This window comes from Camarhynchus parvulus, chromosome 1A, assembly GCF_901933205.1.
Source record: "Camarhynchus parvulus chromosome 1A, STF_HiC, whole genome shotgun sequence".
NCBI classification, from domain to species: Eukaryota; Metazoa; Chordata; class Aves; order Passeriformes; family Thraupidae; genus Camarhynchus; species Camarhynchus parvulus.
Genome location: NC_044586.1, coordinates 34,126,080 through 34,198,168, shown reverse-complemented (window position 1 = coordinate 34,198,168; position 72,089 = coordinate 34,126,080).

Sequence of the window (72,089 nt, the reverse complement as noted above, 5' to 3'; positions counted from 1 at the left end):
CCAATTCCCAAATCCTGTGGTAATTCCAGTGATAGATATACTGTTAATTTTCGCTTGATAAATGATGCAAAATTCTGGAGACCTTGTGATTTTATTTTTAATGTTAATATAGTCATTAGACAAGATACAGTGTCAGTGCTGGTTCATTATAAAATTCATTGGTAAAAGGCTAACAGAAAACCTGTCATGGGAAAGCTGAAAAAACTCAAGGGTTGTATAAGCACTTATAGAGAGAAGTATCTGAAACACTCTACAAAAGAATATGTTGACTATGGCTGAGTTTTAAAACCCAGGGTTAACAGGAAAAGGTTTCAACTGGAGAATGTGGCAGTTTAAAACAGGACCAGCTGCTGGAACTTGTGCCCCAGGTTCAGATGGTTGCAACACACAGCATGAATTAGAGGGGCCAGGTTTTCTCTGTTGGCTGTTGAGGTGTTGGGAAGCTGAATCTAGAACTGTACTTTGTTCCCTATATGCACTCAAACACAAATTCGAGCACTAAAACATCATTCGAGAATTCTGGGCATAAATAAATAATTCATAACGCCTGAAAAATATATTTTCTTTTTTGTCATTCACAGTCTTTTTATTTGAATCAATGTGACTATCTTTTTATATTGCAGTTTGAAACACCATCATACCCTGAATAAGATCCATATCAATAAGAAATGGAAAATTAAAACCAAAGGGATCATTTGATTTACAGCTTCTTTTTTATTTATTAGCTGGCTTTTTGGTTTTTGGTGGGGTTTTTTTGGTGCATTGAAGTCTGAACAATGTAGTAAAGTGAGCTGAATGAACTGCCCCACTATTAATGCTAAAGGAATTTCATATAGTGTGCTATGATATCATCTAAATCTGTGCGTTTTGCTAGATATCAAGAAGCTAGAAAGGTTCATGATGCAGCACTTCAAATATATTTCTTTACAGATTTGATTAATTTTTCTTTGGAAATGAGTATGTGTTTATATGCTTTCTGTAATCATGGTCTGAAAGACCACTCCTGGAAAGGAAATTTAGAGAAGGAGGCAAACACAGCCAAAGAAAGGGAAAGAATTCCAGTGGGGCAAGGGAGTTTTAGGTAAATTCCAAGGATTCCTGTTTCTACTGTTCTATTTGATTCAAACTATTTATTCTTCTTTCTTCTTTTTCTTTTTTTTTCTTTTCCCAGTGGAGCCAGCGCCATCATGCCCATGGAATCAGAGTAAAAATTCTCTGTCTGTGTTTGTCATGCATGAAAGACTCCTCCAGCATCTGAAAGGTTTTGATATTCACACAGTGTAGCTCCCACTGTCAGAGGCAGAGCAGTGAATGTACTTCTGTGACATAAAGAGATGTTGCACCAGCATCAATTAGTGAAACACTGCAGGAAATACCCTAATCCTTGCTGAAAGCAGTTTTGTTACCTAAAGCAATAGCACTTTCAGGCAGGTGATATGCAGCTTGTTTCATTTGAGAACTCTCTGAGCCCTACCTGTCTTTTCTGTGTGTCCTCTGTGCCTCCACTCTGAATACCATATCTGCAATAGAAATGCAAAAAGTGTACTTAACTTTTGAGAATTCCACTTTCCCAACTATCCCCCAGCTATTCTATGTGTCAGAGCATAATTTTTTTTGGCCTTGGACCTTCACCATGTTGAAATATTTTACAATACTTACACAATCAAATCCCACTGGTAAAAATGGCAGGACAACTGCTTGAAATTTTGTTCATCTGAGTAAATCCAGGGGTTTTGATGCACCAATAAAACCATTATCAACAAACTTAATGGCCTGGACTTAATTTTTTTATTTATATTGATGTGTTTACAATGTGACACTCTTAAGCATGGCTGTTAACTCAGAACTGCTACTTCTGGAAAAACATAAATTTCTTGTTCAATTTTTATAGGTCTTTTTTATCACAAGTAAGGCTTTACGTAACTTTAGGGATCTAATCTTCTTATTGCTGCCACATCTATATGTAACAGTTCAACTGATTCTCCAGCACCTGAAAACCTGTATGATGTTTTAAAACATAAGTAAATGTAAATCTAGCATATAAAGAGCTCAAATGAAAATATTTTCTCTGATCTCTTAGTCCATTAGGAATCCAACATTCTGTGCCCATTTCCATCTCTGACTTCAATTAGCCAGAAGCTTTTCCCTGTGCACTCATCCTGACACTTGTTGTAAGTGCCTTTTCCTAGTGGTATTGGTCAGTCATAAAAGTTAGATGGTCCCAGCTATCAGTTAGCACAGCTTCACTGTGCCTGGATTCCTTCCAGGGGAAAAGGAAAAGCTACAACTAAGGAAACATGAGCAGAAACTTGAGGCACACATGTTAATAATCATTACAGCTGGCGGTTGAACTTGGACCTCATGATAGAAAAAACAGAGGAATTACTAATGTTCTTTATGTGAAATAAAGCTTTAAGAGAATTTTCAAATAAGGAAAGTCTACAGAAGTCTCAAATGTCCCTGCATTATCAGAAAGAAAGCTGCATAATTTAAGCTATTTGTCTTATGTCCTCCACCCGCAATGTGTATTTTGAGGGGAACTACTCCAAAGAGTATTAGCAAAGGTCTCAGAGAAATCACACTTCAAACTACTTCCTGTGGAGCATAATGTTTCTCAGTGTGACTCACATGTCCTTCCTTAAAAGTCAAGACACATAACATATGTACTCATAAATATCAATGCATTTAATCCTATTAATAGTTTTTAACAACATTCATCATCCCATTGGAGCGTATCATTTTATTGCCGCTTCCTGTCCTTTAGAACTGATATGGACAGTGTTGAGAAGTCACAATGAAACAAAAGGGTGGGGACAAGCAGAAACTTTTGTTCAGGCTAGAGAATAAATGTACAAAGTACTCCTTGAGAAGAGGTGGTATAAGACCACAGTACCCTACTTTGTGAGTAGCCTTTGCTGACATCAGCAGGAATAGCAGATTGGAACTACAATAAAATTTAAGTTTGGTAACACAGACTCCTTTATGGAAACATACTTGAAAATTCAAAAAGCAAAGAGCTCACTGTATTATTGTGACTCCCATCTGAGGAAAATAAACCTTTTTAGGTCAGAGTCCTTGCAATGAGATTTGAGAAATACATAATTTAGGGGAACAAAATCCAAACAGTTAATTTTCAGCAAACAATATTAAGTGCTTCAATATGCCAATGGAATCTAACCATTCTTGCTGAGTGAATGTGCAAGAGAATCTGGCAGCAAGTATTGTCAGACAGTGCTCAGCTGACTTTGCACCACCTGTAGATGTCTCGTGGATAACTCAGGGAGCCACACAGTCCAGAGTTTTCTGGAGTCTTAGTCATTCAAAAAGTCTCTGAAACTTCCTCTTCTCATAAATAGGCACTGTCTAAACAATAAAATGACATGAGACAAGCAAAGGAAAATTTTTCAAGATGTCTACACAGAAATAATTTAAAAGTACAGGGAGAAGGAACAGAATCATTCCGCCTACGTTGAAGATCTTACGTGTAGAAAGATCCTCTTGAGCACCCAAGCGTTCCTTTTGTCTAAAGGAGGAAAACTATTCAGCTGAGCAACAATTACAGATGCTTTGGGACGTCCTGAGACAGGGTCCTTACTCCTGCATTGCCTCATCTGCTCTGACTGGTAATCAATACAGAAAACCAGGTGAATGGATATTGCTTACACTCAGCTCCAGCAAGAAAATAAAGATATTACTTTGGTGTCCATTAATTATTTATTACCTGCTATCTACACCTCTGAACCATTCCTGCTGCAGAGGCCACCATGCATTTATGGCAATTCATCAAACACATATGCTTTCAAATTCCCTGTAAAGTCATAAACAGAGGTGCCATCTGCCAGCTAAGTTAGAGAAAACTTGATTTATCAGAAAAGATTTTTCTATTTAAAAAGCCCTAATGTACAAACTCTGGGTGAAATAGGCAAAGGCACTTTGATATATTAAACAAAAGAAGAAAACAAAAACCCAGAAATTTGTTTGATGTCCAACCATGTGGCTAGTGCAATAAAGACAGATGGAAAGAGCTGCAAACACCTACTTTATAATAGCAATTCTGTTATTTCCAATTCTCAGTAGAGCTTCCCCAGTTTAACCTGCTTTGCAGTTTTCAGTCATACACTTGCATCCTGAGCAGCCGAGCACGTTCACAACTCTCCAGGCAGAACCAGTTCACAACCTTTTTTCTTTCTATAATTTGTTTTCTGCAGGATTTGATCCTTCAGAAAGTTATGAATACCTACTTTACCCACTGCAATCACTGGGGCTTTTATAGCAGTACAAATACTTGCATTCTAGAAGCAAAATATGCCATATGAGTTTTCATACAGATGTAGGATTTTTTCATTCCTGCTTGCTCTTACTTTCTTTCAAAGTGTATTTTTACTTTTAGGTCATGGATTGATGCTATTAAAAGTTTCTCAAGCTTGAAAAGTTCAAATTCTCTAGAAATCCAGGTTCAGGTCAGAGGTCTGACCTGAGACCAGCTGATAAAAATCAAAATATCTCCACTGAACTTTGAATTACGTGATACATGGTGCATGTGTACTTCAGTTGTCACCTGAAACCCCTTCTGTGTAGCTCAGGTGGGAGAAGTTCGTATCCTTGTTTCCTAAGTACTAAATTCTTTCTCTTCTGTTAAGAATTACAGGCTGATTTTAACTAGATAATTGAATTGCAGCAGGAGGAACTTCTATTTTGCTCTGTGTAGATTCCCTTCTGGGACCAAGTAAATGAAATTAAACAGAATCCACAGTGCAGCCTATTTTAAAATACTGATGAGTTTCTTCCATTTGTTAGGTGTCTGTGGGTATGAAACAGAAACATCCAGGCAGCAAATAGTCCATGCTGGCTAATTCATCCTGTTGGGAAGCAGACAGTCATCCAGGCAGAGCCCCAATTTGAGAGAGCTGATGGTGCATTCAACGCCAGGTCAGATGAGAGTGCACAGTGAGCTGTTCTACCTTGCAGAATAATTATATATAAAATAACAAACTTGTGACATACCTGCACAGAGGAGAAGTCCAGAAACATAAACAGAGAAGGAAAAAAGGACTGTAATCACTGTATTAAGTTGTCAGTGAACCATTTTTATTCTCCTTATTGCCTTTCCCTCACTTTCTGAGGCATACTGGCAGTGGAAGAGTCCTATGGACTCTCCTGAAAATGTGTCCTACCACAATCCATATTAGTCCATTGCAATCGTTAGATTCCATGTATCTCAGCATTGTAAAGCTCAGAAGAAACAGTGTAATAGGTAAGGATGATGAAAGGTTGTGTCCTTTATTAAAATAATTAAGTAACTAAAGAAGAATTGTCAACAATTACATTCAGACTTGAAAATAAGGAAGGAAAAAATCAGAAACAAATTTTCATTCAAAGCTTTGCAGATCTAAAACAAATTTCATCCATCTGAGGCAAGAAGATTCCTTGAAGTTCTCTCTGAGTCACAGAATCTGGGAGGGTGCTCAAAAATTACCATATTCTTTTTGCTTGTTCGCCTACTCTTCACCTTGCATCCACCCCTGGAGATTTGTCAGAGCCTGAATACTGCAGTGGGTGGTTCTACAACATAACTCCATACAGCTACTCCCATGCTCTCCCAATGCCCTGCTTACATGGGCACAATACAAGAGTTACCAGGATGTGCACCTGTTAGGCTGTGGGAGTAGCACAAAAGCATTCTCTGAACTAGAATCTGTAGGTTGGCAACTTTTAAAAATTTGAATTATCAACTCAAAACATGTAGTTTTCATTAACAGCTGCCATCATTATAGTGACACAAAAAATTCACACTTCAGTAGTGTCTTCTCTAATTTTAATCAAAGTTTGCTTAATCAGGAAACTTCTCGCATACTGATTTTCAGATGTTTTTCTGAGACAAACAAGTCAATTTCAGCTGCCTTCCAGATAATTAGTTCGCTTAGGTGCACAGACCCAAGTACCAGAATCTGTGCTTTCAAGATATGCCGCTCAAAATCTGCCTAATGCCCAGCCCTGCTAATATCTGTGTCTGGAGTAGGAATCTCCCAAGGGATCTGTCACTAAGACTCCTCTGCATGTGATCAAATTGGGTCCCCATCAGGCCAAGTATCCTACTCACAGTCCACATTTGCTAGATCCAGCCAAAAACTCTTCAGCATTTCCTGAAATACATCTACAGTATTAAAAAGCCAAAATACCCAAGATGTGCTCCTATCCTTTCAAAACACCTCTTGTCTTCCCCTGCAGGATTTTACCTGTGCCATGACAACATGCAGGAATCAGTTAATATCAGATACCATTTAAGCCATAAAAGAATTAAATGGGCAGATTTTCAAATACAAGAGATAAATAATGTGTACAGGTGAAGAACTAAATTTAGGTGAGATTTTTTTCATGTGGCTGGATAAGGAAAAATCTCTTAAATTTCAGGTAAAGAAATCTTTTAGGGAAGATACAAAGAGGATTAACATGGAAGTTCTGTACTTTTCCAAAGACTGTGTTATTCATCACTTGTAAGGTTATATTCCAGGAATTCTTTAAGCTATTTGAATCAATCTTAATGTAAGTTTATTTTTTTATTTTCTGCAAACAAACCTTCTAAAATAATTTAAAATTAAAGTTACTGGGATAGAAACAAAATATTAGAGCATTACATTGTATTAAACATGGTTTTATAAGGAAAAAATATGCCTCAGGCCTGTCACATTAGATATACAGCTTTTTTATCTGAAAGGACAGATTTAGAAAACTAGACTTAACCATTCTGGATAGCTCATTTTGTACTATTATCTGTAGTTCAATACAGTATTTTATAGCTATTGGAGCACATAATAAGAAACAGCAAGATAAACATTTCTTTCTATCATTGTATTTCCCCAAAATTATAATGGTCTAGTCCTGTTTATCAAGTAGAGACACTATGCAGATGAAAAAGAAAGAGCTGGCTATGAACATAAAAGCATTCAGGATTAACCATGAAAGTGCAAAACACTGTCCCAAAATATTTTTGACTGAATTCCAAATTGTCAACATAAGCCTAAAGGTTCCCTTCAAAATACATTCTTATTTTATAGTAAAAGCCAATTTTATATTTAAATTCTCACAGAAATACAATTAAATATCCTGAAATAAAATGCATAGTGCTGTACTTCTGCCAAATTACACTGTGTTCCATTCTGTGTTGAATATTGATGCAAAATTACTCTAACAAAGCCAAATTTCTAGTGTTTTCTTCCAAACTGAATCCATCAAGTACAATAACTGCCCAAGGATTTTTTATGAAAGCTGCTGCTAACAGACTGCAGAGAACCCAACATGCAGCCATCCAATATAACTTGTTCAGCAGCTCCACACATTTGATTTATTCCTACATTCAGCTGCTCCACACATTTGATTCATACCATTATTCAGATACAGCTAAGAAAATTTTAGATTTGGAACAGTTCTAGTTTTCCAAAGCTTGGAGAATGATTACCTATGCTTTATATAGACCCATATGGGCATGGTTTACAGCCCAGAGATTTCCACACAATTTTTTCTTTGAAACTGGGGAAGCTGGATCTACCCTCATTATCTGGAGAATTTTAAAATGTTTTTTCAATAGAACTGTGGCTTTCGAGCTTCCCACCTACTTGATCAGAGCACTATACCCTGCCCCTCAACTCTTCTCACACCAATTTTCACCCTTCTGTCATGACAAATGAACCAGAATAGTCCAGTTTCTTCACTTGTTTCGTCTGTATCCAGAAGTCTTCTCTTTGTAAATGATTAGAGTTTTCCTTCATAGAAAATCTTTCCTACATGAAATCCTACCTATCTATAAACTCTAAATGTTGTAGGGACCATTGTTGAAGGAGAACAGATAAGGGTGTGGTGAGTACTTGGAGGCATTACAGTCTCACAAGATCTTGAAGTCTTTCATATTTACCACAAAACTTCTCTGCAACAGCCCTTGATGATTCAGAAATTAAATAGAGGCCAAAAGAAATATACTAGCACATCTGCACTCGGGACAGGGTGGGAAGAGAAAAAAAAACCCACCAGAGGTAATGCTGAGGAAGATTTTGGCTGCCATTGGGTTGAGATTGAGGTGGAGCTTTGTGTTGGACAAAGAGATTGTCCTGGGGAGAGTGGTTCCTGGAGGGAGCTAGAGCTCAGTAGGTTGAAGAATGCAAAAAAAAGATGGTTCATATACTTCAGAGGAGGAGAAATACATTTTGCATGCCTGCATGTCAGAGGCAGTTACCCCTGCGTATCCTCTGAGCAGCAGGGCATCACAAAAGAGGTGAGAAAGGACACCGGTGTCACATCTACAGTCCCAGGCAACTGCTGCTCATCAGAGAGCACAGTGAGCAGGAGTTGCCCTCCCCACACCCCCTGTGAGGATTCAGCTCCATAGTTCACTGGTACAAAACAGTTCCTGATAAGTGCAGTATCTGGGAGATAATTATGTTTCCTTGTATTATCAATACCTTTCTGGCTTGTGCTGCTTCATGTCTGAAATACAGCATGTGTAAAAGGAATATATGCATGTTATAAAGGGAGTATTGAACCCTTTATATTTTGTACATGTTTATATACAGAAAGCAAAGGTTTTTAAACAAATGTATGAAAATTATTGGCCAGGTCCTTTTTTATCAGTGTGCAAATGAGGAGCAAGCCCACTGACTCAATAAAGTCACAATAGCCTAAGGAGGAACATTCTTCTCAATATGTCATTGCTTTTTTATGAAATCAGAATGTCCTGTGCTTTAATTTAAAAGATAGTCTATTTTTACTGTAGGCAGTACAATAGAAACTGTAGTGCTATCCTTTGAGGTGTTGTGAGACATGAAATCATAAGTTATTCATAAGGATGTTCATCATTCATCAAACACTAATAGCTTCTCTTTGATGACTGAAAGAAATATAAAAATACAGAATACTGCCTTTTAAAATTTTTAGTACTTCTCTTTTTCAGTGATGCTTCTCAATCTGTGGAGAGTCCACTGCATATGAGACCTGCTATGTGAGCTATAAAAAATTATCTGTGGAAAGGATTTACAATAGTTCATTAATGGTTAGAAAACAGTGGATTTAAACTGACAGTGAGTGTACTTCCTTTTTAAAAATGGTCATGCTAATAGATGTCATAGCTGAAGAAATACAGGGTTTATTGTATAGCAGCCTATCCTTTGATTAAAAATGGGACTTTATCGTTAATGAGAAAATTCACCAGTTGGCTTAACAGGAAACCTGACTTCTATGACTTCTTAAGTCCTCTGCTGTACTGTCATCAGGAGTCTTTGACATTGATTTAGCAATGCTATCAAAGCACTGACCCATCCTCAACAGATCCTACTGTTCTCATTTTCTCCAGGCTATTTTAAGCAGCAGCTGACATTGTTTCTCCTGCCTTTCATCTGTTTATCAGTCACGTTCAGGCATCAGTCAGAATTTCCCACATCAGCTTTCTACTTGGTGCTCACCTCTGCTTTCTCTTCACGCTGTCCTGTCAGGATTTGTCAGTTTCTACTTTCCAACACTGGACTGTAGCTGGCATTAATGCAGCTTCAGCACAGAAGCAATATACCTCAAAATGGTAGGAATAACTGGATGTTTGAAAATTGAAGTATGATCCTTGCTATTGTTGAGAGAAAGTGATTTTTTTAGGTATTGAATTTGAAAGTGCAGTGTATCATTTGTCTGTTAGCCTGGAACCAGTTCGAGAAGGGCATAAAGGAGGACTGAGAAGCAGAACTGCAGGTCAATTGCAATATAATTAATTACAATTATGCAACTCAGATTTCAGGCTACCGATCATTCAATTACACTTTCAGGAGATGGAGCACAAATTGACTTTGTCACAAACAGTTCAGCAGAAAGGTCGTTGTGTCTTTTTTTCTGGTATGAAAAGAAATTGCTGAGAAATCATCTATAGAGAAAATTTGGCAACACTAAGTTTGAAGATGTTTATAAAAATTAGAAAATTTCAATAATTTCAGCTTTCAAAAGAGAAAACTATAGTATGTAGAGCCTCTGTTATGCAAAATCAAAGGGCAACTAGGGGTTTTAGTCTTTCCATCAGCTGCTTTGGAAAAGTTATAGCAATAGCCTTAAATATCATAAACAAAAGAGTCTCTGAGAAGTAATGTGTTCAGTTTGACATCAACTATTTACCAAGGAATGACTTATTTGCCATCTTCATATTCTGGCAAATACCCGGCATCAAGAGAGACAATTTTTTCTGACTTTGGAAGAACTTCATAAGAGATTGCAATGTACTCCTAAGGCAGCCTAAGCATTATTCATTAAACAGCTATTCAATGATACAAGACTTAGACTTTTGAATTTCCTCCTGAATTGTACCCTGTGCTGTTTTTCAGCAATTAGAGATCCTGTGGAGGTCAACCATTACTCCTTTGGAGCATGTACAGCATAACAAGGATTCTACTGATGAAATCCATACATGGATGCTTAAATAGAGAGATGAATTTATGAGTTATACAATTTATCTTAAATTTGTAAAATATCTTCTTTTCCATGTGATAGATGACTGTAAACACATCAGTTATTGTGCCAGTTTTTGTGGAAACATTGAGTTGCTCAGCAATAAACAGCTGTTCAACAGAAATATTACAATATTTTATTAGGAAATTATTAGTAAACTTATATTATCCATATTTGTAGATGAAAGTTTTTTTTTTAATGATAAACTTATACCAGAAAAATTTTCAGCAGTAAGAACTATAGACCAATGGAAAGGAAAAACAAATTCCCACAAGGAGGAGATAGATACTTGCTTATGATCAGCCACTGAATGTCATTGTGCTGCCAATGGAAATATACAGTTCAGTCCTTATACAAGGAAATGTGAGCTCTGTGCTTTGAATCTAGATCCAATGATCACATTCATTGGTCTTTGTTCAGCTGGATAATTTGTGTTGTTTTGTTCATGACAAGTTTGCTTGTTTCCAGATAATAGGGGTCAGGTTCATAGGAGTTTGCAAAGCTTGAGACATTCTTAGGTCCACAAAGATAAACACCAAAAGACTGATAGATATTGAAGAAATAAAGCAAATGGCAGTCACCTAGACCAAAACACAACAGCTGCAAGAATTGAGTTCTGGGATACAGACCCTGTCTATTACCAATATGCTTCCTCGAGGCAAAAACCAGCTCATTTCAGGGGTTAAAATTTTAAATAAGTGCATTATTTTGAATTAAACTGAAACCCCTTTTATACTTATCAGAAACACTTATACTCACACAAAAAGAACTGCAGTTCCCAGGCTCAGCTTGGATTTGAGTTTCTGTAACATTCGGCAGCTTGCATGGGAAGTTTATCCTTTTCACATGGCCAGGTAAGGCTGATTATACTGTTGAACTTAGTATTGGACCCCAAAAATCACTTATTTATAGGTCACTCATTTGCCTGAGATAGATGCTACAGATTGCAGGAAGACCCACAGGTTGTGGGGCTGGATAACCATGAAATCTACTTTTCTATACTAACAATCTGATGTAGAAAATAAAGTATGGATAAAAATCACATCTGTTTGAGAGTAAAGTTCTGTCACTTGCATTATTCAGTTTCTCAGGTGCAAATAGTCCTCATCTTCTAGCAAACAACCTCAAGAGTAAACATTTTTCAACAAGATTGCTTTTAAAATTGGAGGGAACAAAAAGAGAGAAGAAAATGACAGAGAGAAAATAGGGGCTTGATTTACTCTGCTTTTAAACAACTCAATCAATAGCAGAAGGAACTAGAATATTGCAGGAGTAGCAGAATAAATGTAGGATCTGGCAAAAACTGAGAGAACCTAATTCCTCTCGCAATGTTCACATGCATCCTTTTATTTCTTTTAGAGAATTGTATACAGGTCCCACTTGGGATCAGCCCTGTACTGAGCAAGGAGCATACTAAGAAAAGCACACAGAAAGAAGGAAATCCTATCCCAAATCCAGTTCAAATGCTGTTGAAATAAACAGCTTTTTGTGCTCCCTACGGCTTCCCTACCTTTGACCTCACATTATTTGTCAAAGAGAAAAATAACTTAAAGATCAAAACTCTGAAACTGGAAATATTTTCTATCATGAAACAAATGCAGTTTGGTCTTGTACAAACAAGCCTTTTTTATGGTTATTCCTAGCAGCTGTGGTATGTTGTTTTTGGTTTCTTTTCAAAGCAACAACTCTTCTATAGTTACCTGGTAGCAATAAAATCTATGCCATACCCACATAGTAACATTAGTTTGGGCAATATAATGGAGATACATTCTAAGATTGTGTCTATATTTAAAATTAGAGCTTCTGTGCAATTTTGGCACAATACTTTTTACTAAAATAGTTTTGCAGTCTTGTAGTTTATCTTGTATGTAAAATGCGCTGTTTTTCATACACTGCTCTGACAGTTCTTTTCAAGCACATTTAAAAAGCAGAAAAAAACCCAGTATTTTAACTAGTACTCTGAAAGGCAGATGAAAGACCACAAAATAAGTGTTGAAGTGTAAAAGCAACAAAAAAAATTTAAAAATTAAAAACAAACAAACACAAATCCCCCACTGCTGGTTGAAATAATGTAGACATAATGTTAATTTTGCCCCATTTCAGTTAATCAGGAACATAATACCAAGGGTAAATGCTGAATATTGGAGCTTAAAACACTCTAAAGCTGTCTGTCAAGCAGCAGGGTTGGAATGAGATGATCCTTAGGGTCGTTTCCAGCTCAAAACATTTTCTGATTCTATGATTCTATCGAGTGGGAAACTGCAGTCACTCAGAAATATTTAGTTCCCCAGACAAGTAATAGAATCAGCACAAGATGGTGTTACTTCTCTCTCTCTCTTTGCATCTGTGCCAAAACTCATACTGAAGGCTACATAGCACCCAGACCCTGATGCTAGGTTAAGGTACCACATTACCACCACAGTGGGAGAGCTTTGGAACCAGTTACCACCCAAGAGTACAGGAAAACCAACCAGCCACTCAGGGCTCCATCACTGAGCCAGTTCATAGCATACAGCTCAAGCAAAGGCTCTTGTGGGTACTTGATGTGGGACCTGATGTGTTAAACTAATGTCACTACTTCTCTGACCTTTGATGGTTTTATTTTCTCCTAGGGATTATAGGCACTGAGCCTGGATAGACCTGCGGCTGCCCTGGGATGTAGTGTGGAGCAGGAGTTGAGTGACTGTCCTTCAAAGGCTGTGCTGTCTTGACAAGGAATTACACACCCGTTTCTAAGAATGTGAAAATGTTTAAATAAAAAATTCAGACCAGAAGTGCTTTATTTTGCACTTTTTGTGATGGCTAAAGAGAGCTAAACTGATTACAGTGCCAGGATGCTTATATTGAGCAATTTCTATAGCAACAGGATGACACAGGCTGGCTCATCAGTTGCATTGTTGTTCCATGAAAGCATATACTGGAATAATTAACAAGTTGGAGGAAAAAATGGTTGATCTATAGTAATATCCTGTGTTTACTAAGAAAATATTTCTTTTGGTTAGGGTGCTGTAATTTCCTTCCTGCATCTACAGTTAAAATAAAATATGAAATTGTAATTAAATTCTGGAGAGCCACACTCATGGGTCTCCCCATGGTCTCCACACTTGTTCTTTGTTTGACTGATAGATGGAGGCGTTTATACCTACTTACACAAGCTGAGCTGTATATTCAGAAAGAGGGAGTCATTGATTAAACTGCTGCAAGTGACAGGAAAATGTGGGGCAAGGGACAGCAGAAGAATATTTTTACCCGAACTGGACTTTGACCCACTGATTTTGTGTAGAAAAACCATGGTCCCTGATCTGCTTCTTATATTGACTCAGAGCAATGAGGAGCATCAGGACACTCCAAGCAACTGAGCCAACCTGAAGGTGACAGAATGCAGGAGGCCTGGGACTGAGGGCTTTGTCTGTGATTGCAGGCTTTCAACAGAGTCTGCAGAAACTGCAGAGAGGATGAGGCGGGTCATGTAAGCAACATAACATATGGGGACAGGCACAGTGGTTGTGATCATTACAATGAAGCATGAAATGATAACAGTAACAAGGAATTAGGCATGTATTTCAGAAATCACTACCATAAGTTGAAACAGCTGTTCAACTCAATTTTCTCATATCTTTAGTAATGAGTATGAAATGTGCCACCCAGGTGCTTCTGTGAAACGATCTAGCTCTGTAAACATAGCCTGTAACCCTTTATTTCAGGCTAGGTTAGGCTTCTGACTTAGGTGTCTGAACTCCAGTAGACCAATTATAAATAAAAACTCTCCCTAATTCATATTCCCAAATTGACTGTGCTGATAATTATTAGGCAACTAGAAGCAATTAGGATAAATTTCAATCACAGTAGAGAAGTTTCAGAGGTTTGCATTTTTTAAGAAATATAATTAATCTGCTTAGAAAGCAAAGAAATTTTATCCAAGAAAGGAACTAAGGGTTTTCACCCACAAAACTGTGCCAGGGTCACTGGTATAGGCTAAAGACAGAACTCACCTTGGACATCTCCTGACTTTATAGTCTGAAGGAAACATCCCATCCACCAGGAAAAGAAAACTAATTTCATTTATACTGAATTGCTGTCAAGGGCAAAAACTCATCCCATGTCCATGTCTGCTGCCCACATATTTTCTTCCTATCCCAATACAGTTTACTGTCTAAACCCAATGTTATCACACAATCAAACTGACCATCTCCCCAGCTTTCTATCCTCGTTATATCATCCCAATTTCTTTCCTGGGACACATGCAATTTTCAGCCTACTTATACAGCCAACAATTCCTGCTTGGCAGTCCAAATTTCTCTCCTGTAGAGCTACCATCATCTCTTTTTTCTCAGCTTACTCTTTACCTCAAGAAAGCTTCAGACCATCTCTTCCCAACTAGGGCCAGAGAGATTAGCTTTCTATAAAAGAGAAAAGGAAAAGAGGAAAAAAAAGACCTACCAAAATAAAATCTTGTTTCCAATATAAAAACTTACCTGACCTGGTAAGAAAAAAGGCATAAGAAATGTTTAGCTTTAAACGCAAGTTTCGCACACATTCGGCCACTGTGTGTGGTGAGAACAGTGGTGGTACAGTTTGATGACCATTTTTAGTTTCTGAAGTTAGTTAGCCTTTCTCATCAGGAGAAAATCTTCAAAGACTCAGACCAAGTTTTGTTAAACCTCTGCTTTAAGCATAGTGTGATCCTGTAAAGATTATATCCTGACCATATATTTATGAAAATGGCCAAAACCACATTAGTGCAAACAGGTATTTATTCCAAATTCAAGATGCTGCTCCAAAGTCAAAGCAATTACTGATGGAAAAGGACGGGTAGGGTTTGGATTGGTTTGGATTGTCAGTTCCAGAGATCTTTGTTGCCTTTTGACAATTAAAAAAATAAAAGTGAACTTCTAAGAGATGTGCAGAATATTTTAGTATTGTTTAAAATATGTGATACTTTGGGGACAGGCTTTTTGAGAAATTTGTTCCCTGGAATCAAAGATCCGGGGATCCAGGAACTATCCAGGAATCAAAGATCATTATCATCTATTATTAGTTATGATAACTTTTCTGGAACACTTATTAGTTTTGTATAAAATAAAAAAATGGACACTCCACAAAATGGTGTCATCCCAGAGCAGATGGGTGTATATTTGCAGTAAAAATCTTTGAATAATACAAAAATAGATTTTGCAGTGAGCATACAATTTATAGCAAAAAAAGAATGAATTAGGTATATTCACACATTTTCTCTCCGAATTCTTATTGTTTTGTAAAAAAAAACATTAAAAAATACTGGTGCAACATTGCCCTCTAAAATATTAACTGTTTCTAAACACTGAGCCAAGGAAACAAACAGCAATACTGGTCATTTGTTGTATAAAACCATACACATAACCCAGAGAAATGTCTGCTTCGCAGGACAGCAGAAAATTCTACATGACTGAAACACAGACAGAATGTTCAAAGCGCATCTTAAAAATGCAAAAAGCTCTTTAAAGACAATGAGAACTTTATTATTGACTGTTATGACCAGGCTAGAACTCCCAGTAAGTCTCAGTACATCCAGAAATTACTAACTTTGTAGCATCTTGATTAATGACTGGGCCAATGATGCAGTCTCTGTTAGTGCCATTGCCTGAATAGCTGAGGAAACAAGCTCTGTTAGCGAAACTATATTAGCAAGGAAGATTGCAAAAGTACTCATTGAGAGTCCCAGTTTGAAAAAAGTCAAGCAGATTCATTTGTTTTCTCAGTGTTTATAGGAAGTGAGCATAAAAAGCAAGCAAATAAAACCAGGTGGAACTCATTTTTATTGTATTCAATAGTACAAAATTCAATAGTATAAAATGCAGAGTTGTGCTTCTGAGAACCAATAATATAAAATTCTGCTATAAACTTAATTGAGAATCCCTCAACTAGAAGGAATAATGAAGAGAAAGACTTTGTAATATAATTAATCACAGGAGATGAATGTGAGTCAACAGGATATTGCAATCATTTAAAAGGCATATGATCCAAGGACACCTCTGATGAGGAATTTCCAGTAGACAAAAAATATTTCTACTCTATACAGTACCAATGAGTATTCATACAAAATATGTTAAGCTACATACAATTCTGGCCACATATGTCCGTGAAAGATTAAGGGAAGCTGGAATAAGTGGTAGGAAGCTCAGTAAATGGGGAGCCTGTCTTGTAGGAACTGAAAAAACAATGAATTTTGCTAGAGTAATGTAGTCAAGTTGTAGCTGGGATAGGACACAACAGCTTCCAATGAAGTTCTAGGGACTACTTAAAGGGAAGTAAAAGGGAGTTTTAATGGTACAGGAACAGATAAGTGTTAAGGAACATGAATGCAGATAAGTTGGAAACCTGAATTATAAAAAAAAAACCCACCATTTGGGCAGCAAGGCTTTCCTAGTGTTAATTTCCATAATGGTTACAGAAGACCTAACCACTTCTAAAATGTATCATTGTAAGTTTAAAAAAATAATTATAAAATTATGTGTCTTTGATAAGCTTGTTTAGAACTTGCTGTATTATCATATATCTACTAATAATTGACTTAATAAACATTACCAAATATTCTTCACAATTATTCTTCATTGCATCTCTTTTCTAGGTATTTAGACTTCTGTGGCACACTTGATTTCCACTGTGGATCATTATCATATATTTGGAGCACTCAGCAAGGTTTTCTCAGTTCAAGCAGAGCAATGGTAGGAGGTTGCTCATGCCTTTCCACCTCCTTAATGTGGGAAACCCCAGTCATTTACTTCCAGATTAAAATTTCAGTTTAAAAAGATTGAGCAGTTCCATCCACTGAAGAAACCATTGATAATTCTGTCTTACAGCAAGCAAAATAGCACTAAGGAACAGAAAAGTTCAATTAATTCTAAGACACACACATATAAACATCTGTATTTCTAATGGCCATAATAAATCTTAACACTCAGGGGGAAAAAAAACCCCACATTTTGTCTGTCTTGATAATTAGACCAATTTTTCACTTATGGTTTGTCAATCACGTGACATTTTATTGCATGAACAACAGACCTCAAAAGTATTTTAATTAGCACAGTAGGGCTCTAATCTAACCGTAATCTTCTAATTGCAGTTCTAAACTATGTCTGAACATCTATTTACTAAACAGAAGTTAATTAAAAATATGGATCCATACCATACACATAGCATAAAACTGAAAGCTGAAAGGATATGCCATCTGCAGAAAAATAGAACTAAAGTAACAACTAAGGGTCTTAATGGGCTCATGAGCTCCTTTCTCTCTCTGTGCTACTTTAACTGCTTTGATTGTAATCAAAACACAGTCAAAAGGAGATACACTGGTTTAAATTTCATTATGTATTGATTTTTAAAAGAAATTAGGTTCTGAATGAAACCCAGGATGAAATCGTGTACAGTTTAAAGTTGCATTTTTTTTCCAGTCATTCTTCTCAATCATATATTTGCCTCTGAAATTGTAACAATGCTACTATTTGTAGAGTTCTGCAAAACTGGAGCAGTTAAGTGATCCATGTTCAATAAAACGAGGAACAAAACTTCGAAGTGGTCAATTCAGAGTACAGTCCTCCAGTGGCACAGCTGCTGGCACAGCCAATGATTGCCCTAGGTTGCAACCCAGCAATGGAACAGCAGTCCATTGGGAAGAGAGGTGTAACTTCTGCAAGACAAGTTTGTAAGAATAGAATTACAACCTTGAAATGTCAAGAAAATATGAACCTGTGTTCATCATGAAATAAAAGCTTGGGATTTTTAGTTACTTTTTTCTTCTGTTGGTCTGTAACACTCCTGTATTTGATTATTTTTGTACATGTTGACCACTCCCAAACAAGAGATAGGCATCTCAGAGGATTTGGCTACATAAGATACGTGACTCCAGGGAGCTACAGGAGTTGGATAAACATGTCTATGTCCAAAATCGGGCTGGTACCTGTAGGTGTCTTTATTTAAACAGAAATATTCAGGCACATATCAGACCAGTTCTCTAAAGAAAAAACAGGAATCATTAGGTCAGCTCAAATGCTCATAAAATCATTTCCTCAGCACTCATACTAATAAATCATGTTCTAATAGATATGAGTAGCCCTGCTCCTAATCCTCAAGTCCTTGTCAACAGCTGCATTAACACTCTACAGATATCTGGTTCCTGTAGTGTTCACAACTAGTAAAGTGGCAAGAATGAGAATGGTCCAAAGGTAAACACACTGAGAGATGTGGATCAAAAGCAGCCTGTAGGCAGCAAAGAGTCAGGGTACTGGAAACCGTTCAATCCATCCTAATGGATTCACTAGGCACTTCAAACTACTTGAAAATAATTCACACATCATGGCCTATGCGATGGGCAGTTGATTCCTAGGAAGAAAAAAGTTTTGAACTTTACTGAGTCAAGAGAGCTGAGGATCGCTTTCATATCCTTAGAAGTTCAAACACAAGCTGGATTACTGAATAAATCCTAAATTTTCCCCCTTGCATAAAATACTGTAAAAGCATCTCTAAGTAAAAGAAAATCTATATGAAGAGGAAAAAAGTATATGAAGACAAGAGAGACACTGTTCATTTTTATGTTAGTTCAGCTGTTATAAAGTACTCAGGAATCCATGCTCATCTACACATAGTGACAAGCCAAGCTACAGTAATTTCACTGACTGTAAACCATTCTTTAATTCCCATTGGTCTGAACTTGAAGGTAGACTACTATCCTACTAGAAATCTGTGTAAGAAGGTAATTTCTAGAGGAAATGGTTCGAAACATCAGAGAGTATCATCACAGGTGGTCCAGAAATGGGAAAGAGTCAGGAGATGGCTAGGATCAAGTTCACTACAGCTTCAAGCATTAAGTTGATTAAAGTAACATGAAAGTTTATTTTGATAACCAGTTGATATTGGGTGAAGTGATTGGAAAGTTCTTGCTGTGACCACATCACTGACATTCAACTGCACAGTATTTTGGTTTGCTTCATCTAAAGGCCTAGGCCTTCTGATACTAAAGTAAGCAGTCTACTTTATTACAGAACTGAAAGAAAAACTGAACCAAGAGTTGCAGAGGTTGACAACTGCAAATACTAGAGATGTTTTTACTGAAAAGTTATGTTGAAGCAAAAGAAGTCAGATATGTTTCATTTTGAATTCATACATTAAAAACTGACTTTTGACAGACTCCCTCTTTTTAAAGAAAGCCTGACAAGTACATGAGTCTTAAGGCGGATAAGGAGGTAATTGCACTAGTAAATCATATGACTACTTTTGAGGTACTGCTTCTGAGCCACTGGAGTGTAATTTAAAAACCAGCTACAGACCATTTAGTATGAAGAACTACCTGTGGCTTTAGGATTAGACTGGAAAAGCATATCAATATATTGATAAGGTAGCAAAACAGAAGATTAAAGTTTTCTACACCTAATAGTTTTTTTCTTTCAGAAAATCATTGCTATTTCTTCTTGTTGCCCCAAATTTAGCAAGGTGTTCATTTCTCAGAGAAAAAATAAAGATGAGTGGAAAAAAAATTAAAATTGGTGAAGTTGCATATATGTTGTCAGGAAGAATTTTCTAGACTTTTAATGCACTGGAATAAGAGTCTGCATTCAGACAACTGTTGTGAAGCAATCCCAAATAATTTCCATAACAAGTAGGAGTTTTATTTTCCAACATATCTGACGTGCAATCCAGACCTCAGCTTCCAAAGAAGGGAGGTTTTAGTAAAATAATTTTGTGTACTTCTGTCAATCTTATTTAGCCCTATGAGATGCATTCTCTTCATTATCTACAGCTCAGGAGCAAGTCCCAGCTCTCATATGCCCAAGCCATCTAACCTTAGCTCATACTGCTAAAGGAAACTCCTAAATAAAGAGAAAGAGCTGTGAATAGTCTGTGAAGCAGAGACATGCACACTAAAAAAGGTAAAAATAAAAAAATTGTCCCACTCTATGGTGCAGCCTCGCTTCAAATACTGTGTGCAGTTTTGTTTACTGCAATATAAGGAAGATATCAAACTATTACAGAGTGTCCAGAGGAGGGCAACAAAGATGGTGAAGGGCCTTGAGGGGAAGATGCATGAGAAGCATCTGAGGTCACTTGGTCTGTTCAGTCTGGAGAAGAGAAGACTGAGGGGAGACCTCATTGTGGTCTTCAACATCCTCATGAGGGGAAGAGGAGGAGCTGGTGCTGATCTCTTCATTGTGGTGACCAGTGAGAGGACCCAAGGGAATGGCCTGAAGTTGTGTCAGGGGAGGTTTAGGTTAGATATTAGAGAAGGGTTCTTCACTGAGAAGGTGGTTGGACACCGGACCAGGCTCCCCAGGAAGTGTTCATAGCATCAAGCCCGACTTTAGGGAGTGTTTAAAATTGCTCTTGGGCGCATGGTGTGACTCTTGGGAGCGGTGCTCTGCAGGGCTGGGAGTTGGATTCAATGATACTTGTGGGTCCCTTCCAGCTGTACTTATCCTGTGATTCTGCGAAAATTGTGGAGAAATTGTTCTATAAAATTGTGGAGAATTGTGGAAAATTGTTCTATTATCACCACAATTTTTTCAAATAGGCACCAAAAGGGCAAAGTATAAAATTGTAAAGAAAAATACATATACTTGGGAGATGATGGCAAATTAGGAGCATTGAAGACCAGCTCAAGGAGGCAAGGGAGTCTAAACCTTCCTCTCCTGACAGATGACTGACTTGCAATAAAACTCTGATAAGCATAATAATATATTCTGTTGCTTGCTAATCCCAGTTTGCAATTGTGCATTTTAGCTAATAATCATTGTTTCTAAGCAGTATCTATCCTGCTTGTGTAATCTCTTTACACATGGATAAAGATGCCTGAACAAAGCAACTCAGAGATATAGCCATTATATTACCTAAGACCACCCTACCATTATTAGAAAAAGGACTCTTTAGATTATGCTTATCACCATTCAGGTATTCTTATCATTTGACAAATAATGAATATGCAATGCCAAGAATTTTTACCTGATTTATGCTGGTTATCAGGTAGGCAGGCTCAAAATCTCTATTTCTGAGGAAACAAATAAATGGCCATGATTTAGCTATATATTACCCACAGGAATTGCCCATATGTAACCACTTTTTGAACCATGGGACATTATTTCACACAGTTCTGTGCACAGAACACAACTGCGTTAGCTTACCTCTGCCTGGGGTTAAGAACCCTTAAGTAGATATTTGCCTATTAAACAGCTGTTGTACTATGTATTTATTCTCTAAGGTTAGGGCTATATAGAGGGAACCTAAACTGTGGGGCAGAAAAAAGAACATTCATAAAGGGTATAGACAGATTTTTACAGCTTTCAGTTAATTCCAGCTTATAGCACAGAACAGCTACAGCTTCTCTTCATCCTTATTCAATGTTCTCAGCTAACTGTGCATTTGTCTTGTTCACAGTGCAGTAGTGTGAAGTAAACATTAGCTATGAACCAAGTTTGAAAACACGAGTTTGCATAAAGACATGTTGAAATTATTTCCCAAAACATTAATGTCAGTAACAATCACTGCTCTACTGTAATGCTTCTACTAATAACAATAATGATCACTTTTAGGTGAAAGAGAATAAAAAATTCTATCCAGGTTAATGGATTTTATTTGGGTTTTTTTCCTTTCCTATTCCAGCACAGGCCTTGGGTACTGTCCTGGTCTAATTTAGGGGCAGAAATAGAGGATCCTGGATAAGAGAAGGGAAGGTTAATCAAGCTAACCTAAATAGGCTATCAAAATTAAGTTAGTCATAATGGTGACCAAAGAATGCCTGATCACTTCCAATTCACTTCTAATTAAAAAATAGATATATAAAACCATAGGGTATTGCTGGGGAAAGGTGTAATACGAATGTCTCACAGTGAAATTGATTTTCCAACGTGATGCAATAGAATATGTCCCTGACTGATTTGAGAAGGTGTATATATATATGTTGCACCATTGTGCCTTTGCTGTAGAAGTGGAGAAAAGGCCCTTAACATTTGTATTGTTGGCGGAGTTTCTCACCAAGAGAAGTTTTCTCTCTTCCCTATCTTTTTCTCTTGGTTTGGGGGGAATTTTTTCTCCTTTTCTTTTTGCATTGCACAATATATTCATGGTTGTTTCACTTCTCCAGTTCCTTTGAGAATTGGCATGTCAAATAGTAGAAGGGGCGTTCACCAGCAAGGGCAATAAATTCCCAAAATACAAAGCAATGTAGTAGAAAACCAGTTGATATTGTCACAATGGAAAGTAGGGGCCCACAAATTAGACAGACTGTACTGTGAAGAGTCTGTCTTCATTCTTTTTTGAAGGAGGAGATTACACAGCTTTAGAATTTAATGAAGATAACATGATTAATTTTGTATGAAGATTTGGTTATGAACTGCTGCTCAGTTCACTGCAGATATCTACACTATAATAATATGGTGCATGTACATGCACATGCTGCATTATTGAGAACACAAACTCAATAAATTAATAACTATTAAATGGAAGGATCTAAATTATCTGTGCAAATATAATTGTCTCAATAACTAGAACAGAGATCTGTAGAAGAAAGAGGAATATTCAGAGTTGAATCTCTGTAGGCCTCTTACTTTTCCTGCTGTGCCTTCTGCCAACTTGATCCATTTCACTGCCCTGAGAAGGACATGGGGAGACTGAAGAGCCTGCTGAGAACCTTTTATGTTTACATTTTTCTGGAAAATTTTCTTCATTTACATGCAATGAAAGGTGCTCAGTTAATGAGCACTCATTCAACATTGGGTTTTACAGCCAGTTTTCACTGAGCAGTCCCATGCTTTACTTAAATTTGCTCAATTCATGTCATTCTCTGAGGACACAAATATTGATTTCCTCATGGTTTTTCTCTGTGGCACTTTTAATTATATTATGTGAGTGCTACATAAAATAATCATTATCATATTTTGTGAAATGACAGGTTAATATTCATTCCCCATTTTACAAGTATATTAACATTTTAAAAACATCCCTGAATTCTGGATGTCCACTTTTAAATATTTACCGATGGCTTCTCTGTCAGATATTTTGTTTTGCAGGAAGACTCAAAGCATGGCTGGCATCAAAAGTGGCATTGTCATGATTATGACCCTTTTTCCCTGTGAAGACATTCAGTGGCATTGGGCATAGCCCTTCCCGTTTTTCTTTCCTGTGTTTCTGAGATTATTCAGTCATGATCTACCACCACTGGCAACACATAAATATGATTCTTACAGACACTTGTCTAGTCCCTTCCATACTTAAATGATCCCCCTCTTGTCTTTGGTGTACAGGAGGAATAATATCCTGGGTTTGGTGAAAAACAAGGCTAGAAGAATTTCCTGCAATGTGTGCATGTCCTGGAGAAATTATTATAACAGAACTAATTGTAAAATTAATTTATTCATGGGGAATAGATTTTCCAGCGTGTGAGACATCAAAACAGCTTTTACTCCTTTCTATAACTTTGATTTAGAGGTTTTGAGCTAGATTTTTAAGACATGGATCTGTAATATTAATTTATAAAAATGAACTTTGAGGCACCAAAAAAAAAAAAGAAATCTGCTCACCAATTATCTGGAATTGACACGAACTGAAAGTACTGCCACTAAAACCATTGGCACTGGAAACCTCATTCTGTGCTCTTTAAATCATTTGGAGAAACAGAAGGTCTCAGAAGAAAGTTTATATTGCAATTCCAAATCTTAAATATTTCAATTCATATAAGAAAGAGTTGAAGTATGTAAACATGTACCTTCCCTTGTAGGCATAAACTCTTCTGTTCATTGTTTTTTCCTTTGCAATTTGACATATGGTGCTGAATCAGTAAGGCAATTGATCATTATTAGATAATCACACACTTGGGAGACTTCAAGCCACAGGATGTAACCAGAGAGTCGGAACCACAGGGGTATCATAATTTTTCAGTTATATGTAATCATATAATTTCTTTACATTTTACTACTGTAATAAATAATTTCCAGTGTGAATAGAGCTGCCAGTTAATGTCACAATATTTCACCTACAAGATTTGCACAGACTAATGCACTTCTACAAAAACCCTAAAAGCTATTATAATTAGAAGGCTGATTCAGTCTAATGTTCAGAATCTGCACCTGAAAATCTCCCTTGCAGTCAAAGCATTTGCAATGCCTCTTCCCAGCAGCAACAGCTGAATCAGAATTAGAATCAGAAGAATGAAAGCAGTGGGCATCAAGAGGCCAAGACTTACATGTTTGCCTTATTGATAAACATGTGAGAGGAAATTGGGGGGTTAATTTTTACTCAGTGGCCAAGTTTTACTCTATTTCCCAGTAATATTAAGGGAAATTTTGCTGTCACTGAATATAAATATAGAATATGAAATCCTGTAATTAAAAATATTTGAGCATAAAAGCAGGAAAAATTTTGTCATGCTATAATATTTACAATTTTTAGCAATATGTATACTTAAGGCTCTGTGTAGTGAAATGTCTTTTGTCTTTACTTAATAATATAATCTAATTGATAATTAATTTAATAATTTAATATATTTACATAATAATATATTTGCTTCTGTTACTATTAGTAATAATGTAGGCATGAGTGCAAAGAACACAAAGAGCAAGGTGCTACACAGAGCTGCACGGAGCACAGCAGAGGCTACAGGAGGATTCTGGGAACTGCTGCCCTGTCAGCCTCAACTCTGTGCCTCACAAGGTCATGGAACAGATCTTTCTAGAAATATGCTAAGGCACATGGAGAACAGGGAGGTGAAGCAAGACAGGCAGCACAGCTTCACTAAAGGCAAATCCTGCCTTCTATGATGGAGTGACTATGTCTGTGGACAGGGAAGGGCTAGATGTCATGTATATGGACTTCTGTAAAGACTGAAACAATCCCTCACAATACCCTTCTCTAAATTGAAGAGAGATGGATTCAATGGGTCTTCAGTGGATAAGGAATTGATTGAATGGTTACATAGTTGTCAATGGCTCAAAGTCTTGATGGACATCCATGACAGCTAGTATCCCTCAGGGGTCTGTATTTGGGACCATTGTTATTTAATATCTTAATTAATAATATAGATGAAGGGATAGATTGGACCCTTAGCAAATTTGCAGATGACACCAAGCTGAGTGGTGCTGTTGATACACCTGAAGGATGGGATGCAATCCAGAGGGACCTGGACAAGCTCAAGAAGTGAGCCCATGGGAAATTCATGACATGGAACAAGACTGAATGCAACGTGCTTCATCAGGATCAGGGCAATCCCTGGTGTCAACACAGGCTGGGGATGAGCAGATCCATTGCAGGGCTGCTAAGAAGGACTTGGGGGTGACAGTGGATGAGAGGTTGGACTCAAGGTGGCAATGTGCACTTACAGCCCAGAAAACCAATTGCATCCTGGGCTGCATCCAAAGCAGTGCGGCCAGCAGGGCAAGGGAGGGGATTCTGCTCTTCTGCTCTGGTGAGATCCCACCTGGAGAGCTGCATCCAGCTCTGGGGGCCCAGCACAAGAAGGATATGAATGTATTAGATTGAGTCCAGAGGAGGGACACTAAAATTATTAGAGGGATGGAGCACCTCTCCTATGAGGAAAAGCTATGGGAGAATTGAGATTTTTCTGTCTAGAATAGAGAAGGCCTTGAGGGGACCTAATTGCAGCCCTCCAGTGCAAGAAAGATGGAGAGAGCCAATTTATAAGAGCATGTAGCGATAACACAAGGTGGAATGGTTTCAAACTGAGATTCGGATTAGATGAGAAGATATGAAGAAATTCTTTACTGAGAGGGTGGTGAAACACTGGAACAGGTTGCCCGGAGCTGTAGCAGATGACCTATCCCTGTCAGTGGTCAAGGCCAGCTTGGATGAAGCTCTGAGCAACCTGTGGAAGGTGTGGCATAGTGGATCCATGGCAGGTGGGTTGGGATCAGATGATCTTTAAGCTCCTTTCCAACACCAAACCATTCTATGATTAATATTACTGAGTTGAGAAAAAAAAAAGACAAAACCCTGTTATCTGTACATAACACAAAAAGAGCAACTGCTTGGCTTCTCCTGTTCTTTCAACTGGCATAAACCACTCTTCCTTCTTAATACTTGAAAACAAAATTTTCATTTTGAATATACCGTTCCCATATTGAAGAAATTTTCCTTTTGGTGGGGGCCTTATTCAAGCAGCCTCAGGCCTGAGGCCCCATAACCCCCATCCCCAGGGAGCTGTCAGCATCCTGACTGTGGTTGTAAACCACGGGCTTGTACATGAGATGTACAAAATGTGTTTTCCCTGACGCTTGGCTCAAAGCAAGAGCAAGCACACAGGTATTTTTTCCCAGGACAGTAATGTCTATGTAGCAAGGCAGTAACTCACAGACATTTAGCTTTTGAAAAAGTTAACTCATTTTTCTTCTGGTCAATGACCGTGCAATTTTCAAGCACTCCCTTTGGAAATTTCAGAGTTGTTGGCCATTTGTGGGATACAAATTACAGCATGGCAGATATATCCTCATAATCTGTCTTTACAACATAAGGAAACCGGGCTGATTTCACTTTTGATCCCCTTAGGAAGACAAAGCTGGTACAACTTATTAGGTTACCATGTGAGTCAACACAACCAAGGTGGCCACCAAGCCAGAGCTGAGATGCAAAGAGTAGATTTATTTCATTACTTCACTAACAACACTGGGCCACAGAGACACACAGGGACACAGGCTTCCTTAGGCTTAGTTCATCCTAGTGACTGTGGGGGGTGAAAGGGCCCCCTCTGCCTGTCCCAATATACCAAAGGGCTTCAGGCACACAGGGTTTATGGCTTTACCAAAAGGCTGTGCTTTTTGAGCCTCCAGCAGGAGGCTCAAGCATATCTGTGAGAGTGTGTTATCTCTACACAGGAATTCTTCTTCTCAAAACAGGCAGAGGACGAATAATTCTAGGCATAAGAATGGGAGCTTTCCCACACCAGAATTCTTGGCATTCTCAGCTGCAAAATCGCTTTGAGTGAAAATTCCCTCCTTGACAAATCTGGTTTTAACTGTTCCCTCCCAACAGTCACTGATGCCCTGCTATCACCAACCAGAATGACTTACAGTTGTTTTGTGCAAGCTAATTGTTCTTCTGTATACATCTGGGAAATTGCTACTTCAAAATGACTCAAATATGAATAGTTATTTTTAACACCTCTGCAATTATCTCCATCCAAATCCGGCCACAATCTTTTATCTTCCTTTACTAAAAACGAGGTTGATCAAAGGCTCTGTTTTACCCACGCTCTCAATAATTTTCTGTTGTTTTAGCTGTCACTTTATCACCAGCTGCTTGGTGGGTTTTGAGTGAATGCAGCAGGGGTTTTCTGGTGCTGTAGGAGAGCAAGGACATGGGAGCAGGAACAGCACAAGGTGCATACTGGGGCATGCTCATTAGAAGAGTCCTTCTAATGGTCCCAAGACCATTTAGACCCCATTAGAGCTGGTCCCAAGAATCCTCGGTTCTAAGCCACTACTAGCAGTGCCTTTCCTGAAACACGAGAAACAGGACAATAATCACCTCCCCAAGGCTCTGGAGTGCAAAGACAATCTTAAAGCTTTCAAAATATATTTTCTTCCTTACTGTCTCTGACTGCATTGCAATCCAAAAAGAGAAACAGCATTTTGCTGATAATAATCCAGAAAGGTCTGCTTGTAACCCATGCAAAATTACTGATGTGGGTAAGGCAGATGACTAGTTTAGCAAAAATGCAGGAAATTAGGCTATATTTATGTCAAGTCTTTAATGGGACTGAATACTTTTGTTTCATTGACTGTTGTCCTTCATTCTGCCCAGTTGTCATCACAACATTTCAAAGAGCCCTCAGCCCTCATCCCAAATGATGTATGGGATTTGATTAGAATTCACACCAAAACTGCTGCAAAAATATAGCATCTATTCAATATACTTGAAACCCAAGTGAGAGAAAGAGCAAGAATCTTATTTTCAAAAGAAATGTTTGACTTCTGCATTTTGGGGATTCTTTGTTGAAACTGAGCATAGAAAGGGTCTGGGAGCATGCATGCACAGAAAAGCAAATTTTTATTATTTATTCTGCTCTGCTAGCAATAAAAAATTAGTTCATCTGCACATCCATGAAGTTAGTTAATGAAGGGTTTTAGAATTAAGATATAAAGCTTAGTCTTTGAGCTCTGGTTCAGGAAATCTACTTACTAAAGTCAAAAGCAGTTTTGATATCACCAAGTCAGATAATAAAGCAAATTATTGGAGTCTATTTCCTAGGCCTTATTTGAGTATTAATCCTGAGAGAGAATAACTAAGACAGAAGGTTCTCCATAGGGAGAGATCTGCAAGAGTCAGAAGAAACACAGATAGATCTTCCAAGGGATGGAAGGTGAAAAAAGCCCAAAATGATGCATGAGGCTAGATCAGAGAACAGCTCTCACAATGGGCTACCCCAAACGAAAACAGGCAAGGCTCCAATATGTGCAACAGAGCACATTAATTTGTTTAATGAGTGAATAGAGCATGGACTCATTTAATGAACCTGATTCAAGGGCTGCTTGACTGCAGATTTCATCTTTCTGAAAAAATAACTCAAACTAGCTGTGTCTAACTTTCATATTTTCAACTCCCATGACTGCTGATTTAATACTACTTACCCTGAAAAAAAAACCAAACTGAAATGGCAAGAATTTCATATCTCTATTATTTATTTTGTAGAAAAATATATTCTGTGGCATCATAACACCTGGAACTAGGAGCTGGGAATTGAGTTTTTAATAGGAAAGTCCGTTTTGTTAATTTAATATCTTCATTTTTTAATACTGCTTTTAAAGTCTTTTACCAAGGAAAGATTATTTCTTCTGCCTTCTAGTGTGTAAAGTTTTCTCTCAGCAGACACTCTTCTCTGCTTGGTTCTCTCTGTAACTGAAAAGAGAGCTGAGTTGCTTGCCTCTTCTAAGTGTACATAGAAGCTTTCTTGAATTTTATGTAACATATTTTACTTTGTGTATAAAATTGTATGAAATGCGTCTCTCCTAATGCTAACAGAAACAAGAAAGAGGTGGCATTGCTTTTCAATAATTGATCATCCAGATTTTATATCCATATAGAGAGGAAGAACAGGCACACTTGGGAAAATGTGGATTTCTGTCTCTGAGCTATCTTGTGGCAATAGCAAGGAGATGTGAGGAGGTATTTAGAGCAAATTCAACCTCAGGGAGGAGCAGATTCCTGCAGAGTGCTTGAAAAGGAGTCAGTACCAGGTAAAAAGCAGACTTATGATCAGGAATGAGACCATGTAGGGTTCAAATCAATATGCACAAGAATTTTAAATGCCGAATTCCTTTCTCAGGGTGTTAAAAACATTGCTAAAACCTGTAACCTTACAGGCGTCTTTTGTATGAAACAAGCAGCCATTATCAGAGGCTTTTCCTCATACTACCATATATACACACTTTATATTACTGCCTTGCTGTTTTTTCCTTTGGTCATTGTCTTTCCTAATCCCCATCAAGCTGAACATGATTCAGACCTTTGCTCTGTGCCTGAAGCTGGAATTGTCATATCCCCACAATTAATGTCCAGGGCTTTTTGGTCTTCATGATTCAATAGTCTGGGCTGTATTAAGGACATGTATGTAATTGTACCTGAAGCTGCAGATGGAGGGTTTCAGAACCCAGGGATTCCCTGTCAATCTTGTGTTTCTGCAATGAGCAGGTCTCCTGTATTTCACAGAAAGATGATTAGAAATTTCTGGGGGAAAAAACCCAGAACCAGATATGATTTAACCCAAACAGTCCTTTTTTAAAAAAATTGCTTTAAAACCATTAATTTTCTGAATTACATGGAAACATTTCACAATACCTTTATCTCAATGTTTAGCTCATTTTGGTTCAGTAACTACAGAATTTCAGTGAGAAAATGTGCTTTTGAGCAATGAAAGTTGCCACAGAATTATTCTAAGAATAATACAAACTAAGAAAACTCTAAAAAGGATTAAAATTTAAACTTCAGCCGTGGTTTTATTGCAAGTTTCATCTGGGAACAGGAAGGACTAAATAATTTGAAACCTTTCCCTGCCAAACCTTTCTGCCGGCTCTGGAAACGGTGTCTGTGCTGCCACCTGGAGCCCACTCCTAGGTTTGGAAGCAGAAAACAATGCTTGGAAGCAAATCCAGCAGCTGCTGCCTGGTCTCAGTACAGGGGAGAACTAGCAAAAACAGTCATAGGATTAATGCAGGTTCTTATCTCCTCTGTGTGGTGTTCCATACAATCCGCAGCAAATTCAGTGCAAACACAGAGCTAAGGACCAAGAATACATTTTTCTGGGATAGCGGATTCAGGAAAAACAATTCTCACTACTTGTCTGAGCTTGTCTTGTGTCTCAGCTTCCCACTCAATAAGAAGTGAATGGAATTTGTGGATTTCAAGCAAACCCAGTCAGGGTGGTGATTTCAGGTAACCTCACATGGCTGCCAGCAGCAAAGGAAACAAATGTATAGAGATGACAGATCTCAGCCTGAGTGTTATCCTGCTGTAAGTGGCTCAGTTTCACTTGACTAGAGTCACCTTGGGTCACAGAGACTTCACAGGGCAGCCAGGTACCACTCTGCAACTGGGAGGGCAAGAGATGTCTTCTTAAACAGCAGGAAGATAAACCTTTCAAAGATATAGACTTATCAACAGTCACTGCACAAGAGTCTTATAAGAAAAAAATTAGGAACTGCTCTGTAACAGCATGGTAATCCTATGAAACACCCAATATCTGCCCTAACAATAAGTAGCAAAGGCAGAAATTATGTATAGATGAATGAAAAGTCCAAGTTTATAATGAAATAAAGTTCATCTGGGTCAATTTCTACTAGAAGTCATAGTAAGGAAGTGATAAATGGAGGAATGGATTTATCTATCTGGATTTACTATGCTGAAATAAGAATTATCTCACGGTGCCCTGTTTGTACAGTTTCTAACATGGTCCAAATATTTCAGGCTGGTCCTGCAGTGATACAAATATAAAAGGGACCTCTTGATATTCAAAACCCCAGGCAGAGACCATTTTTGACCTGACATGGATTTTCAACCCTGCCTGTCATTTTCACAGTTTGCTGAGCAACAAATACGTGTACTGTCAAAGACAGATGCCTTTACAAATGAAAACAAATTCACAGGAAAACCTCAAAAATATAATAATATGTTTTGTTAAAGGGTGATTTAATGATTATTTTTCATTAAATCAAATTATTATGATCTCAATTATTATGTAATTATTATTATTTCAAATTATGATCTACTTTATGAACAGTGTGTCAGTGTTCTGGGGGACTTACAGCAGAGACTAACATTCATATGCTATTCATATACTAGCTTTATGTGAAAAATGAGAACTTTTTTATTATTAATAAAATACAAAATAGTGATTCTCAGATTCTAATTAAAATAACGTACATAATACATAGGGTTTTTAATGTAGAAAGCTGTTGAAAAATTGTAACCTTTCTTTAAAAACTCGCATTGCTGGTTGAAAATGTCAATCTTTTAATGAAACTTGTCAGTATATAGAAATTGACTTTTTTCAAATATTGTAAAATTAACATCTTTGTTCTGCTCTGCTCTTTTCATGAATTTTTTGAGGTTTTACATAAATGTATATGTCATTCAAGTCAGCTTCTGAATCACTAAAAAATTTACAGAAATGGTCCATTGCTTTTCCAAATGTTCTTTCAATCCTTTTCCAAAGAGTGCTTTTTAAATTGCCCAGAGACAATGAAAATAGCTAAGAATACCACGTGTAGCAAGCAAAGGTCACTTTCTCTTAAATGTATATATTAACAATGTATCTTTAAAAGAAATTGACCGAGATTCCTGATTTGACTTTTAGTTTTCTAAAATTCAACACACAGAAACAAAGCCCAGAAGCATGACAAAGAAATTAAGATTTTAGATGTAATTGAAAGGCAATTAAAACAAGCTTTTTGCAGCAAATGCAGAAAATAAGCTCTGAAGGGAAAGACCATTTGGGTAACTGAGCAGCTTTGCCTCAAACAGCAGAGCAACTGGCAATGCATATGTGTGTTTAGTCTATTGCTAATGCACCAGATTGTGGAGGGAAGGAGGTGCTGTGATAATAATTATATCTCTAGAAGCTGGAGTAATTCTATTATCATGTGGGTACTGAATGGCTTTCATACTTTGCTGCTTAACTTAATCAAAAATAAGTTGTAACAATTAGCTGTAGACTTTTAGCCATTACTTTACATGAAGGTTCAAGTATTCCTTACTACTTTGGCCTCCTTAAAAAAACATGCCAAAAACCCTCCAGTACCAGGAATTGTTGAGATTGATTTGATGGCTATAAAGAAGAAAGTGGGGCCAGGTTTACTCAGAAATTTTTAATTTTGCCTTGATACGTAGCAGAAAACTGTGAGCAAGTTCTTGGGGCAGGACTAAGAATTTAAAAGGCATGAAAAAAAGAGGAGCATTACATAATCAGAATATATGGGCCAAGTCTAAAATAATTGATGCGCAAGGGAAGACTGTAAATGTCAATATTTACTAATGGATGTTTAATTATCTTCCACTCCTGGAACTTTGTCATTTTCAGCCTTAGCCTAAATAATAGACCACTATTTCTGGAGGTCATGACTTTTGTTTCCCTTTTCAGAGTACATGACAAAAATCTGATATTTGAAAATGTGAGAACATCAGAGCATTCCTTGTTTTCAAATGAAAGCCCACCTGTTTCTTTCAATTGATTTAATAGTGTTTCAAAAACTGCTGTCCTCATATGGGCATAACTTAGCTCCAGCAATTTGGCCATTGGAAGCAGGCATCAATCATTTGGGCACTCTCACAAAAGCAGAAATTGATGATAGAGAATTCCTTTTTTTTTTAATAGAGTGATTTTTGCCATTTATAATGATGTTTCTTTATATAATTGAATGAAATATTCTTACAACAGCAAGACACTTCAGAATTTTTATTTTAAATATATTAGTAGCTGTTGTGGACACAGGGTAGAGCATGTCTATTTGCTGGGACTTTTTTTGGTCTTTTCAAAGAGCAGTCTGTTTACAGACTAGACAACAAGGCAGAGACCCATAAGTGGAGAGGTTGTCTGTGATCTGTGTGGAGTCTAAATGTTCTCTGAAAACCAGAAAAATGTCACTTTGGACAGACCTTAGCCTATGGCACTGCACTCTATAGAAGAGCCTATCAACTCAAATAAAGAGTGAAATGCACACATATAGCACAAGCTATAACCTTGAGGGAAAACAAACAAACAAACAAACAAACAAACAAAAAACCCAGAACAACAAAAAAACAAAAAGAAAAACAAACAAAAAAAAACCCAACCAAACAAACAAACAAAAAACACCAACAGGTCTGATTCTCTGGATATTTGGTAACAGTCACCCAAGGCAGAGTAAGTTGTCAGGGTTGAGTATTCCTCAGAACCATGCACCCCTAAATCCTTACATGGCCAAGAGTACCAAGCCACAAATCAGAGACCAGAGGGCCAAGAGGACAAGAAACTCTGGAAATGGCGAGAGAAAACTGTTTTGTTGCTAAATGCAGAAAGGCCTCGAAAAATGCCAGTGCTTCTGAGCTGAAAACCTTTCCTCCTGTGATGATGAAGCTGGGTTGCTCTAAATCTGCTCCCACAGCCAGCCCCTTGCTAGAGGCCCCATAGAAGAACAATCAACAAGAGCTGTATGTAGCTGCAACCACCTTCTTTCAGAGCAGGAGAAGGACAGGAAACAGTGATTTCCTCTCAAGGTTATTTAAATGACAGCCTTTAAAAAGAATGAGGAATGGTAACTGCTGTTCTCAAAAATAAATTCAAAATCCTGAATGTTTTTAGATATCTGTGGTGTGTGTTTGTATCTGGCTCTTAATTTTGCATCAGAATATTTATATTTGGCATCATATTTACCTTGTAATATTGTCACTTTCAGCTAAGCACCATATATCTGAAAATTTAACAAATACTTGGACAAGTAAATAGTTCAAAACCACTGTATAATTTGCTTCAAAAAAAGCCCTTAGGCATGTTAAAGGCTTACCCATGCCTACAGAGTCAGATGCAAAAGTTTTCCTGCTGTTATTAATTTATCCAAAATAGGTTTCAGGTAGAAGCTGTATTTACATGAAATGATCTTACCTTCAGTGACAACAAGATTTAATGAATTCTGCTTAAGGAAAAAGGAGGATGTCCAGCAAGATTCCCTCCTTCACCTTTGTCCTGACCACATAGTAGACAAAGCTTAGCACATTTCAAAGACAACATTACTACAGATTTATTGTTCAGCCATTGTTGCACAATGAAATTATAATAGAAATCAAGTCAAAGAAGAAACTTGGGATAATAGAGCAAAAAATTTAAAAGATATAAATTTATAGAAAATTTTAGAAATATTCCTGAAACTTGAGGGTCTGATAAGTACTCAGCAAACTTTTAAGAATAATTTAAAATTGTGTCAGTTTGTTAGTTCTGAACAACTTTGCATATGAAGAAAGGAGGCTTCTCCTTTCTCACTGGAGGTCCCATGAGTCTTTCCAGTCAAGCAATCACCATCATTTTCCCGGTGGTTCATCTGCCTGGGGGATTTCAGTGCTCCTGGCACGGGATGCACATCTTGCAGCCATCAGAAGGTGGCACTTTGCCATCACTGTGTCCCAGGATGCTGCGCAGCTCCAGCGGTGTTGGGCACGGAGCCGCTGCTCCAGCCGGTAACAAGGGGAAAGGAGCGCTCTGAAAGGGCAAAGAAAGGATTCTGCAGAGGCCACAGACCTGCTAACAGCAGGCAGAGACATTCTTTGGAGGCATATAAAACTCCTGATATGCTCACTTGCAATTTGAATGCACAGAAACACATCAGGTGTTGATAAAAAAAAAAAAAAGAATAAAAATTAATGCTCTTAATGAGAACTATAGAGTACAATCAGCTGTCCTCAAGGTTTTGAGTTTGTTTTTTTGGGTTTGCTTTGGGTTTTTGTTTGGTTTTTGTAGGTGTTTTTGTGTTTGAGTGGGGTTTTGTTTATTGCTTTGGCTTGGGTTTTTTTGCTTGTTTTTTTAGAGAGAAAAATCCCCCAAACAAACAACAAAAAACAGAGCATAGTTTTTGACTTTTTTAATGACACCCAGACCTTTTCCATAACCACCTTGACAATGCAACAAGGCTTGCGCTCCCTCTAGCTTTAGAAGAAGCAGCCACACTAAACCTTGCATTAATTGAACACAGCAGCTGTAGCTTAAAAAAAAAGTTGTAAATGTTTGAAAATTTGCATGGCATTAAGGTCAACTTGTGCGTACTGTTCTTGTAAGGCTGAAAAAAAAAGATGGTATATTGAACATTTTTAGAGCCTCTGGCACAAGGCGGTTTGAAAACTGTGATGTTGGATAGAGGTTCATTTCATTCTGAGCTGTAGAATTTCAAAGAATGAACAGAACAGAACTGAATTCCTGCAGGCTCCTCACCTCAGCGCAAGACTTATTGCAGAGGTGGTTAAACATGCCTTACAAATCAGAAGCTTCTCTCAGGGTACTTCCAGGATTGAACTGGAGCACGCAAAACTGGAGAAAATCTCAATATATACCACTTTGACTACAATAAATGATTCTTTTCCCTGCCTGAACTGGTACCTGCAAACTCAAAGACACAAGATACATTCAAATGCAGATGTCATGTATACTGAGCATCAAGTCCTGCTTACACTGTAACTACACATGTACATAATAAATTCATAACCAGGAGTCTATAAGTTACTCTATTTCTTTTCAGAAAAAAAAAGGGCAATAGAAAAAATAGAAGAAATAGAAATAAATTCAATACAAAAGTTTGAATGTCATCAATAAAACTTGTAAAAAGGCTGAGATTCTAATGTTTTTCTTTTCATCTTTGCTCTCCAGCAGCAATTCCTTTGCGTTGGCCACTAGAACAAAGCTACTCCCTCTCCCATGACCTTTGTGATATAAATACTGGCATCCACCAACACCTACAGGGACAGACCCCAGTTCTGCCTGGATTTGTTGGTAAAATTTGCCAGGAGAAGTTAGGATAAAGAACATAAAAGCAGCCATAAAGGCACCAAATTGAGGTTCCTTTAGAAATTGTTCACATGAGAAATCCATCAAGGGACTTGATTGTTGTTAGCTCACAACGCTTCTTGATAGCGCTTCTCTTTGGATTTGTTTCTCCAATGGGAGAGGGGGATAAAGGACTATTGGACATTTAATCAGGCTCTGATTTTATTTTTAATAAACTTTAACTTATATAACCCCACAGCCTCCCTGAAGAACAAGTGATATGAACCAGTGGATGCAGAAGACCACTTGGTGGTGACTGCCGAAAGCCTAAGGCCACCAATGCTGTATCATCATTGAGGGATACTTATAATTATTGGGATTTTTTAAATTAGAATGTCAAAGAATCACTTTTGCAGTAAAACCACTTCAAATGATCTGTTACTGAGTAAGACAAATAACTGAATGAATACATCTAAATTTTATTTGAGGGAAAAGCAGAGACAGAAAATGCCCATTTTCCACTTCAACATGTTTTAATTTTAGTGATTTAAAAACATTTTAACTAATGTAGCCAAAATTTCATCAAAAGCCAACTTTTGTGTTTTATTAGCTTGACCCAAATAACCTTAAACGTGTCCTTAAACTGAGGGGTAGTTAGCCTATAGTAGTAATTACCATAATGACTCAATTTGGCACTTTTTAATGGAGCTGTCACAATGCACATGCTATTTCTATAGCAGCTGAATTACAACAAATCTTACTGAGTTATTATTTCATTAACTTTTTGAAGTTTTGGCAATGATTTAAATGAAAAGGCACAAACATTATGCTGTTAATCTTTACTTAAAAATGTATGGTGTTTGCTACTAAATTATAACAATGTTTAAAAATTAACTAAAACCAGTTCCAACCTTAGCCTGGGAGAGATTAAATTTGAAAGAGGCCTCCCAGAATGATTGCTATGATCCTGATTGCACACAGTGCAGCTGGACACCTAAAGGTCAGGTAAGTGATCTACACTTCTTGTTTAATACTCCTTATGTAGCCAAGGAGAAAGAAAAACACATCCAAGGGCAATTCATCCACCTTGTCTTCAGGTAGCATGAATAAGTCAGGAAAAGCATCTGCCTCTCTCTCTCATTCTTTCATTTACTCATGTTGGAAGCTTGGTTTGGATCCAAACCACTTTGGATTACTAAAACTGAGATGATTCACAGCTACCCATCAACAGCTGTTGTAGTCCCTACTGTCGGCTAGAACACACTAGTTCATCTCCTTTGACACAGGGGAAGGAGGACCTGGTGTTACCTCTCCACAGCATATTACTGTGGCACACACTTCATTAAAAATGTCAAGTTCCTATTTAGATTTGTATTCCTTACTTAACATCTTTCATTTTACTGGCATGGAATTTACTCTAGTGATGCAGTCTTGAGTCTTGCTCAATCAGTATCTGTTGAAAATTTACATCCAGGGATGTAAGAAGTTAAATCTTAGGTACTCAATCAGTATCTACTGAAAATTCACTGTTAGTTGTATAGTATCTGATTTAGAAATATTAAACTGAAGGAAGTGGTTGTCCCACTTCAGCATGAAATAGGATAAATTGCTCTTTTCTGACGGTAAAACACAGGTAATACAAGCCACCTACAGTAAAAAAATCACTTTAATCTGTATTTCGCTGCTAATTTGGTAGTACTGCTCCGAGACTGTGTGCTCCAGAGTCTTGCAAAGCATCAAGTAAATTTGTTAGAGGCTGATCATGTGAATAGCACTGACATCAAAACTAGTGGCACGCCCTCAAAAGACCGAGTCTTCTGCTTTGCCCAGTTTTTGCTAATCCAGCAGCAGAGGACCTGAGGGGGTCACCCCAGCTGGAGGCTTCCTCCTGTTACCCAGAACTGCTGTGGGGCTGCAATACTTTCTTTTTCATACATGAGGAGACTCTAGGGGGATGCTGTGCTATAGCCAGTCCCAGCTTCAGAGAGTCTACAAGCGGCCACCCCTGAGAGCGCATTCCTCGCTAGTTCTTCACTAGAACGTAACCTCTAAGCCTGTTAGGACTCTGGGAGTGTAAGTAAATTTTGTAGTAGGAAGCCAAGCATGTAAATAGAACAGAATGAATGAGTAAAGGCTCATCACATCCTGATATTCTTCCAAGATTTGTAGGACACGGAGTAAGACTGTGTACAATATCCATCCTAGATCACTTTGTTAGAGCAGGGCTTACCCCAGAACTTCAGATCTTTTATCCCTATCATTTACCAGTGACCACTGACCATTTGTTACATTCATTTATTTACTTTATTTCCAATAATGTAATTGTAGGTTTATATAATATCAACATCTATATGAAAGAAAAATAATAAAAAAAAACCTTGCATATAATGTTATGTCCACTGAAAAACATTTGGACGGACATTTGAAGACAGTAATTACGTCACTCTTTATTTTATTTCAATAATTTTTCTGCTAGACTTTATTTCTGCTAGTGGACACTGACACTCATCTCATTCATGTCCACTGAGACTTTTATAAGGATCATTTGTTTTAGACTTTATCTGATAGCATGTGTTGAAGCTTTAAATTAGTGGATATTCAAAATGCATGAATTGGCCATTATTTTAGCTGGAAATATTTCAGCGTTATGTTTAAAACTGAATTACTTTGCCTGACTGAAACAGGTCATCAGAAAACCTTCTGAGAGTGATTAATTATATGAGCATCTCTCTTGCTAGCTTTAAGCCCATATTAATCACTTGGTGTGGGTACTACTGAATCATGTTCTCAAGTATATTACTGGGTCAGGGTCTTATGGTAATCTTACCAGATTTCACAACACAATTTGCCTCTCTACAGTGATCATGAACGCCCATTTTTTGCACTCAGTGTGAGTGAATAGATGGCAGTGGCTGAATGAAGTGAGATGTCTGACAGATCCCTGTTGCACACTGACAAAAAGCTAAACATTTCACTACACATAACAGCTGCTGAAGAGAGAGACTTGCTTCAGTGACATACTGAGAATTGCATGTTTGAGCATTGTCACTGGTTACTAGAAGCAAAGCTCATTTCCACAGCAATCTACTGGAAAATATTGTGCTTCAGGCATGGGATAAAGAAACGAGGGCCTCAGAAAAAGGCAAACATTGTTCCTGAAAAATCCTTGCAACAAAGAAGAATAGTAGTTTTCTGGCATTTTAACTACTATGTGAATTCATGCAAACAACATGTCTAAATCAGAATGAATCATAGAATCTAATGATTTGAGTTTGGGTCTTAGAGGTCATCTAGCTCCAAACCCTTTACCATGGGCAGGGACACCTTTCACTAGACCAAGCTGATCAAAGCCCCCTTACAACCAGGCCTTGAACAGTTCCAGGGACAGGGCATAGACAACTGCTCTGAGCAACCTGTTCCAGTGTCTCACCACACTCAAAATAAATAATTTTTTCCCATTATCTTATCTAAAACTTTTGTCTCTGAGTTTGAAGCCCTTTCCCCCTGCTCTAGCACTACATGCTCTTGTAAATAGCCACTTATTTGTCAGCCCCCTTTAGGCACTGGAAGGCTGCTATGAAGTTTCCCTGCAGCCTTCTCTTCTCCAGGCTGAACAACACCAGCTCTCTGTCTTCAAAGGAGATGTGCTCCAACCTTCTGAATCAGCTTCGTGTCCTCTTCTGAACGCTGTACAGCAGGTCCAGGGCCTTTTCATGTTGGGGATCCCAGAGCTGGAATCCAGGCAGAGTCTCACCAGAGCCATGTAGAGGGGCAGAATTCTCGAGTTTTGTATTGCTGAAATGGCTCCCAAGACATTAAAGAGTCTTTTTTCGCAGATTCACGATTGAAGAAGAAGTCAGGATTCCTTGGCTCTGCTTTTCAAAGTTGTTTATTTTCTCTTATCTAATACATTCTTTCTCTGACCTGCTGGAGTCTGTCTGGGAGGTCAGTTCGTGGCATACTGACCACCTCCCTTGGGGTGGTGTTTTCTTTTTATACTAAAAACTACATGTACTTTATTTACAATAATTTCCAATACCTATCACCTATGTTAGACTGTCTGTCTCTACTCTAAACCAATCCAGAAGTGTCACCATCACAGCAGAAGATGGAGGACAACAAGAAGAAAGACAGGACACGCCCAGATTCCTCCATCTTGCCTCTTGAACCCCCATTCTAAATCCCCAAAATTCTACTTTTTCACCCTGTGACAAATTAACTATCATTCTACTCAAACTCTTGTGGCTTGTAAATCTTCACACAAAGTTGGTAACTGTTTCCATGGGTTAAAATCGAGGGCACAGGTGTCTTTGACTCCATGCCAAGGTCTCTGAGCACCCTGCCAGGGTCTCGAGGCATCCAGAGCAGCCAGAGGAATGTCCTGGGTTCCTCCAGAGAATCACCTCCCTTGCCCTGCTGAGCACGTTTCTTTTGATGCAGCCCAGGCATGGTTGGCTTTCTGGGCTGTCAGCCCATATTGACAGGTCATGTCAAGCTTCTCATCCACCAACACTGCCAAGTCCTCCTCAGGGCTGTTCTCAATTCATTCTCCACCCAGTCTGTGCCTGTTTGCTTGTACACATGTACAGGATCTTGCATTGGCCCTTGTTGAACTTGATAAGGTTTTCACAGTCCCACCTCCCAAGCCTGTCCAGGTCCCTCTGGATGGCATCTCTTCACCCTAGTTATGCTAGCCACACCACCCAGTTTGGTGTCACAGGGAAACATGCTGAAGATTCACCCAATCTCACTGTCCATGCCATTGACAAAGATGTTAAAAAGTGTTGGTTCCAAGACCAAAACCCCGAGGAACACCACTGTGTGGGTCCAACTTCTTGGTCAGATATAATTTCTCCTACAAATTTCAAGCACAATTGAAGGATGTGAAAATTTTTCTGAAGCCATTTTTCTTAAATCATATACAAACCAGCCTATATTTTAATTTTTTTTTTCCTCAGGAGTGTTGTCCCTTTCATTTGTCCAATTGTTTAGTAAAAACAGCGTAATTGCTGAATCTGGAGATAATTCACAAATTCACACAATATGAATGTAACTTCTGTTATTAAGGATTTGTAATAGATGTTTTATCATATTACCTTCATTACAGTATTATGCTCTTGAAGAAGAATTATTGGTAGGAGACCTAAACAAATTGAATAGGGAAGAATAGGGTGATACCTGAGGTTTTCCCTATTCTCTAAATATTTAGGCCCTACTCAAAGCTGAAGAAAATCATGGAAAGGTTTTGGGGACCTTTCAATCATCTTCACATAACCAAATACGCCGTTACCATTTGTTCAATAATTTAGGAATACAGTGTATGGTATGAAATTTAAGGATCCTTTTTCATCTTTTGTAGGAGACATGTTGCATACAAGTTTTCCATTACTTTTTCTCATTACTTTTCCAGTTTTATGTAAATTTTTTAAAATCACAGCGACTTCTACACACACACACACACACACACACACACATGCACACCACACACAGTTTTTTTCAATGGAATATATATTCCTTTTTTGGCGCAGAGTTGATAAACTCCCAACTAATTCTTCAAACAAATGATGGCTGAAGTTCCTAGTCACAGTAGTGCAGTGCTGTCCAAATTTCTCATGCTATTCCCTTCTTCTTCACAGAATATGAAACTTTGGACCTTTTCTTTCCCAGCTGCCATTTGACTGTTGGTGCTAGAGGGACGCAGTTTTTGTCTTTGAGCTGACAAGTGAGTGCTGATCTTAGAAGGATTATCATTCCCTGTCTGTGCCACATCACCACTCAGCTGTAGGATAACCCCGAAAGTGGAGCCTGGCTTGCTGACTCATGTGCATCATCTCCATTGCATACAAATCATGGAAGAAATTTGTCACTGCCATCCCAGATTCAGTGATATGAAGCAGAAAGTTAGCTGATGGGCCCTGTAACTAGTCTCTGTATATCAGCTTAGCACAGAACTCACAACTTCCATGAGAAAAAAGGAAGCTGTGTCTCATGCCTGTGCTGGGTTTTGCTGCTGTGACGGTGGTCACAGGGGTCTTTGGAAGAGGGAAGAGACGAGGATTTGATTCTATATTTCAGAAGGCTTGATTTATTATTTTATGATATATCTATTACATTAAAACTATACTAAAAAGAATAGCAGGAAAAGGTTCATCTCAGAAGGCTAGCTAAGCTAAGAATAGAATAGAAAAGAATGATAACAAAAGGAGCTGTCTCGGACTCTGTCTGAGATAGCTCAGCCTTGATTGGCTATTAATTATAAACATCTAAGACGGGCCAATCAAAAATCAACTTAATTTTTGATTTTGATCTGCTATCTACAGTAGCAGATAACCGTTGTTTACATTTTGTTCTTGGAGCTTCTCAGCTTCTCAGGAAGAAAAAATCCTAAGAAAGGATTTTCACAAAAAGATGTCTGCAACAGGCTGCCACACGTGGCAGAGTGGCACTCCAGCTGCAATCCACTCTTCTTTTTTTTTTTTTTAAGTGCTTTTCATCCCCAGCACATGGCAGTGTCTGGTGGTTGAGCAGGTGTCATGGATGAGGACAGCAGGGCTGGATGCTGTCAGCTAGGCAGTGGCGGTTCATTAGCTAACCCCTGGCACACCAGTGGAGCTGTTTTGTTAGCAGTTAAAGAGCACAACTAAATGGCTTGAACTTCAGCTGGTGGGTCATTTCTGGCTCACACTGCCACTGTTCACTGTCTGCCTGGAAGCATCCAGGCTCTCACATGCAGCACAGAGCACTGAAAGGTGAAGCTCCATGCCACATCTGATTTATGTTGCAGTGTCTGAATAGAAGCTAAACTAGGATCTCAGAGGATAGTTAACAGCAAATGGTGGATTGGGCATGAACAAAAACATCTCTGTCTGATACTAACTGATCTACATATTCACTTTGACTGTTTTTTCATGGGCAGAATTTACATTTTTATTTGCCACAGTGACTCATCATTTACCTTTCCATCTTTTCTGGTACTGTAAGCTGCTAAATTTTATGTTGTTAATAATGAAAAAATAAATACAAAACCACAAGTGTGAATAAACAAAACATCATGACATTGTTTTTTTATAGAAATTGATAACTAGAAGGGAAAAATTGCAAAATAAGAAGAGCACATGCAATATATTTAGAGAAAACCTTTTTATAGCATCCAGTTGCCACGGAAACACCTTGCAGCAAACAGAGGCAAGCTCAAATACTTCCAGCTCCAGTCTGCATTTCAGGATCTGCTGTTTGCCCTGCTCCTGTGCCAGGTACATGCCAGGTGTACTGCAGTGAAGCTCTAAAAGGACTCATTGAAAAGGTAAAAAATATTCCTTCATGTGAAGGACACCTCTCCTGGGAAAAAAACCCCAAAACAAAACAAACACAAAACCTCAACAAATGAACTAATAACAAACAATCCTCTCTAAACTGTTCATGTACATTTATGAGACCAAAGGGGGTAGGAGTCTCTTTGAACCAACAAAATTTGGGAAGCACAATAAACAGAGCAGCTCTTACCTCGGGGGCGGTCCATTCCACCAGAAATTTATGAAAATCTCTAAATTTTTTGTATTTCTGTCTTCAGACAATGCTGAACTGCATTCCCTGCACCATACTGTAACCTAATTTAGAGATGACTCAAGTCAGAGTTCCTCTTACAGCTCTTTTTGTGCTTCCCTACCTAACAAGGCTTCTCTATTTTGCATTTCTTGGGTGGTTTTTTTTTGAAATTTCATTCTAAGACTCAAAGTATCATTTTCAGAGAAAGCCTTTTTTTTTTCCATTTCAGAGTGTAAATCACTCAGAAAGCCGATGCTCAGTATTGAATGGCCCTCATTGTTTAACAAAAATTCGCTCTGCTTAGATGAAATAAAGGTTAATACGCTTTGGGAATTTAATCTGACAGATATGGAGCTCTTTATTTTGCTGTTTCTTTTGGAAATGACACACCCAGATGACCCTGTGATGTGCATAACAATAAAATAAATTCCCAGGGCTGCCTAGCAACCTTGCTCTGTCCCACAATGCAAAATATATCTTGATGTGGAACTTGATAGCATTCAGAAATGACTGATGGTATCAACATGGGCAAAATTCTAGTCCAGTATTTCTAAAACCCTAGTTTTTTCTCTGAGGAAGCACACATAGCCAAATTTAAACAAGCAAATGCACACTACACATTATTTTATTTTTTTCTCAGAAAAATTTGATGTTCAAAAGAGCCACTTAACTCCTTTACCTCTTTGACATGACAATACAACCATGCAAGAAAGTACATTGGTATTCACAGTTCACCTCTTGAATCTGTTAATATTTTTAATAATTTTTTTATAGACAGCCGTCAGCTATGGCTCTCAGCAAAAAGCTGCAGATCAGAAGTCACTTATCAAACTTTTTCTCCATACCAGTTCTGAATGTGGTATTTCATTCTTTTATTTGCCTTTTTATAGAAATGTGCTGTAGCTTCTCTCCAAAGGTGGAGCAGATTTCCAGACACACAAAAGATATGGCTTCTTTTCCTGGATATTGCATCAGGTGCTACATTTTCTATGTGGCATTTAAAATCTTCTATCATTAGACCAAATTAATTTGCTTCTTAAAGTCCTCTTCAGATAATGCAAAACATTATTTTGCTGTGAATAAAAAAGTCATTTTTTCTTTCCTAAGAACACAGTAAGATCACAGAAGGCATGCTCAGCTCTAGTATAGAATGTCACCAAAAAAAGCAAATATTTTTCTCAGTGACTTTCCTCATGACAGTGATTAGTATTTAGGGCCAATCCTTCATGTGGATGCAATATTGCACCTCTGGCTCCATCCTGAACACTACCCACAGTGGATCCTACAGGAAAAGATCTGAAGCATTTATCCATCTAATTTATTCCATTTAGGCAAATGAGATTTGAACAGTTTTGGGTTACAAGATCAGGGTTGTTCACTGCTGAATACATGAAGTCAACAAGATTCAAGACATTTTTCAGTATTGGAAAAAAAATAGGAGAAATTTTAACTTAATATAGTAAAAAATAAGCTCACACCTTTTAAAAGATTTCAATTAATTTTTCAATGTGACATTTTAACTTGGGCTTTTGGAGTTATTTTCACTGATCTCTCACTGATTTAGAGAAATTTCCACGCATTATATAATATGATTTTATTTGGGGGCTTTCTGATCTTTATACAGAAGACAGGAAACTGAAAAGAACAGAGAACAATAGGGTAAACTCATTAACATTAAACCCATCCTTGCTGGCCTTTGCTCATTGATTCCCCTCCCCTGCAGTTCGTTGATATTTCAAAGCTTTGAACCACTTTTTGTTATATTTAAAATACAAAGTCGAGTCCTTCTTTTCTCATGAAAAGTTCTGAAGTTTCCCTGAACCATTACACTGAATCAAGACATAAGTAAGGTTTGATTTTGAACCAGCCATTCCTTTTAACATTTTTAAAAGTATCTGAATGTAAAAAACCAGATACCTCAGAGAACTATAAAATATCAAATGGGACCTTTAAACTTTTGGGGAAGTGATTTTCTTAGCTTCCCAATGAGACACATCAGTCACTGCTGCCTATCAAAGTCGCAAGATGAAAGAGACTGAACACATTGCTTATTTTAGTATATAGCAATCTCCTTTGGATTATTTTTAAGAAACCTTTATTGCTGCCTTTGCAAAACTAGCCATGTGGTAATGAAGGCATTCAGATTTACAGCTGGGGGAAAATTTTGAAAAATTGAATAATTTTAGAAGCACATTTGCAGAACTGTGTTCCTATGGCATATGTCATGCTGTGAATGTAAGAGGATAAGAGTCAATCTCAAGGTTTTTGAAAATCACCTGCAGGAAGCCTTTGTGGTTTAAATGATGGTGAGGGACGCAGGCCACCAAAGGTTCAGCTGATAAGAGCTACCACTCGGCGCTTGCCCCTGCTACTCTAGGACAGAGAGCACAAGGTTATTCACACAGAAGCAGATCAGAATTTAGAGGGATGACAGCAAGCCTCTGAAGACAGACAGACCTTCCCCAGGAATTACCAGAGCATTCCAGGATAAGAAACGTACATAACAAACATGGTTGTTTATAACCGCAATTTGAACTTATACCAGTAAATAGCAAATGAAAGTGGCTTTTTCTGGAAAACCACCAGTCATTTTTTATTTGTGTATAACAAGAGAATTTATCATTTTTGTATAAAATCTTTTGAAAATTATTGATTCTGAAAACCAGATTTTTGCAGACACTCTCCCATATTACTGTCTGTTTCATGAAAATAACAACAAAAATACAACTTATGTTTTTCAATACTGTTTTCTCAGGCTTGGCCTACTTAAAGTAGGCAGTTCAAACCCAGCCTGGTGTAGACTGGTTTCCTCCATTATATTTTTAACTGCAGAAACAAGGAGGGAGTATGCCACAAAGGATGGAAGGAGGAGGCTGGAAAAATATGGGACGAACATAAATTAGTCTGCTGAAAGCAAACCATATTTTCAGTTGTTATGCCAATAATTCTTGAAGACAGATTAATTTCAAGGACATGGAAGCCCATCCAGCGACAACAGATTCTACAAGGCCCTGCAAATGGCTGACTCCTATGAAAGTGGTCTGTGGTGTGGAGGGAAGAGGGAGGAGAAAAATAGGAGAGAGAGGGACAGGAAAGGGAGGTCTCTCTTAAGTAATGGCAACATTACTTCTCTGAGACAAATTAGAATATTAAACTTATTGTAAAACAGATATCCTGGGTTTCCACATGCAGGGTCAGTACAGCACAGCCATCTGGGTCTGAACATGAAGTTAGAGGAATAAAAACCCTTGGGACCACAGGATGCCTCACTCAGCTACAGCAACCAGGAATTCCCCTGCTTTTAAACAAAACACACTCTCCTGCACTAACGAGAAATCTTGCAGATTTTGGCAGGGATAAGACTGTTGAAAATTTATCAAAGTGAGGCTTTTGAAGAACTAAAGTAACGTGAAATCTAAGGAGACCTAGAGTACTTAAAGACTCAGAAATACTTACCACTATAAGGAAATGTTGTAGGGGATTACTTTTCACTGACAAGAAACAATTCTCATGTGTTGTTTTCTTTGCCCTAGCCAGGGTTAAGCACCCAGAACTGCCCTACTATCAGACCATGCTTGATTCAAAGCCTTAATTTCTTACTTACCTACCTATGCATTTTTGCAAAGAAAGAAAATGCTGGCCATAAGATCTCCAAAATATACCACTTGATAAAGCTACTGCTCCAAGTCATTAGGAACAACTTTAACTTGAATTGCTTCCTGAGAAGGTGAAACCAGAATGTGGATGGCTATTAGGAAGCCTAATAACCTTGACTCAAATTTATTTTTTATAGCTAGAACTGTGAAGTGGATAGTGCATTTCTCATTTGCAGAGATTTGGAATTTGCCTTTCTACTTTGTATTTTTTGCATGAAAATATTTCTGCTGAAATTTATTTCCTTCTGCTTTAAATAATTGCACTCAAAAATATTCATATCCACATTTCTAGAAAAGTCCCTTTCACACAAATAAGTATTTCTTCCTCTAGTATTGTGCTGTCTGCAATTTTCACACTAGATATCTTTCATGAAGGTGTCAAATAGAAAAATAAAAATTTATGCAGAGATTTAGCTATTGTACACACTCCCAAGCTCCCTTTGCAAATGGGGAAAATTCTTGTGCAGTTGACATCTGGATTAATTAGTTGAAATTAGAACAGTGCTTTCATGTGTTTGTCTGTGAAAACATAACAGCAAACACAGGGTAAATGTATACAGAACAATGCCTCAGCAGCCAGGAGATGCAGTGCAGAAGGGGTAATAATTTTCATGACATTCAGCCTACACAGGCATAGCAAAGCTGGTGAGTATGGACCCTTTGATAGCCGTGCAAACTTAGCTCTCCTCGCTAGTGAGAAGTGGAGATAGCTGAGCTCAGAATGAGCATAATTTTTTTTAAGAAACTGTTCCTCAGACAATATGCAACATGTCCTATACTGCTGAAGATCAGACTAAAAGGAACTCTCGTCCTAGGCTTGTCTGGGATCATTGTCCAACAGCAGAAAGTAGCAGATGGTTCAGAAAAGGGTATAAACCAGTGTGTTGGGAAGTTAAAAACAAAGATCCTCTCTTCTTTGATGCAATTATTCTTTTCTCTTTCTGCGCAGCCTACACCTGACCATACAAAACTGTTTATACCTATGTGCCTGCTGATGAGACTGGAGGAGTCTAAGGGACTCACTGCCACTTCACCTGCTCTGTACCTTGATGAAACATTAATCTTTAGTGATGCCTTCTTGATTCCTAGTGTCAGTGCATTCGATGCACTGTGGGTTAGACATTCTGACAGACAACTTTGTGCTTTGCCCACATAGCAAAACTAACTTCCTTAATACAAACACAGCAGGGTCCTGCACTGGTGTTGAAAAAGGAGACTAATCCACCTAAAAATTCCAGGAGGCACTCCTCCATTCTAAGTACATTGATTCTGCAGCCTGGGAGGGAAGATTCATCTCACCTGCTTCAAGAATTCTTCAGGGTCGATGCTCACACCTAGGCTGCTTTAATTGACAGACTCAAAGAGGCACTCACAGCATGTGATTCATCTCACCTATCTCCAACGCCTACTTTAGCATAAGATAAATTTTGCTCCAAAGCTGCCCATTTTTCTCCACTGACTTTAATGGAGACTGATAGCCAAGTGAGTGCCAAGTGATTAGCTCAGATGCAGGTGTCAATATCTGGTCAAGGATGAATTCCAGTCACTGTGACCACCACTTAATGAAGACATATCCAAGATGGATTTAAACCTGCAGCAGCTAGCCCACGTGTATCTGCACAGTTAGCAAAATGAATATGAGAACCTGGCCCAAACCTGCCGCACCCACCGGGCCACAGCAGAAGGGAACAACAACCTCAGGGATAAAGAGTCACTTCTTGTCAGCACTTTCCATGCACTGGTACATGAGAGTAGCCACAAAATGCAGAGGTACAACCAACATATCTTGTCTTTAGGCATAGGCAAACTGGATGTGATTGTTTCTTAAAACTCTGCCATGACACTCTGAGTCTGGGGGAACGTGGAATCTTTGCACTGACATCAGAGAGGATCTTTATTCCCCTTTGAAACAGCAATTTCTGATCTTTACATCCAAGATTCTCAATGTTGGCAGAGGTATTAACTCAGCATTTTCTAGCCTAGTGTTTAGAAAACAGTTTAGTAAAGTTGACCTTTCTTTAACTTATCATTGGAAATCAGATCTATAAATCTCTTTAATTGCCCTCCTGTTGTGACAACTTTCTGCAGTGACTGACTCTGTGCAATACCAGCTAAACTTGATTTAAAACTAGTGCTCTACATTCTGCATCCTGCCAAACTGGCATACTTGAATCAATGTATCCTGCATTTATTTACAGCACTTTGATATAAACACAGATGCAAAAGAATCTGTTCATAGTTTTTCCATTCTATAAGTATTTTCTCAAACTTTCTCAAAGTGTGCATGCTCTGGTGAGTTTCCATATTTCCTTACAGTGATTGCCTTTTGGAGGGGAGGTTATAATCTCTATAATGGTAGAAAAAAAGAAGACTTCTGACTTTTTATATGAAACTGTTATGCTTCACTAATATGAAAAAGAGATCAGAGTTCAATCTGTAATTTCCCTGGCTGGAATTAATTATTCAATCCTCAATGAGATATGTTTGTGATAAACACCAGAGTGTGTCTGTCAAATCAGAAACTAATACTTCTGCTACTCAGAGAGCGTAAGTTCTCCCTTCTTGGGAGAACAGCACAGAGAAGTAGGGAATAAGGTACTTGATAAGGATACAGAGACAGAACTAATGTCAAATCACAATTACTATTCAAGTTTCTTGCCATTTTAATGAATTTTTTAAGACTAGGTGTTATTCAGTTATACATATTAAAATTCAGTAAAGCTGTATTAGGTAATGCATACTTATTCATAAAAGGCTTATAAATCCTAAAAATATCCTTCACTTTCTTAAATATATACTTTGAACAGTACTGAACTATACTCTAAACAGCTCTACTAAGTCTTCTGCTTAAACTAAATGCCAAGAGCACCAAAAGACTTACTTATATTTAAAATTAAGAAGATGCACAATCCTTTGTCAGATAAGAAACTTATGGAATGAAAATCAGCTTCGAATAACACTTTAAATCTACCCTCTGAAAACTCCATTTTGCTGCTCTTCTCTTCTGCCTTCTCTTTGTCTAGAATATTTTGATTGGAAGTCTGACCTGAAAAATATCACTTCCTGTATTGTATGTTTTTGACAATCAGTTCTGCTTACTAGATGACTTATCTAGTAAATTAAGTATTATACTTTCAATTCTATGCTTTGTTTAAGAAAGTAATTGTATTTTAATACAAATTAAAACTTGCCTTCATTTCAATCAAGGAAAATATACGAGCATATGTAATGAAAAGTGATGGGGCTGAGGAATGTGGTAAACTGTGGTAAAATTTTATTTCAATAAATTCTGACAGATAGGAAGCTAAGAAGTCATATGGATGGATATGTGAAACATCATCTAGGCTTACACTAGCTGAATCTGATTGAAACCCAATAATACTTCAGATATGACATTTCACAAATAATGCGTTCTTGTAGCTCTTGTAGCTACAACTTTTGCTCAATCAGCATAATATATGAAAAAAGTTAGGTTTATGTCCCTGTCAGTTGACATGAGCTAATTCACTATGCTTCATAGATAATGTTCTATCTCATTCTAGCTGTAAAATAAAATAATGAAAAACAGGTGAACAAGTGCACAAGTGTTGGCAGCAAAGATTCTTCAGCTTCTTCTGATGTACCTAAACCTTACCTTCAGAGAGGGGAAATACATCCAAGGTCCACAGGGTTATTCCAAATAACTTATTTAACTTAGACCAATAACCGTTTTTTATTACACTAAGTATACTGGAAGAAGGGTATGTGACAGACTTAATCAAAACATCCCCTATTATACAGAAATCATTAGAATTCAGCATTAATCTTACTGCAGCATAACTGAATCCTTTGAATAGGCAAATGAAAGAACAATGAAAAGTGATGTACTTTTGTCATGGACTAATTTGTCTGTCATTTCAGCGGCAATCAGTGAGTTAAGCATCACCCCTGCACTACAACTCAGGGTAATGTTTTGTTTTACAGACTACAGCTGTCCTGCATGCTTGCTGGGGCTGACAGCAGTAAATTGTGGAAATAGTTACTCATTACCCCTCAAGACTTACAGATTGAACTTACAGCCAACAGTGCACTGCACTTCAGAATGAGGCTGCACTGCAAAAGGTTCGGTTAAGTAGAGGAAAGTTGACAGTTCATAATCTATCTGATCATAAAAACAACATGCCTTGTATGCTTCATCCCTATCCTTATTTCTCACCTCTCCCTGAAGTCAGGTTGTACACATTCAGTTCAGCAGAATTCTCTTCTGTTCTCTCCACCTACCTATTCAGGCAAAAGCTTTAATTTCCCATGTGGGTATACGTGTGGAGAAGGTGCTTTCTGGTTTTTCATATCTCCCATCTAGTTGAAATGCATTCATTTTCCCTGAGAAGAACAGCTCCAGAAATCAGTAGAGTAGAAGAGGTATCTCTAAGACTCAAATCAAAAGGCTGATGCCTATGACTGTTTTCCTGCCTACAATCAGAAGAACAGCAGCCTCACACACAAGAACTGAGACAATGATAGCCATATAGTTAAGTCATAAAGGACCACACTTTGTCTGTAAGAATAAATAAACACACCATTTCTCCTCCAGGAAGCAGCTGTGCTTTGTAAGCACTCATAATTTTCACAAAACTTTGTTGTACTAATAAAGAGAATTTCCACAGTAAAAGTAACATTTAATAACAAATAAATAAATAAATAGAACTAATTATACCTAAGTGGTCTTTTCCCCATCACTTTTGACATAACTTTCCAGATAACTTAGGGGAGTCTGGATTAAAACTTTTTAACAGATCTTCAGAGTTTTCTTATGAAATATCAGCCATACCACATAGGCAGTAATATCATTATATTTTTTTTATTTTCACACTGAAACCCCACACAAGAGAGATTAAATAGAAGATCCCTGGAGCAGTGAATTTTCATTAATGATTATAGTAAATAGGAGGTTCCATGCATAGACAGGACTTCTCTGGAGATGTATGGGTTTTTCCTCATCTCATCCTAAGGGTGCTAATTCCTTCAAAATGTCTAGAAACATTTCTTGCAATAATGAGGCTTCCTTTTTTTTTTGAAGTTAACTGCAGAATTGCAATATCAGTACTGAACAAACCTATGTATAGATGTCATCCCTCTAATCTGATATTATTCGAGTGTAGAAGAATTTGCATTTTCGTGTCTTAATTAAATTGCAGTAACAGCAAAAAGCTTTATGTACAAGAAGCTATAATTCCTACCTCACAGTTTATAACTCATATTCCCTATATTTAACTCTTGCTTACTGCTCATCTTATACTTAAAAATTGCCATGCCTTGGTACTGTTACTTGTTACTTGCCAGCTGGCTACTATTTTTGCCCTACACCATTATAGGAATTGCAAAAGCAATATATACTTCTTGGAAAAATTATCTCACTGCATTACCAAAAGACATAATTACTTGGGTTTTTAACTGCAACATAAAAAATAATAATAATAATAATAATAAATCAGCACCATTCAGTTTTCTGATTCCACAGGAAAGGGGTAAGACAGCCTTTGGAGGTTTCCTGGGAAAAAAAAAATCTGCCTGAAATGATTTACAAAGTATCCTCACTTCCCAGATATAAAAATTATGTCTGATTTCTTAAGGAAATTTGAGTTGCATAGGTATACACATACATGGTTTGTAAGACCAATAGAATTTCAATCTGTGCTTCCGTGAAAATAGAGTTCTGTTACATGATAGAAGCCAATAGTATCCTTTAAGTAAGTCAGACTTTAAAGTAAGAAAATTTGGTTTTGGTTTTGAGGGGGTTTTTTCCCTTAGAAATAACAAAGAAAAATAAAATATTTTGATTTTCTAAAAGGATATGCTTCATTGAACTTTTCTATTTTAGATTTGTAAGACTTAAAAAAGTGTTGCGTGTACCTTAGTCCAAAACCAACCTACAAAAAGAGTTGATGAGGCCAGGGGTTTAATTTAGTTGCCAGACCCACTGAATCTTTTTACCGGAAATAGAACCCTGCAGTATCTGAGTGGTGTCTTAGATCTTGCCTTTGCCTGGTGACATACAGTCCATTCAGAATTATTGATAATTATAGTGCAGTTTCTCCTGCAACAGCAGAAACAATGTTCCATTAAATACAGCATACACTGCTTAGGTATCTACTGGAAAAACAAGCCCTAACAATGCTCCCTGCTGCAAATGGGATAACTATAGAGACCGCTCCAGCATTTCCTGTATTATCGCTTACATCATTTTTTTATATGTGACTTTTTCAAAATTGATGCTTTGAGTAGCAGCAGTTTTGCCTCCTCAGCCATGTATAAAAATGAGACTCTAGTGCCTTGATCCACTGGCAAGAGAGCACATCTGAATGCAATATAAATCAGAGGTGGCCTGATTAGCTCATTTGTTTTGTCTTCCACTGTGCCATTCATTATTTCCTGAATTCCAAAATGCTGCTGTTATTCCTCAGGCTGGGAGTCAGCAGCTTATTTATGTTTCCATGATGTCATTCTTTCTGTGAGCAGCTAAGCAGATTTGTATTGATGTGATGTTTTTCAGCACCCTAGAGAGTCAACTAGTAGGGCTAAATGCCCCTTTAATCATTCCCTGCAGAGATGTCTAAGTCAATGACCTGTATCGTTGAGCTGTATTACTTTTTGATGCTATCATTTATTCTGTAATAAGCAGTTCAATGGAGTTGCCCTCTACAGCATCTGCCTATTCACATACTCTTCTGGGTAGTGTAATTTATATTAATTTTGTGCTATATGCTGGTTTACATCTTTCTCAGCCATCTTTCTAGGTTTCCCTTCTGTATTGGGAAGTACACCACTGAACCACAGAACACACTCACAATCCTGTCACCAGATGCCTGTCTTTATGAGAGTCAGCTATGTATCTATCATGTATTTTAAATACGAGAATTTGAAATTTCTCATACAAAACACAAAGTTCACTGAGGTTGATTGGAATCTGACAGGTGTTTTGTGCTGATTTCTGAAGACTTGCAGTCCTATTATTTATACAAGGAGTGAGTGCATCTGTTGAATGAGCAACAGAGAATTTGGAGATGATCCTGTTCTGAGCAGGACATTCTAGACACATCCATAAGATTACCTTTGAAAGACAAAAATAACTTTTACTAAATGACTGAAAGAGTTGTAGGGGCTGGAAATATTAGCAGGAGCATGTGTCCTTCTTCAGGTCACATACAGAAGAGACAGCATTAAAAGACAACACAAAAAGAGAATAACGGATCTGAGTTTGACCTGAGTTTGAAACACAGGGCAAGTGCTTCTCCTGTCAGTCTGCCTCAAATTCCCTTTAAACTCGGAGGTAGTTTTATATGTAGACAGGTAGGTTGGGAGACTTGTCTTGTAAAGTGCCTGTCAAAATTATGATAATTTATTTATTATTTTAGCTTCTGACCTCAGTAATATAGAATATAAATGTATTTTTTCTTCTCTTTAAACCTTACATATGAGACCATAGTCAAAAGTATTTGTAAAGAGGAAGTAAATTAAAGCTCTGGTATTTCCAAGTATCTAGCAGGGGGAAAATATATTTACATTGTTATGTCCATTTTAAAAGAAAATATAATTAATTTCCTGACTTTATAGTATATCAGTATTCTCCCCACCCTCAACCCCACCCACCCTCACAAAAAACAAAAAAAGGTGGACATTATATAATCCTGATACAAATCTGTGTGGTTTAAAACCACTAGCATTTCCATATATGAATTGATACGTATATCCCAGTCTCAGATTTCAAAATGAATCCTTTTATTTGTGTCTTGAGTATTCATCCTAGCAATAAAAAGTCTGCAGACTTTAAGCTAGCACAATGCTTAGCATGGTAAGATCAATAGTAAATTCAACTTGCTGGCAAAGCACTCCCAGGGCAAGAGAAACCCAACTGCCAGGAATAACAAAGAAATTGCCAAGGCAGCAGGAATGGGAGCCAAGCTGGGAGCCGATGCAACCCTTGCACAATCTTGACAGGTCATGAAAAAGCGTTATTATTGAAATAGCCAACATTTGTAAATAATTAGTACATTGTACATGCAACTGTATTGCACCAAATAGAGTCTACTCAGAAATGTGCAATTTCCAGTGGAGTATCCTTGAGCACAACTGCCATTCGTTCCAGTTTTCTAGAACTTTCACTCTATTACTCGACCTAATTGAGGGCGCAAGCATCTCATTCATACACATATATGTGGAAACTGTCATGGGCAGACAGATAACTTCAGCAATCATTTTGATTTTTGCTTTCACTGGTCGAGTATAAAGGACTTCCTGTGCTACAGGCAGTTGCAGCTAGCTGTGGGGTGAGCTATTTAATTCCATTTTCCAGCCACTGTCCTTGAGACCATGGGTTTTCAAGTAAGCTCCCTGGGTGATGGTGAGCATTATCAATGAGGGGCATTTTAGGAGAACTGCCAGCTGATTCAATTAAGTGAATACAAAATGACTCAATTTAATGGTCCAGTTGATTTATCTCATTTCTTTTTAATTGCCTTTTTTCCTTTTCCTTGGATCTCTATAATATGAGCATGCTTTCTCTTCCACACTCTTTTCTGAAGAACTAACTACTTAGTTTTGGATGAGTTGTGCCCTAGGAAACTTTTAATAAGACATATAATATTATTCCTATGCAGGTGCTTAGTACTTTAAAATCAAAAGGTACGAACTTGTCATAAGAAGTTCACCACCTGTTAAATATTCACTCTAATTGTACTTGATCTGTTTTTTTATAAATGTCTTCTATTATTCTACTCAGTTTTCAGCCAAGGAGCATCCTTGTATTTGCAGATACAGTGTTTTCTTGAGAGTCTTCATTCCTTCCATGTACTTTTATCAAGTTTATTGCCTTGATGTACTTCCCTTGATTTTCAGTATCTGTGCGTAACAAAACTACTGAGTACAGCATAATGACAACAAAATGGGCTGCAATGTTCTCTGTCCTCCATTTACATAATGAGAAGAAACAAACAGAATAGCTATAGGACGCATAAACAAATGTTTGGTTTAGTCCCTAACATCAGAACACATTAAAAAGCTGGTCTTTTGTTATACCATCAAGATAACAATTTACCTTTTTATTATTTTTCATATTCTGTACCATTTTTCTTGGGAGTTAATAGAATTGCATAAGAGTACTTCATGCTCAGATGTCTTCAGATGCACAACAGCTAAATTAAAAATAATAAGGAAGAAATACCAATTTTGGGAGACTCTTTATATGTCAAGGAAGATAATAGGTCAAGTAGGTCCAATCTGGCTTTTAAACCAGAAATTTCCATATTTCTGTAGTTTCTGACCTGTTACTGAATTTCTTATCTTGTTTCGCCATCAATTTATATTCTTCTCTTAATTTCAATGCTTCATTTTTTATATCCCCTGCCCCTAGCTATGATTTTAAGCATATCTAACGAAGCGTGAACTTACGTAATCAATTTTACAAGTCTATTCCAGCCTAATTCCAAGGCAGGGTTTGACCACAGTCCCTCTGGGAAGGCCCACCTTCCCTCCTGCTTGAACTACACAAAGGTCTGATTTCTAAGGAGGTGGAGCCATCTGGTGTCTGTCACTTATGTAACACATGGCTCTAACCTGCTTTAAAAAGACATGTAGCTTTAATATTATAACCTTTGAAATAATTAATATTCTTTCTTTATTACACACTAACTCCCTCAGTGATTTTAAATATTTTAAAATATTCTTTGCATTTTATCTCATAGTCTTTATGCATGGAATTTTACAAAGCACTTTAAGCTCCCAAAGAACTACAGTAAGTGTAATTTAGACTCACAAGGACAAGCTGGGAAAGGAGCAAGAAAGGGAAAACCCACCTTGTCTTTTAAAATGTTTGAGAAACCATAGCTTAAAAAATTTCAAGAAGGCCCTTACTTTTGAGTGTGAAGGAACCCCTGTTTGTGTAGAGCAGATTCCCCTTCACGGAGCTGCCTGGCACACTCACCAGATCCCATCTCCTTCCTTGCCGGGCAGGATGACATGGGGTGATGTGGTGCTGCAGATGCAAACAGCCCGTGCCTATGGAGCAGTCCTGCAGGGAAAAACCCGAAGCATGGAGGCAACTGTGCCTTTAGGCTTGAGGTAGGGATGGGCTCAGTGAGCTTTGATAAAATGGGTCTTAGGAATGGTCAGGAAGATAATTTTACCAACCAGGATTATGTGTTAGGTGACTATAAAGTCAAATTGGTCGGTGAGTCATCACATCAACATTTTATGACATGCTGTTCTATCATGACAGCACTTTTAATAAAAATCATGAGACATTTTCTCTGAGCTAGAAAACTGAAATGAAAATCTCAGTTAAATTGTCCTGTTTCTGATCTGGAATAGAAACCACAAGGCACATGAATGGGTGACAGAAAAGAAACTATCAAAACTAAGTAGAATTCATTGCAAGGAAAATAAGCATTTTCAAATTTTTATGGCAAATAAAAGCAAAATACAATTTTATGAAGATAAAATGGTGAAGAGTCATATACTCAGAGGCACAGAACATCAAAAATTCTTTTTATTTTAGACTCCTAAAATCCGGTTTAAGTTTCTTTGGCACATAGTTAATTTTAAGTTCTTTAAGGGAAACTTATGTTCTAAGACCTTGTCTTAAATAAGAGCCACACTGACAGCCTCACTGATTCATCATCTTGAAATGAAGTTCCTTTCTCTTGTAATTTTATGCAAAGTTTAATGACTAGAGCTGTGGTCTTTGCAAGGCCAACTGTGTACTTAGAATTTTAAATAAGAGGGATGTAAGGAAAGGAAGTCTAAACATTTTTTTGCCACACATCTTATGCACATCCTACAACCATAAATTTGATGCCTTTTTTGCTGCTCTTCTAAGGTGAGTAGGAGAAATAAGATATCTAAAGAAAACTCCTGACAACTGCCTTGCTAACAAAAAAAATATATATGTATAAAAGAGAGCTAAATAAATTAGAATATCCCTGCAGGTGTTGTAATTCATCCAACCATAAAATATTTTCTGCATTTTACCTGAATTTCTGCAGGGTACTAATTCAGTTATACATTTAAGTTCCATATGGTCCTTGGCTTTATAAATCAATAGAGCAATCTGAAAAATGAATTGAGTTTTCAGCTGCATACTGCTCTCGAAACTAACCTGGCACGGTAAATTAATTTGAAATTAATTCAGTTTCTGTATCCTGGCCTCTACAGAGTTAGTCTACAAAAAAATTCTGTTTTATTTCCTTTCTCAAGGGTTTTCTCAGCTGATCTACCACATTGAGGTCCCCAGGTGTTGGTTTGCAGGTGACAAAAGCATGACCATGGCATGCATGGTGTGTGCATGTCAGACTCAGCCTGGTCAGACACAACAGGACAGACAAGAGTCCCATTCCAAAGGACTCTTTTATGCTGTGTTTGTGTCACTTCAGTGGCCAGAGCATGGAGAAGAAAGACCTCACTTTTGTTTAACAAGCAAGCACTGCAGCAGCAGTGGGCCAGCCAAGGACACACAGAGGTCATGGCAGCACAGCTCTATGACCACTCTGAGCACTGTGTGCTTTCCAGCCTGTGCTACCTTGCTGCCATACCTAGAGGCTTACTAGCATCAGCTCAGGTCGTGTTTCCTGCAGTCTGCAGCATTGAGCTCTGGCTATGAGCAACAGGGTCCCATCTTCAAAGACCAGTGGCCATGGTGCCCCAAACCAAACAGGAGGACACATATCCCCTTCCTGGGCTGGTGGGAGGCACAGGGGCAGGGAACAGGGCTGGGATGAGGAGTGGAAGAGAGAAGTACCCATGGGGGGCATGGATGGGACCATAACTTTGAAAAGCCCTGAAAAACACTACTGTCCTTCAGGCAGTCACCCCCCACTGCCATCACAGTACCTCTGTTCCCAACTCATCCCATCCCTCCACTTCCTCTTCCCCACATCACCCCGCTCAGCCCATCCCACAGCCCCATCTGAGCCACAGCTACCTCCTCTCAGGGGTTTTCGCCATTTTATCTGCTGCATGTTCTGGCCAGGGAGGGCAGATACATGTATGTGGGTTGGAGATGGGGGAAACCTTCTGGTGTCAGCTGTTGTAATTGTCTACAAATTTCATCAGTGATTTTCACCTTTCTGAAAAGCTCGTGCATTAGCCTTTGAACAAGCTCCAGTTACATTTTTCTTGGCAAGAGAGTGCAACAAAATGTAAATTATTTAATGGCTCTACTAGATGCTTGAACCAATACTTTATCAATTATTATTACCAGTGTGAATAGTGTTGGTGGTCTTTCATAAACCAAGAGTCTAAATCCATGCTGAAACTCAAAACTTTGTGCTTAATTTAATGCTTGCCATAGGCAATTTCTTGTAAGCAGCAAGCAAATTAGTGCCCAAGGGTCTCTGTTGTAAGATAATAGACCCTACAGTCCAATGCTGGGCAAAATGATTGTTGATGAAATGTCAGTTTTTCACTGACAGGACTTGATGAATAGTTGTTTATTTTCTTTAATAAAAGACACATAATAAATTATCTTTTTTTGCCAAATTTTTTAGCATGACTACAAACTCTTCTAATATAAATATTCTCTTAATTGTGCATTCAAAAAGTTATTTACCACTTCTTAGACTATAAACTTCAAAACTGATATTTTCACATGATGGTATTCATTGCTTTTCAGCCAACTCACAAAATAAACCATACTTGGAACTTTCTTGAAACATATCTTTCCCCATGAGATCAACAGCAACTTCCTGTACAGGAGGAATAGAGATACATTTTTTTTCTTGTCATTTATAAGAAACTTTGAGATGCCTCCAGTAGGTAATATTTCATTTAAAATAAAATTCCCATGTATTTTAGATTAACATTGACCGTGTTTGATTTTCATGTGACCTAATTTCATATGGCAGGTGATTGTTAACATGCTTGTTAGATTTTTTCATCCAGTAATGCAAAGATACCAACAAAATTAATTAAAAATTATAGTGTTTGGACTATTTTCCATTTCTCCCCCTACAAAAGACAGTAAATTCAGTTATAAAGTCAGTCTCATTGAACAATAAATATTCCTTTAGCTCTCCAACTGATGTGCTATTGCATGAAATCTGGATATGAGAAAAAGTCCTAAATATGAATATTAATCCTCTTGAAGAATCCTCATTCCCTCATGGTAAAATAAATCTGAATTTTTATATCAAGATCTTGAAGGAAATGCTGTTTGGAAATTTGAGATCTTCAGTGAATAACTGGTTCTTCCTGCTACTTCTTCACCTGATGTTCTCTATAGGTGGACAGAGGAACTCCCTGACTTTTAAGTTCTTTCCACAAGATTGTTATTGTTATTGTTGTTGTTATTGTTATTGTTATTGTTATTGTTATTGTTATTGTTATTGTTATTGTTATTATTTTTCCAAAATATTATTTTTTTATATCAAGTATTTGAAGACCCTTGTTCTTCTGTGGATATACTGAAGCTTCCTTATCCTAAAATAACTTAAGAGGCTGGTTAAATGTGAGCTATTTTTGTCAAGGGTCCATGAAGGCCTGAAGAAGCACCTCACCAATGTCAGCTGTTCTGAGAGGTGAGAGTTCTGAGGGTGACTGAGGAAGAATGTCAAGGAAAAAATACAGACAAGAAAGGCTCTGACCACAGGTTTGTTACTTTTGTAAAAGAAGTTGCTTGGCCACCCTTGTAGCAGCATTCCTGGTAGCAAGTGCTAACAGGGTAAGATACAGTAAGAAAAAAAGAGAGTGGTCTGGAGTGGCGAAACAAGCAGGGACATCAGCTGCTGATGCTCAACATCTAAGTTACAAAGAAATAAATAGGGAAAACAGCCTCCTTTTGCAAAGATACCCCCAGGAGTCCAATGCAGTGCAGAAGGAAAAAATAACTGATTCAGGTTGCTTTATTCCTCCCCAGAGGTCCATTCCAGATAGAGTTTTGTCGGCAGAAACATACTTTCATAAAATATTTACATACATAATTGATTTATGGTCTCAGTTTGCAAGAAGAACCTTCTGTATTTTACCTCTCAGCAAGATCCTGCCTTTAGCAGAATGAAAAGAGATGCAGCAGATTCCAGCAGAAGTGAATATTAAATGAAAAACTGTCAAAGCTTAGCTGATATTTCTCTACCTCTCTTGCTGCACAGCATTTCCAAGCTTACACTGCCAATGATTTTAGTCTACCTCAATTTCCCTTTTTCAGGGCCATGTGTGATTTAATATGGAGCAAAATCATATATAGTTTCATTATACAATTTAGTTTCACACCCTTAAAATTTATACTTTGTAAAAAGTTATACATTAACTATATCAATATCTTTTCCCCCTACTAGGTGGGTTTTTTTGGATCTCCCTTTTGCTTAGCTAGTTCTATAAGTAGCAGTTTAGCTGCTAATGGAATGTTTTTTTCTCTATCCTCTTTAACCTTTAAGAAGACGATCCATGCAATAGAGAGGGTGGTTATTCAGCAAACTAACTAGGAGAACCAAGGCCTTTAAAGTATAGAAATAGGAGCAACAGGAACAATGGTCCCCAGGAGGGAAAGGGTTTTGAAGAAAATAAGCATTTCTAAGCCATGGCACACAGAGAGAAGCTGCAATTTGCTGTTGCAAATGGTGATCCAGAGAGACAAATAGAAAGGACTGAGTCATAAACTATGGAATAAAACAGCAGCAACATGAGGTTAAGACTGGTACAAACTGAAAGGGTCCTTCATCCCCCATGCATATGGAAAACATTGAACTTCCTGGTAAACCAGGTAGGAAAAGTCCATTATTTCTTTCAAGCTTATGTGCACAGATTCCCTCAAATGAGAAGCAGGATTTTTGGAGTTTTATGGTTTGGAGTCTTCAGCCACAGACAGAGCTTGACTGGAGAACACACAAACTGTTAGGAGAGAGGAAGTGCTCAAAGGTCTCAAACATTGGCCAGATGAAGACCTCTAGGATACCCCTCCCCTATATCCACACTGTATTTATCTCACCAGCAGACTCAGTAAGATTAGTCCCCAAGCTATTTTAAAATAGGATTAGAGTGGCTGTGCCTCTGATACTAACTTCTGTTTGATCTAACCAAGAAGACTTCACTTGGAAGAGTGTGGACATGGGAAGCTGTGGAGAACTGGTGCTTTGAGCACGAGCACTGAAATGCATCTGCTTTAGCTGGGGATTTATGTCTCTGTAACTGGTATATGGGAATTGGCACATCACAGCACAAGTTGCATAAGAGGGATTTGGAACAATTCTAAAAGCAGGATTCTCTTCGTCACATTCCTCATTTCTTCTTTCTCTCTTCTCCACCCCATTTACAAGTGATGTGGTAGTCTAATTAGAAAACTGAGACCATGAAAATAAGTCATATCAGGTTCTGGCTATACAAATGCACAGCAAGCCAATGATTTTAGACTGGACCTTGCAAATTCTGTTAATTGCTCAGGCTATTCAACTATTTTCTGCTGCTTTTTTACACCACTTTCAGTTGAAGTTAAATGATTCAGTCAGGAACTGAATGAAAACCCTCTTTGCTTTCTGCTAACACTCCTTATCCACAGTCCTTTATAGGATTTAATTTTATGCCTCCAGTTAGTTGGTTTTTACTCCAGCTGTATTACTGTACCCAACTGACCCTTTATCCCTACAGAATGGTCAGTCTAATTGTGCTGGGAAGGCTCTGTGATATACCCAGCTCAGCTGCGCAGACACAGCCTGTGAATTAGATGATCCTAAAATAACCAGCACAACAGTTGACTCCCAGGGAGCAGCTGGCTGTGCTGCTCATTACTTTCTCTTCAAGTATTTTAACACCAACATTTGACAGACATTTTATCTGAAGTCACAGAGATGCAGGACAGCTTCACAAAAGACCTTTCAAGGGATCAAAATATGCTTAATTCATCCGGAATGGAAGATGAATGCCAGGTCCTTCTCTTCTTTCAGATATACCTAAGACTTCTGTTGTTCTTTCCAGTCTCTCCTGCCTAATCACAGAAGAGCCTAATTACATGACAGCTGTTGTATATTTGCTCATTTGACTGGCCAAATTACAGCTTTATGACAAATGATGAGGGATCCTTCTCCATTTTTCATAGCTAAAACTGACTAAAGAAAGAGCAGGTATACAAGTCCATTTTCCTGATACTGAAGCGGAGGATTAAATAAATCCCCATTGCATTACTTTGGTTACTCCTTCCCTGATCAGGAGCAGAGACAACACACATCTGAACTGCATCTTGTCTCTTTTTCACCCACAGAGCTATGGCAGAATTGCTGAATGATGACAAGCCACTCAGCCTGACACCATGTTGTGCTTTTGTCAGTTCATTCAATAAAGACAGATACAAATTTCTTAGTGAGCATTCCATATCACTCCTAGTCAGAGTAGCCCATAACAACAAAATTATTTGTTCAGTTCCACTATTTGGACAGCTAATGAAGCAGACTGATCCTTTGGTCAAAATGTACTTCCTCTAATACAAAAAACCCTTCTGACAATAGAGAGGAAAAAAAGGAAATATTTCTTTTTTCTTGTTTGATTTTAGTGCACTACGTTTAAAGCCAGACTTCTCCTGTCCTGATTATTAATAATAGGGTCATTCTCTTGCAGATTTTCTGTTCCTTTATTTGAGAAACTACATGATCCTTGTAATCAAATACTTCTGTACAGTGATGTATTAAGCACAAGTGACTGCATTTTTAAGCCTATGCCTGACAAAGATCAATAATCACAGCAAAGAAAGAGAAATAAGAAGCCTAGACAGCAGAACATGCTCATATAGATTGCTAAGAAAGATTCTTCCTAACTTCTAACATTGTGAAAGTAAGATACCCTGAAGCATTCCAGGGAAGAACTGAATATTGACACCTCAACTTTTACTTCTAACTACTTTTTAAACACTCATGCTATTTTTATCTTTTTAGTGTACTTTTTCATCATGAGATGTGTCTTTTTTGATTGGTAAATAAACCCTTCTGTGATGTACAAAGTTATTTTGTTCTTCCTTACTAAATTTTTGTCTTCCAAACTTTTGGCGCACCAGGGGGAATTGTATCCAGGGAGTGCTGGTTGTTACAGGATACCATGATCAGAGAAAATGTAAATCCCTTGAATCAGTGCTACAGAGGTCTTGGAAAGAGCTGAAGAGGAAAGTCTGAACACAGAGCAGCCTGTGCACCTTATCCTTACATGTCCTCTTCACTATGGTATGTCATCTGTCCTATTGTCCCTCAGGTGTCTGTTAGTCTATTCTGAAACTTAATCTCACAACAATTTCCCCTTTGCTCTACATGACATCTCTCTCTGGAGCATTTGGCCTCCCCCTCTACATAGTGTGCTGCCCCCAGGTTCCTTTCCAGGAACTAAAGATACACAAAGCTGTAGTGTCCCCCAGGGGAGGAATTACACCCTTCAGCACTGTATTGCAGGCACTATTCAAGAATTTACAGAGCTGAAAAGCCATCAGATCTCAGCATTTCTAATTTGGGACTAAAGTAATAACAAGTCATTGTCTAAATCAGAGGGCAGTTCAGCTACTTATATATGTATTCCATATTTTTGTTGGTAACTTTAAAGACATCCAAAGTAGCATTGATTCATAGTGTAACACCCACAAAATGGTTAAAAATTGGAAGCTTACCCAATAGCACTTCAAATCAATTCCTGGCACCCTTTCAGGCTGCATATGTTGTGCTTACCTGAGGTGTCACGTGAAGAATATACAGTGTCACAGCTAATGAAGGGCAGGTGCTTTCCATCATTGAGACTGGTTAATTTGTCAGCATTAGGATCTTCCTTTATTTAACAGAGAGTGCTCAAGCTGGGTTGCTTTTGGTCTGTGGTTCTGACGGACAGCCTGAGCTTTGCTCAATACTTGCCTTCGGTCCTCCATGTGCGGGGAAAACATGCAGTCCTACTACAAAGATTCCATCCAGCTTTTCTACCTGCCCTGATATTTACAGACCTGAAATACTCCCTGACTAACTTTTCTGAATGCTTTCCAGAAAAGCAACCACAGTAAGCAAGCCTCAGATCCACAGCATTGGAGTGTTAGAAAGGTTATCTGTTTGAACTATGTCCTAATAAACCTGAGCTTGTTCATTTCTTTACTATTTTTTCAAAATGAGGGTAAAAAAGACCAGTCCTGTCTAATACTAGGGTGATTTTGGAACACCTTTTCCTTGATGAATTACAAATAGAACTAAATATACAGCCCTTACTCATGATTAATGGTATCTATTATGGGTAAGGAGAAAGTGAGGAGGGAAGTCAGATTGAAGATTTTAATATATGTTTACAGGTGAATTTAGTCTGCAAAGATTTTGAAGATTTTGTCTATTTTTAAAACATCAACTATTTCTGTGGAAGGTTTATCCAGAACTAATTTTATCAGCAAAAACACCTTCCCTTTTCCTGTTTAGTCTTTAACCTCCATTACCATTTGTGACTAAATTTTATCTAAAGTTTATCCTCCTGTGCAATCAACACAATAATTTTAATTAAGTTCACACTAAGCAGCTCTGCATTTATTGGTCAGAAATCATAGAGAACTCTTCATAGTAAAAAGAAGCATGCTCATATAAAATAGAAAATAGTCAAAAGGGAAGAAGAAGGGCATCAATTATTGTTTAGTGACTAATAAATGTCAATACTTCTGTTAGCACAAGGTCATTAAAGACATTCTGTAGTCTCTTTTCCCTCTTTTCAAATGTTTTGTTTAGAGAAGGACAAATTCTAGCGTTCATGAATATGACAGATTGAATTAACAAAACCAAAACAAAACCAAACAAACAAAAAAACCCCCTCAATTCCCATTCTGAAATTTCTTTGCAATTTCAATGGGTCTTTGAAATACCAGAATTGGTAGGTATTGAATTACTTAAGGGGTTGTCAGGCTCCTTTTTTTATGGTTTTGCAGGTCTTTTTCACTGTCTCACACTGATCACACTCTGGAGAACAAGAAGCCTCTGGAAGTATTGAGAACAGCGTGTGTTGAGAACAACAGTGTGTTGGGTGACCCAGAGAAGCTATTCATATCTCAGGGCACTGACACCATTACTGGACATGTTGGTGATCTCCTTGCACTGACTGACTGTAAAGGGACTTTAGAGAAACCGGGAAGATAACCCATGCCCCTTGGATAGACATTTGACACATAAAAGGATCAATCTGAGCTCAAATCTTCCCTGTTTTCCTGAAGTCATCACCTCTAAAATGTTTCACTGTTTCTTAGTTACCTCACTGTGACCAGACACCTTTTCTCAGTTTCATCCATTTAGTTTCAGTGATGCTTTTCTTGCTTATTTTCTACTTACCATGAATTTCATTGATAGCTAATCCACATAGCCAGAAGCTGCGAAGATTAAAACCAAGTCTATAACACGAAGAACGAAACAGTGAAAATAGTGTCTGGTTTTGCTTGTGATTATATTTATGACTATGAACAAAATGAAGCAGTCCTCAGAAACAGTCTGATCTACATTTTATCTTATGACTTTATTGTTAAAAGCAAAAAGGAAATGGTATGAAGATGTGTCAGGGGAGGTTTAGGTTGGATATCAGGAAAAGGTTCTTCACCCAGAAGGTGGTTGGGCACTGGAACAGGGTCCCCAGGGAAGTGGTCACAGCACCAAACCTGACAGAGTTCAAGAAGCATTTGGACAATGCTCTCAGGCACATGGAGCGATTCCTGGGATGTCTTGTACAGGGCCTGGAGTTGGCCTTGATGATTCTTTATTGGTCCCTTCCAACTCTGGATATTACGATTCAATAATTTTAAAGATAGCAGAAAAATGACACAAAATGTAGAGTTTAGGACAGGCTAGGGGATAAAATATCCCTGAACCATCATTAGGATTTTCTATAAAATATGTTCACTGTTAAATGATTTTGAACTGCAATCTGCAAATCATTTTCTACACTAATCTATTGTCAAATACTAAGTATAGATTATATCCCTGATTTCACTTCCCCTTTCATGATTTTACTTGAATATAGTGGCCAATGTATGCTGATAAAAAGAAAGAAAAGATGAAAGCCAAGTTTTCACTTTGCAAGTGCAGGTGCAATCCCCGACACTTTTACATTTCTTTGTTTTGCTATAGTGCTATAGCACTAAAAGTTTCTGAGCCAGCTCAAATATGCCTTTGCTGTGAGACAGCTAAAGCTGTATTCTGACAAAACAGACACCAAGTAGGAAGAAGAAGGATGAAAGCCATGTTTCCATGGTTAACAAGAGGAGCTGACAGGATTAGAACACAGTTCTTCCAAGTCTCCTTCAGCCCACAAGCTTCATAAACTTGTATTTAGACATGGAAATTCTCACTGTATTGACTAAAGCTAACAAATTATTTTAAGCTTCTGTTTGGTTCTGACACAACAGCAATTTTAATTTTTCCAACTCCGGGTAGCACAGGACAGAACATACTCTCTCTCCCATTATTTCTGAAATATGTGAAATGCAAAAGTAGCTGGTTGAAAAAATGTTGCCACTTTCCACTTTTTCAAAATCAGGCACTTAAGAATGGCTAAAGCTAGCAGTGTGTGTATTCAAATATCTATGCTACATGTGAAGTCAGTAGCAATGTTCATTTTGCCAAGGTCTGTCTGTTCATTGCGCATGAAATGAGATGAAGAATAAAAAGTGGGCTTTGGCAATGAGGGAGAAAATGCCATCTAAAAAATCCCAAAGTACAAAATGGGCCCCTGGGGAAATAAGCAAAGAAGTAATGAGCACTTCACGCACTTTGCAAAAATGCCTGGATTTTCTCATGACATGCTCTTAAAAGATGTACAAGCGTCTTGTTCTCCCAGAGAAACTCTTTCAGCTCAGAAGCTGCTGCAAAAGCCAGTGGGAGTGGGTTCTCCTACGATGAGCTTTTCTTGCAACGTGAGTATCACAACCTGCTTTGAAGACCTAATGGCTAATAACATCAGAGCAGGAGAGGAAATTTGCAGATGGACATTTAATATGACATTTAAGGAAGTGCTGGGAGTACAGAAATGCTCTCAAGTGTCTCAGAGGACAGAAACAGCAGCACGACCCCCAGGCAAAAGAGCTTTCAGATCTGTAAGCAGCGAATTAAAGGTGCAGGCTTCTGATTTAGGATTTGCATCTTATCATGTTGGAGGGTGGAACACATGTTCCTCTACCATTTCTACAGCTTAAAAATTAGTAGAAACCACAAGTGAGCAATAAAGGAAATTTAGGCTTCATAATAAAGGTGTGTCAGGTCAAGGCCAACCCAGTAAAGTCCTTAGAGCCTTTGCACAAACTAGTCAAGTAAGAGAGAAACTTGCCTTCTCCGCCCAGTAGTTCCTTGCTCATATAATTGACCTTCTTTTTGTTTTCTGTGTTTTAACTGTGCTTGTCATACATTAATGTAGACAGATCTTTAATTCACAAAAAAACCCTGTCATTTAAATAATAAAATATTTAAATTTTGTGTAATAATAAATTTATAACCCACTGTATAAGGTTAAGAAAAAAAGTTTACTAGGTATTTGAGAACACACCTCTATTTAGAGGCAATTATAATTCCCTATGATTCTAAATGGTGGTAAATTTCTTTCTTAACATCAGACTAAGACATTGCAATTCTTACAAGGTTTAAAACACAACCCTCAATACAATGTTTTCTGTTCTTAGTTTCAGTGACTTTGCTCAACTGTTTACTTTTGCTAGACTTCATACACATACATCTCTCTATATATTGTCTGAAGTGAACCCATACTACGTTTTTAGTGACAAGCAGAAGTACACTTCTGAAGCAACTATCCCAGGCCCTCTATTTATTGTGCTGGGAAATATTTGGAGTGCATGAACTCAATTGCTTTTAGGAAAAGAATAAACAGGAATAAAATCTTCAAGAGTTCACATAGTGCGCTCCATCTATAAATGGGAATTTAAACCACAGGACCAGACTAATACTAGTACAGGGGTTTTTGGATGAGGGAAGAGACAAGGATCTGACTCCAAGTTTCAGAAGGCTTGATTTGTTATTTTATGATATATATTAAATTGAAACTATACTAAAAGAATAGAAGAAAGGTTTTCATCAGAAGACTAGCTGAGAATAGAATAGGAATGATAACAAAGATTTGTGGCTTGGGCTCTCTGTCCAAGCCAGCTCACTGTGATTGGCCATTAATTACAAACATCCAACATGGCTCGATCAAAGATCCACCTGTTGCATTCCACAGCAGCAGATAATCAATGTTTACATTATGTTCCTGAGGCCTCTCATCTTCTCAGGAGGAAAAATCCTAAGGAAAGGATCTTCCATAAAAGATGTCTGCAACACATACCAGGAATGAGAGTAGGTGTCAGGCATCAGCACCTGAAGTTTTCTCTATGATTCTACTCTTATATGCCAGCAGGTAGAGATTTACATCCCAGATACCTTAATACAGATGATAGCTATCTATCTCCCTGATACTCCAAATCCTACATGCACTCTATTCTGTACCTGAGAGAGCACCCAAAAGAGTTTGTGCTGAAAACTGACAAAGCTGGCTCCTGGGAAGGAGCAAATGCAAAGTGCAGGGGGAGAGAGAATTTGGCAGTTGAGGATTGTGTCTCATGGTTTTATGGTCTCACATCTTTGTAATTTTCTTTTCTTTTTGAAACAGAGAAATTAACAGCTTAAAAATATTTGGAAGAAAAAGGGTACAAATGTTCTGATTTTAGCAGACTTTTTCTAATATACGTCTCTGTCTAGTGGGTTTTAGTTTCTTGCATGTTGATCACAACTGGACTGTGAAGAACAAAACAAGTCCGTGTCAAGGATGAGTCAACTGAATATGATTAAAAAATCACAAAGATCTATATAATTTCTCCTTCATATGCAATTGATGAGCTTGGGTTATCAGTTTCACATTTACGAATGTATGAAGTCACCTGTCAGAAACCAGGATTTCAGAAAACTGTTCTTCTCTCACTTGTCCTCTCTTATTTCCCTTTATTCCTTTCTTTAATTTCCACTAAATTAAAAAATGTTTCTTCTCTTTTGTAGTCAAAATGATTGGCCATTCATCTTGCTGCATTCTTCTAATTTTCTTTTGAGAAAGTTGCTTTTAGTGAAACTTCTATTTCTGACTCATAACTCCTTTCTTAAGAGTGGCTGATAACCATTACATGCAGCAACCTAGTTTAGACTTCTAGGCTTGTCATACTTTCTGTCCCATATTTATTTCAACAGCACTAACTTATAAAAACACAACTGTCCCTGACTTTGAAATGTTTTCAGGAGCACAACTGCCTGTAGCAGAGCCAGCTTCTTTGCAGCACTTTAGGTGGGAGCTCCAAATACAAAGGCTTTACATTGCGAAAACAGTGCAGCCTGTTCATTCACTGTGCTAGGGAGGATATTCTCATTCCTTTAATTCCTGCTGCAGCATATGCAGAGCCATTGCTGATGGCCTAATCACGCGCATTAATTAACAATCCCATGTCACACTTAGAGCTATGAGAACAAGCTCATTCTCCAGATTAATCTGCGCTGTTGAATGCTGGCTGCATCACTCTGACCTTGCTTTCTCTCACAGTGTGGATCTGAAAGGCAGGGCTGGCTGAAATGATTTATGCACACATAATCTGGAGAGTGGCTTTGTAATCCATCAGTATGAGAGCTGCTACAAATCCCTGACGTAGTACGATTCCTTTCTTCCCAACCTGCAGACTGTTTCGTTTTAAGATTAATCTGGTTTTGACTTGTCCAGAAACATATCATGTAAATAAGGCAGTTGCGGTATAAATAATTCAGAAATTTCCAGAGTAATGCAGAGTGGAAGGAGATTTCTCCCTAACTTCATAACCAATCTTAACCCAGCTTCTGCAGTGTCCTAATAATCATTTCTGTCCTCTACATGTGAGACTTCTGCTGCATGGTAATTTATCTTTCTCAAATTTTTATATCTATATTATTTATTTTTAATATATTTTGTCCTGACGACAAAAGTCTAATAAAAATTAAAATTTGTCTTTTTATTTTGTTTTTTAATTGTTTTGACTGTGACATAAATATTTAATGTAATTTTTCTGTTGTGTCAATGTCGTACACCCATATCTGCTGTCACCTATAGATTATGTTGCTTAGAGTGCCTAAGCTCTGACCAGAGAGTGAATAACTTGGCTAAGAGTTATGATTTTGGATACCTAGAGTTTGTGCCTTATGCATTAGAGATGCCTTAGGGTGCCTTAGAGAGGCTGAATTTCAAAGTTTGGGTCTTTTTGCCCTTCCAAAAATGTGGTTCTTTGTTTTTAGGAACAGGTTCCCATTTTAAAATCTAACTTGTGTTCTCCTCTGGATTTGCTAGTGATTTATGAATGAACAGTAATTTGTACAGAAATGAATATGGAATGTCTTCTTTTGACTGTTGAATGCTATTTTTCTTTTATTAATAAAAATATTAAGCTACTGTGTGTAAAGACAACTCAGCATTATGTCCCTGCACTGAAGGCTCTGAAAAGATATTCTGTGCTCAGA